Here is a 72,089-nt window from a genome sequence, read left to right as displayed (position 1 = left end):
GTTCGTTTGCTAAAGCTTTTCTAATGTCAAGTATCATTTCCTTAGACCATGAGATCGTGCAACTCCCGGATACCGTAGGAATGCTTTGGGTGTACCAAACGTCACAACGTAACTGGGTGGCTATAAAGGTGCACTTCAGGTATCTCCGAAAGTGTCTGTTGGGTTGGCACGGATCGAGACTGGGATTTGTCACTCCGTATGACGGAGAGGTATCTCTGGGCCCACTCGGTAATGCATCATCATAATGAGCTCAATGTGACTAAGTAGTTAGTCACGGGATCATGCATTACGGAACGAGTAAAGTGACTTGCCGGTAACGAGATTGAACGAGGTATTGGGATACCGACGATCGAATCTTGGGCAAGTAACGTACCGATTGACAAAGGGAATTGTATACGGGATTGCTTGAAGCCTCGACATCGTGGTTCATCCGATGAGATCATCGTGGAACATGTGGGAGCCAACATGGGTATCCAGATCCCGCTGTTGGTTATTGGCTAGAGAGGTGTCTCGGTCATGTCTGCATGATTCCGGAACCCGTAGGGTCTACACACTTAAGGTTCGATGACGCTAGGGTTATAAGGAAGGTTTGTATGTGATTACCGAATGTTGTTCGGAGTCCCGGATGAGATCCCGGACGTCACGAGGAGTTCCGGAATGGTCCGCAGATGAAGATTTATATATGGGAAGTCCTTATTCGGTCGCCGGAAGTGTTCGGGGGTATATCGGTATTGTACCGGGACCACCGAAAGGGTTCCGGGGGTCCACCGGGAGGGTCCACCTTCCCCGGAGGGCCCTATGGGATGAATATAGAGGGGAACCAGCCCCTAGGTGGGCTGTGCACCAAACCCCCCTAGGGCCCATGCGCCTAGGGTTGGGGGAAACCCTGGAGGGGGCACCCCCCTTGGCTTGGGGGGCAAGTCTTCCCCCCCCCTTGGCCGCCGCCCCCCCTCTAGATCCATCTGGAGGGGGCCAGCCCCCTCTCCCTTGCCCCTATAAATAGAAGGGGGTGGGAGGGCTGCAACCACCACATCCAAGGTGCAGCCCCTCCCCTCCCCAACACCTCTCCTCCTCCGCGTGAGCTTGGCGAAGCCCTGCCGGAGAACTGTCACTCCACCACCACCACGCCGTCGTGCTGCTGTTGGAGCCTTCTTCCTCAACCTCTCCCTCCTCCTTGCTGGATCAAGGCGCAGGAGACCTCACCGGGCTGCACGTGTGTTGAACGCGGAGGCACCGTTGTTCGGTGCTTGGATCGGATTCGGCCGCGATCTGAATCGCTACGTGTACGACTCCCTCATCCGCGTTCTTGCAACGCTTCCGCATCGCGATCTTCAAAGGTATGAAGATGCACTCCCCTCTCGTTGCTAGTAAACTCCATAGATTGATCTTGGTGATGCGTAGAATTTTTTTAATTTCTGCAACGATCCCCAACAGTACTCTATTAAAAGGAGGCCTTAATATCCCTTAGTTTCCGCAAGGACTCCACTGCCACGGGAGGGTAGGACAAAAGATGTCATGCAAGTTCTTTTCCAGAAGCACGTATGACTATATTCGGAATACATGCCTACATTACATTGATGAATTGGAGCTAGTTCTGTGTCACCCTATGTTATGACTGTTACATGATGAACCGCATCCGGCATAATTCTCCATCACTGATCCAATGCCTACGAGCTTTTCACATATTGTTCTTCGCTTATTTACTTTTCCGTTGCTATTGTTACAATCACTACAAAACCCAAAAATATTACTTTTGCTACCGTTACCGTTACTTCCATACTACTTTGCTACTAAATACTTTGCTGCAGATACTAAGTTATCCAGGTGTGGTTGAATTAACAACTCAACTGCTAATACTTGAGAATATTCTTTGGCTCCCCTTGTGTCGAATCAATAAATTTGGGTTGAATACTCCCTCGAAAACTGTTGCGATCCCCTATACTTGTGGGTTATCACTTGCCGGTAACGAGATTGAACTAGGTATGATGATACCGACAATTGAATCTTGGGAAAGTAACATACCGATGACGAAGGGAATGGCGTATGTTGTCATTGCGGTTTGACCGATAAAGACCTTCGTAGAATATGAAGGAACCAATATGAGCATCCAGGTTCCACTGTTGGTTATTGATCGGAGATGTGTCTCGGTCATGTCTACATAGTTCTCAAACCCGTAGGGTCCACACGCTTAACGTTCGATGACAATTTGTATTATGAGTTATGTGTTTTGGTGACCGAAGATTGTTTGGAGTTCTGGATGAGATCACGGACATGACGAGGAGTCTCAACATGGTCGAGAGGTAAAGATTGATATATTGGACGATGATATTCGGACACCAGAATGGTTCGGGTATATTTTGGAGTACCGAGGGGTTACCGAACCCCCCCCCCCCGGGGGGGGAATTATTGGGCCTACATGGGCCATAGGGGAGAGGGGAGGCAGCCCACAAGGGGTGGCCACGCCCCCCACCCATGGGGAGTCCGAATTGTACTAGGGGAGGGGGCTCACCCCCCTTTCCTTCTCCTCTTCCCTCTCCTTCCCCCTTTTCCCCCTCCGTGAGAAGGAATAAGAGGGGGGGCTCATCCTACTAGGACTGGAGTCCTAGTAGGACTCCTCTCTCCTTGGCGCGCCCCTGGTGGCCGGCCTCCTCCCTCTCCCTCCTTTATATATGTGGGCAGGGCACCCCTTGGAGCCACACCAATTGTTCCAAGTTCTATGCGGCGTCTCTCTTCACGGTTTACTCCTTCGGTCATATTCACGTAGTGCTTAGGCGAAGCCCTGCGCGGATCACATCACCATCACCGTCACCACGCCGTCGTGCTGACGAAACTCTCCCTCGACCCTATGCTGGATCAAGAGTTCGAGGGACGTCATCAAGCTGAACGTGTGCTGAACTCGAAGGTGTCGTTCGTTTGGTACTTGATCGGTTGGATCGTGAAGAGGTTCGACTACATCAACCGCGTTAACCTAACGCTTCCGCTTTCGGTCTATGAGGGTACATGGACACACTCTTCCCCTCTCGTTGCTATACATCTCCTAGATAGATCTTGCGTGACCGTAGGATTTTTTTTTGAAATTGCATGCTACGTTCCCCAACAGGGCACAACCCACCTGGGCGCGCCTGGGCCCCCAGTTGTGCTCCCCTCTGGTACTTCTTTGGCCTAACAGGTGTCTTCTGGTCCAAAAAAATCTCTAAAAAGTTTCGCTGCGTTTGGACTCCGTTTGGTATTGATTTTCTGCGAAGTAAAAAACAAGCAAAAAACAACAACTGGCACTAGGCACTATTTCAATAGGTTAGTCCCAAAAAATGGTATAAAGTTGTTATAAAATGATTGTAAAATATCCAAAAAGATAATATAACAACATGGAACAATAAAAAATTATAGATATGTTGGAGACGTATCACGCGCCTCCGGAGCCCCCAGGAGCTCCACCTCCTCTCGGGGCACCGTCGCGCGCCTGGTCTGCTCCGACGCCCTGGGTCCGGCCGCCGCTTCGCGGATGTGCCATCGAAGCGCGATTCACCTGCGTTCCAAGGTTAGCACAACATGTTCCGAAGATATTGGTTGTAGCGAGGGGTCATTGTTGCCAATGGTGTGGTTGGGGCGCTGCGTCGGCTCGCGAGGAACCCTTGGGCCTCGCGAGGCCTTGATGATCTTAATGGCCGAGCTAGCGGGGTATTATCTTCCATCAGCCCCCGGTTCCTCCGCCTCATCGATCGCCACTACCGCCGATGGGTCATGCTCACCATGAGGTGGCCCGCCGTGGTGCCTCCCGTGGATGGCCACCTACCCTGCCTCAAACCTAGGGGAGCACTTCCTGGGCTGGAGGGGAAATCTCGTTCGCCCCCTCTCGACCGCGAGGCCCTCCCGGCCTTCTCCAGAGGACGAATAGGCACAATAGGGGCATGCGCGGGCCCGGGGCGAGGGTCGTGACACCGGTGGAGGGCGAAAAGGCTCCATGCCCCCGCAAGCGGCGTCGAGGAGCTCGGCGACCCGGTCAAGCCAAGTGTCATAGTCGCTATTGGCTTTGCAGTAGCACAGCAACTCACACGTCATAAGGAGTGCGGCTTGCACGCCCATTAGACCACGATGAGTGCGGGGGGACGACGCCATGGTGGGGTTGAAGGAGGGTGTGGTGATGCGTCCGCCGCGCTGCACGAGGGGTGGCCGATGAGCGTTTGCCGAGGGAGGCGCGGGGTTGCGAGGAACACATCGGCTAGGGGGCACCGTCCGGTTGGTGCGCGCGTCCCACTGCTCAGCGCGAGCTCGGCGAGCTTTTGTCATGGACGCGGCAAAGTAGAGGCGGAGCATGGTCAGTGAAGAGGCTAAGCTTCGACACGCCCCTACGTGGCACGCCAAACGTCGGATTCAGGCTCCGCAGACCCAAGAAGGTTCAAACTCTGGGGCGTGTGCAAAGATCCCCTCCTGTTCTAGTCTCAAGTCACCACCCTACAGCCTAGCCTCGTCGAGTTCACGCGAGCAGGGAAGAAGATGAACACGACAGGTTACCCAGGTTCGGGCCACCTTGCGGTGTAAAACCCTACTCCTGCTTTGTGGTCGATTAGCCTCACGAGGAGGTTGAGGATGAACTACTACAGTTGGTGAACAGCCTCGCGAGGGCTCGGGTATTGGAGGTGGAATGGAACCGATCCCCCTCTATGGTGGAGGCTAGCCTATATTTATAGTGCCCTTGGTCCTCTTTCCTCATAACTTAGGCGGGAAGGGATCCCACAACGACCAATTTTGAAAGGGGACAAGTCATCTTATCTTGACGAAAGATGGTCTTCGCCTGCAAAGCTTCTGGCCATGACGCAGCGATGGGCTCGGTGATGACATCCGTCCTGCCGAGCTCGTGGTCCTGGCCTCGTTGCACCGGAATGGAAAGCTTTTGGGCCTTCTCTGGATCCTGCGCCTAGCCTTGCTCCCTTAGCACCGAAGAGGAAACTGTCCTCTCCGCGCCTGCTGGCGCCCGCCTGGCCTCGGTCGTCACGGCTTACGTCATCACAGCCTCACGTGGCGGGATGCTTTCATAGAGTTCTCCGCCCCTCGGGAGGTAGGCTCGGGGAGCCGCCCCTCTAGAGGTCTTGGCGTCGTTCTCCTCGCGAGGCTGAGGCCCTCGCGAGGGTCTTATCCCAAGGGTCTTGTAGCTTGGGCCATAGCAGGCCATCGATGGGCCCGCACGCTGGGCCGCAGGCAGGCAGATCTGGGTACCCCAATCCCAGAACGCCGACACCCCCATCGCCCGGCCACTAATTTCTCTTTACGCCGTTCCAACGCTCCCACCATACCATGTCATGATATGAAGCAAAGCTATAACACTGCAGCCGACCAACCAACGAGTAAATTGTTCTGTTTGTTTCTGATAAATGGTGGATTTTATTGACTCGAAATGAAGCATCAAGGTGATATAAACACAATGAGCACACATACAACCTCTGCAATTGTGATACCCAGAAATCACGCTAGCAAGAGGCACAGTCATACAAGACCAGAGCCATGCCTAGGCAGAGTAAACTAGTCTATTATGCATAATTTAACAAAATGATCCATTAATGAAAAGAATTGATACAACAATTTGATTACTTAATCAATTAGTAGTATCCCTAGAGTCCACTCCTTCCCCATACTACTAGTGAAAGAGAAAATGTAAAGACTACTTTATGTGTTCAATCCAGGGAGCCGCCCTCTTCCTCATATCTTGCTTTTGGAAGTCTCTTAATTTGGAATCAGTTTTTTTTTGGAAAAGGAGGATTACCCCCGGCCTCTGCATCAATAAGATGCATGCAGCCATATTATTAAGTAAACATCAAACATGGTTTGTAGTTTAGTACAAGCTCACATGAGGAGCAGAAAAGCAATAAAGATAAAGGACGCGTCTAGCGGCCGCCCGGCCGCCCTGGGATCGCTAGCCAGTGCCCACCCAAAAAGGAAACCACCTGGTCCCTCCCGAACCGGAAAAGGAACCCCACCCACCCGCCCGCACCAAACCGCCTAAGACTGTCGCTATCGAATAGGTAAGCGCCAAAAACTGCTCACGAGGACAGCTGGCCGCGGGATCACATGCACCCGCGACCGAACCCACCCTCCTCACGAAACCGCGCGAGACCAACTGCCCCCAGGCCATCTTCTTCTTCCCCACGAAAGAAGGATCTGCCTAGTGGGCAAAATGCTTCATCTCCAGGAGACAAGAACATGGTGGCTCCCAGGGACAAATAAAAGAGAAGAGAAGAGGGCTTATAAATCAGAAGGAAGACCCATAAAAAAGCAGATCAAGAGAGGAGGGACAAAGAGAACGTACCTGGAGGGAAAAAAGAGAGGAATCTAGAGGTGAGTAGACTTGCCCATCTTCTTCCTGATTCCTCTTGTAGACTTGCCCTTGTACTGATTTCCTTGCACGCATCTTTGATTCATGTATTTGATCGTCAAAAACCAAATGAATCATGCATAGTGTGTTTGCAGAGAAACCGTGCAACCAGTAGGTTCCTTCCGTGCAACTAAGCCAGATAAAGTAGCCAACTGAAGGAGTGTTGTGTGACAACTCAGTAGATTATGCAACTCTAAACCTATTTTATGCAACTAACCCAGTTGTAGCATCCAATTATATGCACAAACTGTGCAAACGGAAAATAAAGGCATGAATAAAAAACTTGGCAGGAACTTGAAAAATCTAGAAGAAAACAACCAATATACGATGACACCCGATATACGATATGTACAGTCTGCAAATATAGGTCTTAAGAATAGGTTCACACACTGCCATCACAATCTAAAACACGCTGCCATCAAACCGTTGTTCTAACTGTAATAGCTATAGACAAATATAGTTGAAATCTGATTTTGCTTCTATCTTTGAAGTTGCTGTAGCAGACCTTGCTTGATATGTTCACTTGCCTTGATCTACAGAAAATCATGCCGACCCCTTCTTGTCAGACCTGCACATTGTAGATACAAAAACAAAAGTGATGGTCAATAAATGTAGCTACTGTCTGAATGTTCTTATATTGTGCAACTACTATGATGCTTGTTCCAACTTTGATACTACTTGTGTGCAACTGGTATGCTACATTTTTATCCAGCTTGTATGATAAAAAATTGTCAAAATTGTGTTTGTGTGACTGGAATGCTCACAATTTGTCCAATTGGTATAAAAATTTACGCAATTCTATGACATTTTTGTGCAAATGTTGTGCTGCCTTTGTGCAACTACTATCAAAAAGCTATATCTGGAGAAAAAAACTGAATGAGCAGTCAACTTTACCTTCTAATTTTTATGAATATAACCACCTCCCTAACTATAGATACTAGTTATTGCTAGAATGTGTAAGTTTGAAAGTTGGAGAAACATAACAATGTGCAAATTGCTTGTTCCTCTATGTAAAAACTAACTACTTGCAGTTTTCAAAACAATAAAAATGAGTGTAACAGTGTTAAATTCATGCCTCATTTTGCTAGAAACTATGCCCCAATACAGCTTGTTGATGAATTTTTTCACATTCCTTTATTGAAACAAAATGCAGGTTGGAGCAGCTTTCAAGGATGATAGACCTCAATGTGTTGCCTCCCGATCTCGATGAGTTACCTAATGATGATGTTGAGTTTATACAACCACGGATTTTCACACAGCCAAATCAAGATCATGGTTTGATGGATGATGTTGATGTCAACATGCAATCAGAAAGCCATACACTAGAGGAAACAAACACCACAGTTGCAGGACCTACTGAAACAGAACTAAGGGCAGGGGCAGTTGGTGGTGATCGAAATGCCGTGGAGGAAGATGAGGCTGGTTCTCAGCCAATGGAGCCATTTGCTGGGATGAGATTTGATACTCTCCAGGGTGCTAAGGATCATTACAATGATTATTCTCTAAAGATGGGTTTCTCTGTTAAGATGAACAGTTCAAGGAGGAATGCTTATACCAACATATTGGAGAAACAACAATTTGAATGTAACAAGTTTAGGAAGCCAAAAGAGGATGATGTAGGAGCTGAGTTGCCACCTGTGCTAGATCCTATACCAGACCCCAAACCTTTGGGTGAAGAGGATGAAATGGAAGAAGTGCCAATATTCGATGGAGAGGAGAGTGGAAAAACGAAGAATAAGAAGAAGCGCAAGAGAGAAAGGATAAAGCAAACACAATGTAAGGCAAAAGTGCTAGTTAAATTGAAGGATGGGCTGTGGGAAGTAACCCACTTTGTCTATGATCATAATCATCCTGTGGTCGCTAAGCCTTCGCTGTCCAAATAGTTGCAATCTCACATGGGTATACCGCCTGAGGAAAAGAGGTTCCTAGAGATACTCTGCAACTGCAACTTGACTTCAGGTGTGTTCTCATTCACCTCCCAAAAACTTCAAACTTCATACTATATTGTTTAATTCTGCTCTGTCAAGTGTGCAACTAGTAGCAGGGGGTTGTGCAAGTACATACACTGTGTTGTGCAACCAGGCTTCAGTATTTGTGAAAAAATTACTACCACAAAACAAAACACAAAGTTGGAACTACTTGCTGATTGAATAAGATATAGATTTACAGAATGGTCATAGTTTTGATGGCAACTCTATAATATTCGTTCTACAAACTAGTGTTCCTTATCGATGCAATTAAACCTTCTTTTCTGCAACTATTGTTCGTATCTCTGTAACTGATGATAGACAAAAATAACTAAATTGTTTTGCATCATGGAGTAAAAAGGGGGGTAAACAATGAAAAATAAGTTATATGGCAACCACATGTCAATAGTTATGCAACTATTGTTCTTTAGTCTGCAACTGTTATTTGTCAAGTGTGCAACTATCTAACTTAACTTTGTTTCCTGCAGGCCGTATGATGAATACCACGTCAGAGTTTTATGGCTTGGAGCTAAATGTACCGTACGGACCTAAAGCAATAACAAGCCTATGTGCTGGCTTCTCCAAGGACTCAACAAAAGAGGGGGCATTATTGAGACAATTGAACATTTTAAAGACTTGCAAAAAGATGATCTAGATTTTTTTCTATAAGATAAAATATGATCGGGAGGGTAGAAAACATTTTTTGGGTGTATGGCTTGGCACGGAAAGCTTATACACAGGCATATCATGATTGTGTCTCCTTTGACACAACCTACATGACCAATATGTACAACATGCCTCTTGCTCCGTTCATTGGGATCAACCGTCATGGGCAATCTTTCATGTTGGGATGCGCGTTTGTGAGACAAGAAATGGAGACCAACTTTGATTGGGTTTTTGGAGCTTTCCTAGAGGCTATGAATGGAAGGGCACCGGATAACATCATTACTGATCAAGATGTGGCAATGAAAGAGTCCATAAAGAACATATTTCCCACAAGTGTGCACCGATGTTGTCGGTGGCACATCATGAAAAAAGCTCAAGAGAAAGTTGGATGGTTGCTAGGCCGGAACCCGGGATTGTCTGAAGATTTCAACCTTTGCGTTGATTTCAGTTTCACACCAGATGAGTTTGAACAGAATTGGGCTGCGTTGATGATGAAATATGAGGCAATTACACACACCCATTTTGAGAAACTTTACGAATATAGGAACACTTGGGTGCCATGTTACTTCAAGCATAGATTTTTCCTGTCTTGCAGTCAACACAATGAAGTGAGGGGTTCAATGTAGTCTTGAAGCGGTATGTCAACCCTCACAAGGTAATTATGAACTTTGTGAAGCAGTACGAGAAAATACAGACGCACATCCTCGTCAAGGAAGGGTGCAATGACTACAGGACAGAACATCTGGATCTTGACATGTGGTCACAATTCCCAATAGAGAAGCAGGCATACAAGACATACACTAGAGTTCTTTACTGCAAGTTCCGTGATGAGTTTTTGATGATTGGACGGTACAATGCATTCCAAATTGGCGTGGAAATGTTTGAGCTGAGACCAAATACAGATTGGGTTGTGAAGTATGGTTCCAGGAACTACTTAGTGGTGGCAAAAATACCCGAGGGACACTATTCATGTGAGTGTACCAAAATGGAGAGGGATGGCATCCTTTGTTGCCACATACTGAACGTGTTCACGCATATTGGGCTTGATGTCATCCCGGAGAAGTACATGTTGCAGCGTTGGACGCCAATTGCTATCCCAAGTGTCCAAGTGCCACTAGCCAGCAGCCTGATGTAATGGCTCCTGCCTCTCTAAAGAAAATTCGGCATGCAAACATGACTGCAGATTTCCAGAAACTATCTAAGTTTGCTTGTGGTTCTGATGCAGCAAAAGGCATTGTTGATAAGCACATGCGTGCGGCGCGGACAGAGATTGTGGAGCTGAACAAGTCTAGAAGGGAAAAAGGGGCTGCAAGAGAGGCAGGTCCATCCGCTGGTGATAACAACCAGGATCCTCCCGTGCCACCTACATCTACAGAGCCTACTCCAGCAACTACCCCTACTGGTCGTGCTCCACCACCTACTCCCATGGGTCGTGGTGGTTTTGGTGGAGCACCTCCTCCAATGGACCGTGGTGGTTGTGCTCCATCACCTAGTCCCACGGGCCATGGTAGTCATGGTCCACCATGTCCTCCCATGGGTCGTCCTGCACATGGTCCAGCGCCTCCTCCCATGGGTCATGCTGAACCGCCTCCTCCGATGGGTCATGCTGGGCCACGTGTGAGTAATGCTTCAGCACCTCTTCCTATGGGTAACACAACACAAGGCCATCCTAACTACACTGAGCAGATGTCGCATACGAGCAACGACAATGACGATGCAACTCATAGGGATCCACCAAAGTCAACTACAAAAGGGAGGACGAGGAGTAGACATTATCATTCAGCTCTTGAACTACACCCAAAAAGGAAAAACAGGTGCAGCTACTGCAACTCAGATAAATGGGGAAACTTGGTGACACAGAAGCAATAGATAAATGGGGAAACCATCAAAAATAGTTCTGGCTTGCACTGTTAGGACATGGATGGAGCTATGAAGATCCAGCAACAAAAAACTGCTTTGGAAACTTCTTCTTTGTGTTCTTTAAACTTACAGTTGGCACCCCATTGTATTCATGTTAAAAAGTGGCAGACTATCACTTGGCTATGTGTGAGACTACCTATTTACCTATTTATGCCTCTGTTGGCAAATTTACACATTTACGCGTGTTGCTTGGTAAAAGAATGTTACTATGGGTGTTATCCTTTAGTGATTGATTTTTTGATGGTTTACCAGAACCGAAAGGAACTGTGCAAGTTAATTAGAACCAATGTGCAAGTGTCTTCCCTGTATGTGCAACTGTAACATCTCCAAGTACTATGCCGTGTAAAAAGGAAAAGAAAAAGGACTAAAATTGTACCATTCTTAGGGTTAAAACAACCACAAATACTCAAGAAACAGAATGTGCAACCTGGGCAAAAAAAGCCCAGGTAAAATTGTGCAATTGAACTTGTATTGGGTGTGCAACTGATTGGTACCATTGTGCAACTATCATGTAGACCGATGGTAGCGGATAAAGAGGGAGCAAAAACAAAACTTACTCTTTGTACCGTAGAATGTCCCTCCATGGGGCTTTGTTGAGAGCAAAGTCAACCATCTTGTGGGTCATTATCCTTCTCATGCTTAGGCACTCTTTTGGGTCGTAGTTTGGCAATTGTCTCCCATTCCAAATGCTAGTATTGAACAACATGAACACACCACATTCATTGTTGTGCAAAAAAGAAGAAGGAAAAAACACATTGTTATTTCGACGTGAGTTGGGGCCATACTCGTGCAACTAAAAACATAGTAAAAGAAAAATATTTTTTTGCAACTAACAACCTTGCTTTTGCAAAACCATGTTCTTGACCATGCAACTTTCCCCCCTGAACTGTTGTTGTTTCAAAATCCAAGAAGAGAAAGGTGGACAAACATACATTATAGATGCTCTTTGCATCATGCAACTAGCTCAAAAAATGTGCAACTACCCATTGACCTGTGTGCAACTGTATGAAGACTTTGTGCAACTAGATGGTGTGGTTGGTGCCAAAAAAACAAAATCTAAGGTCCATGCACCGCCCACCCACCCCGCTCCCTTGTTGAATTTTCTCTTGATCAGAAGCCAACTATAAAAAAATGAAAGAGGGAAATGGCGTGCGTGCATGACTTACTTCCCGAGTTGCTTGGGTACATCGATGTCGACGACCTAAAAGTGACTGATATTGTGCTTTGGGTAATGCTGCTTCCATAAACACCTAACTGCCCCCGCTATAGTTGAAGCACAATGCATTAAGTCAGGGTTGTCGAGCTTCCTCCAAGAATCTAGCACCTCGAAACGTTGATCCCTTAAGTTGATGTTAATCACCCAGTAGTGTCTGCCTCCTTCTCGGTCATTCGGATCAGCGAACTCGAGCACAGGGAGCATCACCCGCACATATTGACAGCACAGAAAAAGAAGGAAAAAATAAAAAATAACTATGAGTTGTGAAGAACTGCCCAGTGAAAACCAAGAGCTATGCAACAAGAAACGTTGAAAAACGCAAAGTTTGTGTGGCCAGAAAAAATTGACCATAACTTGACGGTCTAGGCGATTAGTCTTCTCAAATTTAGAATGTATCTCGGCAGTGTTGTATATTCCTTGCTGCAAGCGTGTCTGCATTAGAAAAGATGAGTCTTAGGAAGCACACTATAAAAAGGAAGGGACAAGGAATGTTGTGTGAAACAGGAATGTTGCAGCAACCCTCAGTGGCATGATGACCACCTTCGAGTCCTTAGGTAAGGTTTCCCTGATTTGGATAAGTGCAGCTTCGACAACACCGTTTGATAGCTTGATGCTGATGGGCTCTTGGAATCACTTGATTATGAATCACTTGATGCTTGCGAACCATGCCTCATGGGCAAGATGACTAAGACTCCGTTCTCCGGAACAATGGAGCGAGCCACTAACTTATTGGAAATAATACATACCGATGTATGCGGTCCGATGAGTGTTGAGACTCGCGGCGGGTATCATTATTTTCTGACCTTCACAGATGATTAGAGCAGATATGGGTATATATCCTTGATGAAACATAAGTCTGAAACATTTGAAAAGTTCAAAGAATTTCAGAGTGAAGTGGAAATCATCGTAACAAGAAAATAAAGTTTCTACGATCTGATCACGGAGACAAATATTTGAGTTACGAGTTTGGTCTTCATTTGAAACAATGTGCAATAGTTTCGCAACTCACGCCACCTGGAACACCACAGCGTAATGGTGTGTCCGAACGTCGTAACCGTACTTTATTAGATATGGTGCGATCTATGATGTCTCTTACCAAATTACCACTATCTTTTTGGGGTTATGCATTAGAGACAGCTGCATTCACATTAAATAGGGCACCATCTAAGTCCGTTGAGACGACACCATATGAACTGTGGTTTGGCAAGAAACCTAAGCTGTCGTTTCTTAAAGTTTGGGGTTGCGATGCTTATGTGAAAAATTTTCAACCTGATAAGCTCGAACCCAAATCGGATACCCAAAAGAAACTGTTGGATACACCTTCTATCACAGATCCGAAGGCAAGATCTTTGTTGCTAAGAGTGGATCCTTTCTAGAGAAGTAGTTTCTCTCGAAAGAAGTGAGTGGGAGGAAAGTAGAAATTGATGAGGTAATTGTACCTTCTCTCGAATTCGAAAGTAGCTCATCACTGAAATCAGTTCCAGTGATGCCTACACCAATTAGTGAGGAAGTTAATGATGATGATCATGAAACTTCAGATCAAGTTACTACCAAACCTCGTAGGTCAACCAGAGTACGATCTGCACCAGAGTGGTACGATAATCCTGTTATGGAAGTCATGTTGCTAGACCATGATGAACCTACGAACTATGAGGAAGCGATGATGAGCCCAGATTCCCTGAAATGGCTTGCGGCCATGAAATCTGAGATGGGATCCATGTATGAGAACAAAGTATGGACTTTGATTGACTTGCCCGATGATCGGTGAGCCATTGAGAATAAATGGATCTTCAAGAGGAAGACGGACGCTGATAGTAGTGTTACTATCTACAAAGCTCGAATTGTCGCAAAGAAGTTTTCGACAAGTTCAAGGTGTTGACTACGATAAGATTTTCTCTCTCGTAGCGATGCTTAAGTCTGTCCGAATCATGTTAGCAATTGCCACATTTTATGAAATCTGACAAATGGATGTCAAGACTACATTCCTTAATGGATTTCTTAAAGAAGTTTTGTCAATCCTAAAGGTGCTAACAAAGTGTGCAAGCTCCAGCGATCCATCTATGGACTGGTGCAAGCATCTCGGAGTTAGAATATACTCTTTGATAAGGTGATCAAAGCATATGGTTTTATACAGACTTTTGGTGAAGCCTATATTTACAAGAAAGTGAGTGGGAGCACTACATCCTTTCTGATAAGTATATGTGAATGACATATTGTTGATCAGAAATGATGTAGAATTTTCTGGAAAGCAGAAAGGAGTATTTGAAAGGAGTTTTTCAAAGAAAGACCTCGTTAAAGCTGCTTACATATTGAGCATCAAGATCTATAGATATAGATCAAGACGCTTGATAAGTTTTTTCAATGAGTACATACCTTGACAAAGTTTTTGAAGTAGTTCAAAATGGAACAGTCAAAGAAGGAGTTTTTGCCTGTGTTGCAAGGTGTGAAGTTGAATAAAGACTCAAAACCCGACCACGGCAGAAAATAGAAAGAGAATGAAAAGTCATTCCCTATGCCTCAGTCATAGGTTCTATAAAGTATGGTATGCTGTGTACCAGACCTATTGTGTACCTCACCATGAGTTTGGCAATAGGGTACAATAGTGATCCAGGAGTGGATCACTGGACAACGGTCAAAATTATCCTTAGTGGAATAAGGACATGTTTCTTGGTTATGGAGATGACAAAAAGTTTGCCCTAAAGGGTTACGTTGATGCAAGTTTTGACACTAATCCGGATGACTCTAAGTCTCAATCTGGATACATATTGAAAGTGGGAGCAATTAGCTAGAGTAGCTCTGTGCAGAGCATTGTAGACATAGAAAATTTGCAAAATACATACGGCTCTGAATGTGGCAGACCCGTTGACTAAACTTCTCTCACAAGCAAAACATGATCACACCTTAGTACTCTTTGGGTGTTAACCACATAGCGATGTGAACTAGATTATTGACTCTAGTAAACCCTTTTGGGTGTTAGTCACATGGAGATGTGAACTAATCACATAAGATGTGAACTATTGGTGTTAAATCACATGACGATGTGAACTAGATTATTGACTCTAGTGCAAGTGGGAGACTGAAGGAAATATGCCCTAGATGCAATAATAAAGTTGTTATTTATATTTCCTTATATCATGATATATGTTTATTATTCATGCTAGAATTGTATTAACCGGAAACTTAGTACATGTGTGAATACATAGACAAAACAAAGTGTCCCTAGTATGCCTCTACTTGACTAGCTCGTTAATCAAAGATGGTTAAGTTTCCTAACCATAGACATGTGTTGTCATTTGATGAACGGGATCACTTCATTAGAGAATGATGTGATGGACAAGACCCATCCGTAGCTTAGCATAATGATCGTTTAGTTTTATTGCTATTTCTTTCTTCATGACTTATACATGTTCCTCTGACTATGAGATTATGCAACTCCCAAATACCGGAGGAACACCTTGTGTGCTATCAAACGTCACAATCTAACTGGGTGATTATAAATATGCTCTATAGGTGTCTCCGGCGGTGTTTGTTGAGTTGGCATAGATCGAGATTAGGATTTGTCACTCCGTGTATCGGAGAGGTATCTCTGGGCCCTCTCGGTAATGCACATCACTATAAGCCTTGCAAGCAATGTGACTAATGAGTTAGTTGCGGGGTGATGCATTATGGAACGAGTAAAGAGACTTGCCGGTAACGAGATTAAACTAGGTATGAGGATACCGACGATCGAATCTCGGGCAAGTAACATACCAATGACAAAGGGAATAACGTATGTTGTTATGCGGTTTGACCGATAAAGATCTTCGTAGAATATGTAGGAACCAATATGACAATCCAGGTTCCACTATTGGTTATTGACCGGAGATGTGTCTCGGTCATGTCTACATAGTTCTCGAACCCGTAGGGTCCGCACGCTTAACGTTCGATGACGATTTGTATTATATGAGTTATGTGATTTGGTGACCGAATGTTTTCCGGAGTCCCGGATGAGATCATGGACATGACGAGGAGTCTCGAAATGGTCGAGAGGTAAAGATTCATATATAGGACGATAGTATTCGGACACCATAAGTGTTCTGGGGTTACCGGGTACGTATCGGGTCACCGGAAGGGGTTCCGGGCACCCCGCCGGCAAAGATATGGGCCTTATTGGGCCTAGGGCAGGATAGACCAGCCCGTTGTGGGCTGGTGCACCCCCATATGGGCTGATCTAAGTGGAGAAAGGAAAAGGGGAGGAGGAAAGGAAATAGAGGGAATAGGATTCCCCCTTCCTTTCCCCTCTCCCCTCTTTCCTTCCCCCCTCCGGAGATAAGGAAAGGGGGGGCGAATTGGAGGAGGCCCCAAGTAGGATTCCTCCTACTTGGGGCGCCCCATGGCTGTCCCCCTCCCCCTCCCACCTATATATATCTGGGGAGGGGGCGCCTAGAACACACAACAAACATTGTTAGCCGTGTGCGGCGCCCCCCTCCATAGTTTACGCCTCCGGTCATATTCACGTAGTGCTTAGGCGAAGCCCTGCACGGATCACTTCACCATCACCGTCACCATGCCGTCATGCTGACGAAACTCTCCCTCGACCCTCTGCTGGATCAAGAGTTCGAGGGACGTCATCGACCTGAACATGTGCTGAACTCGGAGGTGCCGTACGTTCGGTGCTTGATCGGTTGGATCGCGAAGACGTTCGACTACATCAATCGCGTTAAGCTAACGCTTCCGCTTTCGGTCTACGAGGGTACGTGGACACACTCTCCCCCTCTCATTGCTATCCATCTCCTAGATAGATCTTGCGTGATCGTAGGAAAATTTTGAAATTGCATGCTACGTTCCCCAACAGTGGCATCCGAGCCAGGTCTATGCGTAGATGTTATATGCACGAGTAGAACACAAAGAGTTGTGGGCGACAATAGTCATACTGCTTACCAGCATGTCATACTTTGATTCGGCGGTATTGTTGGATGAAGCGGCCAAGACCGACATTACATGACCGCATTCATGAGACTTGTTCTACCGTCGTGCTTTGCACACACGTGGCTAGTGGGTGTCTGTTTCTCCAACTTTAGTTGAATCGAATGTGACTACGCCCGGTCCTTGTTGAAGGTTAAAACATCAAACTTGATGAAAAATCATTGTGGTTTTGATGCGTAGGTAAGAACGGTTCTTGCTAAAGCCCGTAGCAGCCACGTAAAACTTGCAACAACAAAGTAGAGGACGTCTAACTTGTTTTTGCAGGGCATGTTATGATGTGATATGGTCAAGACGTGATTATATAAATTGTTGTATGAGATGGTCATGTTTTGTAACACAGTTATCGGCAACTGGCAGGAGCCATATGGTTGTCGCTTTATTGTATGAAATGCAATCGCCATGTAATTGCTTTACTTTATCACTAAGCGGTAGCGATAGTCGTAGAAGCAATAGTTGGCGAGACGAGAATGATGCTTTGATGGAGATCAAGGTGTCAAGCTAGTGACGATGGTGATCATGACGGTGCTTTGGAGATGGAGATCAAAGGCACAAGATGATGATGGCCATATCATATCACTTATATTGATTGCATGTGATGTTTACCCTTTATGCATCTTATTTTGCTTAGTACGGCGGTAGCATTATAAGACGATCTCTCACTAAATTTCAAGGTATAAGTGTTCTCCCTAAGTATGCACCGTTGCTACAGTTTGTCATGCCGAGACACCACGTGATGATCGGGTGTGATAAGCTCTACGTTCACATACAACGGGTGTAAGCCAGTTTTGCACACGCAGAATACTCGGGTTAAACTTGACGAGCCTAGCATATGTAGATATGGCCTCGGAACACTGAGACCGAAAGGTCGAGCGTGAATCATATAGTAGATATGATTAGCATAGTGATGTTCACCATTGAAAACTACTCCATCTCACGTGATGGAAAACTACTCCATCTCACGTGATGATCGGACATGGTTTAGTTGATATGGATCACGTGATCACTTAGATGATTAGAGGGATGTCTATCTAAGTGGGAGTTCTTAAGTAATATGATTAATTGAACTTTAATTTATCATGAACTTAGTCCTGATAGTATTTGCATAACTATGTTGTAGATTAATAGCTCGCGATGTAGCTCCCCGCTTATTTTTATATGTTCCTAGAGAAAAACTATGTTGAAAGATGATAGTAGCAATGATGCGGACTAGGTCCGTGATCCGAGGATTATCCTCATTGCTGCATAGAAGAATTATGTCCTTGATGCACCGCTAGCTGATGGACCTATTGCAGGAGTAGATACAGACGTTATGAACGTTTGGCAAGCTCGGTATGATAACTACTTGATAGTTTAGTGCGCCATGCTTTACGGCTTAGAACCGGGACTTCAAAAACGTTTTGAACGCCACAGAGAATATAAGATGCTCCAAGAGCTGAAATTGGTATTTCAGACTCATGCCCGAGTCGAGAGGTATGAGACCTATGACAAGTACTTTGCCTACAAGATGGAGGAGAATGGCTCAACCAGTGAGCATGTGCTCAGATTTTCTGAGTACTACAATCGCTTGAATCAAGTGGGAGTTAATCTTCCAGATAAAATAGTGACTGACAGAGTTCTCTAGTCACTATCACCAAGTTACTGGAACTTCGTGATGAACTATAATATGCGAGGGATGACGAAAACGATTCCCGATCTCTTCGTGATGCTGAAATCGACGAAGGTAGAAATCAAGAAAAGCATCAAATGTTGATGGTTGACAAGACCACTAGTTTCAAGTAAAAGGGCAAGGGAAAGAAAGGGAACTTCAAGAAGAATGGCAAGCAAGTTGCCACTCCCATGAAGAAGCCCAAAGCTAGACCCAAGCCTGGAACTGAGTGCTTCTACTGCGAAGGAAATGGTCACTGGAAGCGGAACTGCCCCAAATACTTGGCGGATAAGAAGGATGGCAAAGTGAACAGAAGTATATATGATATACATGTTATTGATGTGTACTTTACTAGTGTTCATAGTAAGCCCCTGGATATTTGATACTGGTTCAGTTGCTATGATTAGTAACTCGAAACAGAAGTTACAAAATGAACAAAGACTAGAGTTGATAAGATCACCATCACACACTCCCTTTACCTTCGGGATTAGTGTTGAACCTAAAATAAATGTTATTTGTTGTTTGCGTTGAGCATAATATGATTGGATCATGTTTATTGCAATATGGTTATTCATTTAAGTCAAAGAATAACTGTTATTCTGTTTACATGAATAAAACCTTCTGTGGTCATACACCCAAGGTGAATGGTTTATTGAACCTCGATCGTAGTGATACTCATATTCATAATATTGATGCCAAACCCAAGTCAAATGGTGGAGTGTCGCAGAACCCATCGCCGCGATATGATCTTGCTGACGATGCTCTACGAAGGGGATGCACACTGTTGGTCTCTCATTGGACATCCTTGGGTGCATCACCCGCTGACTTGGTTTGTGCAATTATGCTTGGCGGCGGTCTTGGCGGTATACACTTGGAAACAAGGTTGTAAAATTGCTCTTATGTAAGGTTGTGTTGTTGATCAAGAGCGCGAAATGTAGGCGAATGTTGTTTCTGAGCCTGCACAACATTATTGATAGCTGGGGGTTCCATGTTGACTGAATGGGTTGCGGTTGGAGTTAGCACACTGACTGATGGGGTTGGCACAGTGACTGCTTGGATTGGCAATGCAGTTTCTGGGATTGGCACACTGACAGCTTGGGGTTCTGTGTTGACTAATGGGGGCAGGACAGTTACGACTGCAAATGCCTCACTTCCTCTTGCTGTTGGCACAGTGATGGTTTCACTTTCCTTAATTGCTGATGTACCGTGCGCAATTGATGTTGTAGTTGGCCTATTTGGACAAACAGTTGGCTCACTTGAAGCTGGAGTTGCCACAGAAGCTGTTGGGGTTGCTGACTTCCTACACGGCATACTGACAAAATCCTTTTTACTGTTTGATGCAATCTTAACAGCATGGCTTGGCACCTTTGTTCCCATTTTTGCAAACTTTGTGTCATTGGCAAAAGACACTGTTTTGTTGCTTTTTTTACCAGGGAGTTTGCATGTTGTAGAGGTGCGCTTGGCATCTACATGCGCAACGGTTGGCTCATGTAGAATAGTGCTTACCTTCTTGGGCTCTGGAGTTGGCACCTCCTTTCCCTTTGATTTACTTCCGTTCTTCGATTTTTTATCTCCCATACAAGGAATCTTATCTTTTGGTTGACCCAACACCATGTTCTTGCTAAGTGTCATGAGCTTCTTGCTCTTCGGGACAGTGGGTGGGCGCGGTGGGGATGCTGCCATCCTCTTGCTACCACCTGACGATGAAGCATCTTCAAATACAACACCTTCCTTCATTATCTTGTCAAGCATGGTTTTTGAGCCAATCTAGTCCAAACCCTTTCCTGGCTCTTCCATTTCTTCCTCGGTGCTTTGTAGTTCGTCGTTTATTATTTTTTGAAAGGTATTATCCTTCTCTTTCATGTCAATGATTGCATGAGTTTCCAGCAAGGGGATCTCAAATCTGATGGGGATTGCTGGCTCTGATCTACACAAGTCAAAAAGTGAGAAACTTTCCTCTGGCACAGCTGCTTTGGTTCCAACTGATTTTAGATCTTCACCCTTCCGATGCATGTCCTTTTGGATGAAAAACTATAGAGTTACACTATCATCAGTTGAGCTGCTGCTGCTGTTTCCTCCATCTCCAGAAGTGTTTGCCATCTTTGAACTGCTGTCACCGCCGCCCATGCCATCATCATCATCCTTCCCACTGTCACTACCTCCATCAAAGGCCCCCCTGTCATCGTCATGTGTCTCCTCGCTGTCATCATCACTGCCCCCATCCTTTCTTTGCTCATCTTCATCAACCTTGTCGACATCCTCACCTTCCCGCTTGTCTGTTGCATCTCCTTCCTCTCCCTCTTCCTCATCGTCATTACCGGACTCTTCTTTGTCTTCATCGTTGTCAACATCATCGTCACTGTCATCATCAGCATCGTCCTTGTCATTGTCATCATCATGTTCTTCAACATTCCTTCCCTCTTCATCCTCACCTTCTTCTTCGGACTCATCACTTTCTTCAGAATCATTGCCAACTCCCAGGTCAACATCTTCTTCCTCTGACTCACTTTCCTCCACAAATTCATCTTCTTCACTTCCCTCCACCTCTTTTGTTTGCTTGGCAGCAGATTGACGCTTCAGACGCCTAGTGTGTGAGCTTTGAGCCTTTCTGTGACCACTTGACAGCCCCTTGAGAGGAGACAAATCTGGTTCCTCTTCATCAAGCTTGGCAAAACCTTCGATGAAGTTGCCAAGATTATCAGATATTCCTTTACATAGATCATGAACCATACTTGCTAACTTGAACTTCTTCTGCATAACATTAGAAAAAAATTAATTAAAAAGAAAATGGATATAATGAAAGTATATCAAAGTATATTTGTTTGCAACTGTAAAACTAAGTTTGGTGCAAGTATATCAAAGTAGTGTGCAACTGAGATAATCAAAGTGTGCAACTTAAAAGGGGTAAGTTTGCAGGAAGTAAAAAAAACATAGTTTGTAACTGAGTTGTGAACTCTCTGTAAGTGAAAGCATAAGTTTGATTCAAGTAGAAAAAAAGGTGACTGCTGCAACTAAAGTGTAACTTCGGTACAGGTAAACAAAAGCTATGTTACAACTGACATAATAACTCTGTGCAACTCATGCATGCATTGGGCGTGGGAAAAGTAAACAACAAAGGATGAGTAGTAGAACTAACGCATAATAGAATAAAAAAACCATGATTTTTGTTCTAGTAAAAAAAAGTGGGTCAGCAAAAAGGATAACTCACATGGGGATTGTAACCCATTGGAACCTTTGACGCCACAAACGCTTCTGCCTGCAGTAATCCTCTGAAGAGTCTTGAATCATGTTTCCTTCTATACTGCTCCTTGAGCTGTTCACAAAAAGAAAGATCATTTAACAAACAAAAATAAAGTTATTGTGTGGATCTATAAAGAAAAAGGCATACATCTCAGCAACTACCACATGCCCTAGAAGCAAAAAAAAGTAACTAAAATTACTATGTGAAGTCCCAATGAAAAGTGGACTGTAACAGGAAATATGAAACAAGCATGTGTGTAGCTTTCATAAGTATGTGTGCCAACTATCAACATAGACTTGTGCAACTACCTACAGATATGTGAGCAACTACCACATGCCCTCAGTAGCAAAAAAACTGACTAAAATTACTATGTGAAGTCCAAATGAAAGTGGTATTGTCACATGAAATATGAAACAAGCATGTGTGCAACTGTCTTAAGTCTTTGTGCCAACTATCAATATAGACATGTGCAACTACTTACAGATATGTGGAAAAAATGTGCAATTACAGACTTTGAGCAGAATGTCCAATTCACTTGAAGTTTCCCAAAGACGCCAAGCGAAATCAAGTCCTTTTCTATTATCTTATTGATTAGATTCTTATCATAGGCATTGGCTCGAACCTCGCAGTGGCTTACTCGCACATCAACATCAAGTGCATCAATGTAAAGAATCTGTACACGCACCATCCCCAAGAGACAAACAAAAAGGGGAAGTAAACATATGAGAACATTGGTGATAAAGCACAAAACCTGTAGAAAAGTACGTCTAACAGATACAAATCTTAATTAGAGCTCACCATCAAATGATATAGGTAGCAACAGACTGTTTGCTTGTCCTCACCCATGTTGTGGAATGCTTCGTCTATGTGGTCAGCAACAAATAAGCTCACATTGCTCTTCAACAGAACATAAGGTTCTAGCACAGCACCGTAGCAACGTGGGCTCAGAGAAAGACTAGTAGTAGGAGCTAAAAAGGTGCTGAAAGAAATTGCAAGCCAGCCAGTGAGGAACTTGTTAACAGTTGTTCCCATCATCGTCTTGTTGAATTCGGTAACGAGGGGTGTTTGGGTGGCCCGGTGTGGTTGAACATCTGATTGAAAGTCTTCACAGCCTCCTTTTCAACAATGTATTTCAGACGCGGCCCTCTGCTTGGTAAACCAAAGTTCCTGTGCACACTAGGAACATCTACTGGAATAGTTCCCCTGTCTGGGAATACCAAAGCTGAACTACCTGGGTCGTATGACTGGACTAGGAACTTCGTCAAGTCGGAAGGCAGTGTGTCTGCTAAGTTTACCAAACCTCCTAACATCTTCTCATACAGGAACGACCTTTGAACAGGTGCCAGTTCCTTGTTCACCTTCACGAACCTCCGTGATGAGGCCCTAATCCTTCCAGCTTGTGAACATCGCTGAGGAACGTTTCCTTCCTTCCCTTCAACTCCAATTTCTCCCACCTGAGACAAAAAAAGGGAAATGAATACGGACAAATTGTGCAACTAGTGTACATATGTATACAACTGATCATGCATAATAAATTGAAAAAATTTCACATAGTTGATTGTTGTGCAACTATTATCCCTTATTGTGCAACTGACATGTACACACTCTGAAAATTAAAAACCTGTCCAAAATGTATACATGTTTGGGTGCAGCTGTGTGTTGAATGGGTGCAAACTTTCAAATTTGACAAGGAAGGTAAGTGTTGGAATTGTGTCGAATATTGTGTACAAGGTAGGTTACAGCTGGACTTGTAGTTGTATTGTGTTTAGATAGGATATGGAGTCGTGTCCAAGTAGGACACTTGTATCCTAGGCCTCTCATATATAGTGGGGGTAGACACACGATATAACCTATGCCAACATAATAGCACAGGAACGCAGGGGAAGCCGGCGGCATGTGCCGGCATCCAGGGCGCCCGGGTGCGGTATTGTAGCGGTGTCATGGGGAGGAGCGTCCATAGTCAAGCCCCGAGGATGTAGCCATATCGGTGAACCTCATTAACAAATGTCGGTGTCGTGCTGGTGTGATTGCTTGATCCTTGGATGATCAGTGGTATGCCTCGGATTTATTCTAACAATAAGGAGATTCGAAAATCTATCTTAAAACAGTTATGCACACATATGGCGCACAACTGCCAAGTGTATACTTTTCATGTGTAACCCTAAACAGCAAACCGGTACCAACATATTGTGCAACTGGAAAGAAAATGTACAAAAAATAGGTACTAGCAGAGGTGCCAACCGGTACCAACATACTGTGCAACTGGAAAGAAAATGTACAAAAAATAGGTACCTCTGTGCAACTGGAAAGAAAATGTACAAAAAAATAGGTACGTCAGCAGCTTCTGCAGAGGTTGGGCCACCCCCATCAGAGGACTTGCCTTTTCATTTTGTTCCGGCTCACTTTGCAGCACGTGATGCAGTAGCATCCTCCACCTACAGAAAAACAATAATGCCTCATGTTAAAAAATCATGAAAAAGGAGAAAACAAAAATAAATATTGAATTTCTTTTACATATACTTAAAATTGTACATTGCGTATTCAAAATTTACAGAAATAAAAAAAAAATGTTAAAGTCTCCGCTAAAAACTTACCCCTACTTCCTCACCATCATCAGGGGCAACACGAGTACGAACACCCCGCTCAGCAGCCTTTTTTCTGTTCCGCCGTGTATCCTTTGATACAATCCTCTGCATGGGTTGAAAGAACAGAAACCAAAAAACAAAAACAAAAAGGAAAAAAAAAGGAAGAAAACATCACATATATTCGATCATATTTGCTCCCTTTGAGCTTAAGAAAACAACCTCTTCCCCACTTCCACCGGCATCACCCTCTTCAACCATTGTCCTTGCAAAAAAAAGGTCCCAAAAAAATCATTCTAATTGCACGCACAAAAAATTATAGTTAAACACTAACAAAAACTTGATGAACAATGCATAAAAAACCAGGATGCCTCCACCAGGACATTTGAAAAAACCTGTGGCAACTGGACCCTGGTTTTGCCAACTGCACCCTGGTTCTGCCAACTGAGATATGGTAATGCCAAGTGAAAAATGCAAGAACAGATATCCCAGTTGTGTGCAACTATTGAACCTAGATCTGCCAGCTAGGAACTGGTCCAGTGGCAAGTATAAAACCCACAGAACATAGATATCCGAATGCGTGCAACTATTGTACCTATAACTGCTAAATTGGGGGTTGGGCTAACGACAATTACAAAATCCACAGCTGCACCCAAAAAAATGTGTGCAACTGATGCACCTGGAACTGCCAATTGGTATCTTGACAAATGTGAATTAAAAAATGCACAACTCGTTGTGCAACTACTATTTGTGCAACCGCCAACTACAAACAACTCGTTGTGCAACTGGGCAATGAAAACATTCCCTGTGCAACTGCTATTTGTGCAATTGCCAACTGAAACTGCAACTGGGCATGAAAATAATGCAATAAATAGGCAAAAATCAAAGGGATTCAATGACCATCGTGAAATATCTACCAACTAAAATGCAACAGTACCTAGGGTTTTGATTCACTTATGCAAAAGGAACACTGGATCTACTGTCGGCACGGCCTTCCCTGCTACAGGCACGACGAGCGCGTCTAGCGGGCGCAGCCTCCCCCGCTACAGGCGCGGCGAGAGTGCTGCGGTCGCGGCCTCTGCGGCTACGGGCGCGGCGACAGCACAACGGCGAGCGGCGCTGCGGGAGCACTACGAGCACGCCCTCCCCTGCTATGGGCGCGGCAAGAGCGCTACGGGCATGGCCTCTCCTGCTACGAGCGCGGCGGGAGCACTATGGGCGCGGCGAGAGCACTACGACCGCGGGCTCCCTCTGTACGGGTGCGGCGAGAGCGGTACAGACACGGGGAGAAAGAGCGAGCGGATGAGCGGCGAGCGTACCTGAGCCGGCGACGAGCAGCGGGTGCCTCACCCTGCTACGCCTCCGCCTCCTGCCACCTTTCAACGGCGTCAACGGTAGATCCGTTGACGAGCCCGGCAAATCGGGAGGGGAGGAGAGGGGAGAATGGAATGAGGAGAGCGATGACGGGTGGTGGAGGGGGGAGGAAGTGGCACGAAATTCGAAACTGCCCACCGCCCCCACTACTTGTCTACGCTCACTAACGGGCGTACCTACGCAGTCAATGGCAGGGCGGGCCCACAGGGGGGTGCGTGCCGCGCGCCTCGGCACAATCGGGCCAGGTGTGCAGGAGATGCAGCGCGTGCGGAAACCGACCAGATGACACCTGGTCACGCGCGACCGCACGATGCAACGCGATCGGATGGTGCGACGCCGGCCGCTCAAGGCGAGTTGCAAGCACACGCACACGATCATGTATTTACGAAAGATAAAAGGTGCCACAACCGGTAAAAATAGGCTAAGATGACTAAACACCTAGCCTATTATTGGATCGCCATCCAAACTTGAAATTTTCATGTGCAGATAACGGCCTCATTGTTCTCTTGCCCCAGCGCCCCCAACATACCAGGACAGACCCTGACTTTAACCACTAGTTGCACATTGCAATCGGTTGTAATGAATCATCGATCACAAAAATGTATACGTTGATATAATTTGGTACAAAATATCTATGATTGGATTGAATAATTATACATATGGTGACATGCATGGCCAATCTCCGGCCAAGCTAAGGCGTAGTAAAAAAACTGTACAAACCAGCTAGAATAGCTAGCCGGCAACCAGAAAACCGAGTATGACTTGAAAACAAAAATTCCCTGAAAATAAATACTACTAGGAAAACCGGCAAGGGTAAGGAGCTAGGGTTAAGGAAGAGGCAGGCAGGGGAGATCAATATTTAATACTACTATAATCTGAAGCTATTGCGCAAAAGCTCTAGTTATCAGCTGAAGCTGCAAATAAGCATTCTTCAGATGCACAGTTCCTCAAGAACTTCATCATGGTTGTGCCAGCAGTGGTGCTTGAACTGCTTCCTGATCGAGCTGGTCTTGATCTGCAACTGCAATGAGTTTGTGTTTGCTTTCTGGATCAAGCATCCAAGCAAATGCCAAGGATATTGCCTGTAGAAATGTTGTACTTCAGATATGTTGTTGCACATTTTTGTGAACATACAATACTATCCAAGTGGAAGAGGAATCGTTTTCTAGAAGAAAAGAGGAATAGGACTGACCAAGAAGAAACCCGCGACAAGGAAACTGAAACCTTTGCAGTTGAAGGGTGCTTCTTCGGAAATGAAGTAGGCTGGAACCGAGTTGCGGAAAAGGTGGAGATCAAACCATAATTCATGCATATAAGACATGGTAGAGAACTGCTGGCTTTTTCTGTACTCTACTTAATAATTAATAAAAATGGTTGTTTGCATCACAATGATGCAGAAGCCGGGGGTTCCAACCTCCTTTTCGAAAAAATACATGGTAGAGAAATGCTGGCTTACAGGTTAGAGGGCTCATGAACAATGGGGCCATCAGTATAGCTGTGGATTTCACTGTTGCGATGAATCCCTGTGCCTTTCCCTGCAAATGTCAAAGCCATCATAAGTAGAGGAAAACTAGGCGGTTAGGTATCAGGCTTGGATATTCAGATGGATGCAAGAAATGTTTCCTTGGTTTAAATATACCTGGTCAGCTGAGACTACTTCCCTAGAGATGATCGCATAAGTCTGTACATGTTAAAAGGAAGTTCTATATTAAGCTTATATATATATGTATTATTGAAGTGTAATATAAAAATGTCACACTATCACTGAATTAACTGCTGCAAAGTTTTATTTTGTATTTACATTTACAGTATAGGTGAAAACAGAGGGCAATAACTTACAGCCGGCTTGACCAGACAATAGATGATACCCAGTGAAGAAGCAAAATATGGAGCCTGTAAGGTTAATTTATAATGAAAGAGAGAAACATTTGTAGTCATCAGTCACCGCAAATCTGTTTTGACATCAGTGAACTGAGCTAAAAATATGTGGCAAGTACATACCCACCAACTCCAAGCCAAGCCGTACAGCATAGCCTGAATAAATAGTTTTCAGAATCCATCATCAAATTTTGTAACACCGCAACAGCTAATATTAATGGAAATAAACATGGGCATAATACTCACATAAGCAACCGATGCAAGTATTGAAATGCACAGGACTCCCTTCTCGCCAATTGCATGGATAGCAACTGGGAGTATCAGTATCTGCAGTTTGAAAAAATTACTACAAACTGCAATTGTTATCAATGGGAGACACTGCACCAGAAAGGGCACCTTGTGGTTCTAAAGTAGTACAGTACCTGAGAAAAGATTGAACCAATTCCAACCACCATTAGAATTTCGGAGAACTGATTCTTGTCAAATCCAAATACCAGCTTCAGGTAATACTGCAAAACATGAGATGAAGATGAAACGGCCTGAATTTTCGGAACACCTTAGTAGAGTAGAACAGAACTGAGACGTATGATTACCAGTAGAACATCGCTGATGCCAATCATGCCTAACTCGTAGAAGAAGGAAATGTATGTGATTCGCTTAAGTGTGTTGCTAGCAAAACATCAACATTAGGGAAGGTCAGAAATTGCATCACAAGTTGCAAATTGTTTCCTACTTGAAAACATTAGCGTTATGCATGTTTTTAGATTAAAAAGGACCAGCAAATTACTCAACCATACCTTTAAACAAATTACTGCACAATAGAAAATAGTATTGCGTATGTAGAAGTATATAAGAATAGTTGCTTACTTGATTTTGATCATGCTAATGTTGTCCTTGATAGACTCCCAACGCTGCTGCGGCAAACCGAGAACCAAAGACGACAAGGACAAACGCTGACACGAAGCAGAGGGAGCTTTCTGAAGTGTCTCGACCAGACAAATCTTCATGTAGACCACGGAACAGACCAGCAGAAGAACCGAGACCTGCCAGCGCATAAACAAACGGTTCTACAGTTTGTAAAACTGAAAACGAAGCCAGCAAACAGATGTCGATGAAGCGCAGCAAGTTTCAGCTAGTAGTTGACAACGTACCTGAAAAATCCAGTGCTCGGGCAGAAACCTGGAGAAGACGTTCCCCAGGGAGTGCGAAGCCGACAGGATCCCGGTCATGCAGCCAAACGCGAACGCCCTCTTGGACGGTTCTACCAAATCCGCCTAATTCAGCAGAAAAAGTGTCAGACTATCGACTCTTGGCGACCAGGATCGCCGTCGAGCACATACCGTGTACGCCAATGCGAGGCAGGTTATGGTCCCTTGGCCGATCATGAATGAGAGCGTGCGTGTGACAAGGTAGACGTAAACGGCGACCTTGGTGCTGCTCAGAGCAAGCACACCTGCAACAAGCATATGAACACAATAGTCATGAAAGGCTGATTGTTGATGCAAAAGGTAGAAATCTTCTAAAACAGGAAGAGAAATGATTCGTGTGGTTACTGTAAGGGATGATGGAGGTGCCAGCGGCGAGGATGAGGAGAGGCTTCCGGCCGTACTCGTCGGCGAGCTGCCCCATCAGAGTGAATCCCACAGCCCTGAAAATGCCTCCAACCTGCACGCAAACGCAGCCCAACGATTAAAACTCAAGGGAAAAACAACCATGGTTGACCGTGGCTTTAAGGAAGGAGAGAGGGGATGGAGCTGACCGTTTGGTGGAGGCCGGTGAGGTAGATGGCCTCCGGGCAGGAGGTGCTGCCGTCGCCGGGGCAGAGGGCGGCGGTGGTGACGTCGACCAGCACAGGCACCGTCATCTCCTCGGCCACCCAGTACAGCACCAGCCCGACCAGCAGGTGGGCCAATGGCTTGAGCACCCTCATGTCTCCCAGCGCCAGCTTCCCCTCCGCCGCTCCCACCATGCTCACTGCCGTCGCCGCTCTGCTGGCTGCCGTCTCTGACCTCGTTTGCTGCCGGCCTGGCCAGATTAAGGCGCCTAGTTAACCCATGGTGCGGAGTGGTTAAGCGGCCATCTTCATGAGGGATTCTGATGGAGGAGGGAAAAAGAACCGCGCGTCACTGTCTTGCACTCTCGGTCAAGTTGCAGCAAAAAGCAGAAGATTATTCCGATTACTTCGTCGGAAATATCTCTCTCTGTTCATTCATTGGCAACACCCTTTTTTTAGCATTTTGGCCACTGTTCTTCGCTTCGTCGTACTAAAGCGACAGCCGGCCGTAAACGCATTTATCTGCTTATTACTAAGGCTTAAACCATTGTTCTTTTGGGCGAAAGAAGAACTTTCTGGCTTTCTGCGCATGAAGCATGCCTTGGTTTGCCTGTCTTTGGTGGTGAACCGAAGGTGGTGGCTGCCATGAAGTCCTGACGGCTCTAAGCCATGGCGCCGTTGGCAGGCTTATGTGGCGTGGTCTAGTGGATTTCGCCGGCTAGATCTATTGGCACCCCTACGTGCCATGAATGTAATTTTGTCCGGGAATTAGTCTTTTTTTCTTCTAGAATAAGCACAAGCATGCGAATCATATATTCAGAAAAGAAAGGGCAACATGCCCAACCACAGTTTTAGTACACCAGGCACAAAGCACTAGCTCAGCGCGGAACCATAGTGGAAAAAAGAAACTCTGCAAATCCCGAAAGAAAGCGGAAGTACCATTTTGAATCTTGAAAGGGACCAATTTATGGGGGAACGGATCCTCTAACATTAAGAAGGGATGTCATGAAGCTACAGTACAAATCCAGTGCAAAATAGAGAAGGGATGACACGGCTACTGTAGCGATATGTACTGTAGAAAGTCACTGTTCATAGAAAATAAATCTGAAATTGATTTTATTGCACCATAATTTTGTTTGTATGTAATTTTTGTAAATGTATACAACAGATTTGTAATTTGCAAATTAATTCAAGTCATTTTAGCCTTAATCGTATGGATGTGAAGAAGGGATGTCACGGTATATATCCCTTCGTGATGTTAGAGGATCTCGTTCCATTATATGGAAGGGGATCCTCTAGCGATCCTCTCAAAAGAAAGCGGAAGTACCATCTTGAATTTTGAGCCCATGTTTATTCATTGCATATTTAAAAAAGTGCAATTTTAGTGCAAAGTTGCGTACAAGTTTTTTTATTTTGGGTTTCCTTCTTAAAAGGGTATTCCAATGCCATTAGTTTTTCTTTCTTTTTTTCGAAAATGATCTAAATCTGTAACACCCGGATAATCAAGCTACAGTAATCCCGAGCTAATGGTGCCACGTCACCACAGTTACTGTTGCTAATCTACCGTTAGGTCAAACCGTTTCAAAATTCAAATTCAAATTAATATCAACAATAAAAGTTTTTCAAAATTTACAAAAAAAAATGTTCGGGAGGTGCCATATTTTGCATAAGTAAATATGGTGTAGTAAACACATTTTTATAAAATGCCTAAATAATTTAAATTGAAATAAAACAGAAAAGTAAAGAAGTAAAAGAAAAAGAAATTACAAAACAGAAAACAAAAAAAAGGAGAAAACCCCTGGGCCGTGGCCCAACTGGGCCAGCCCATCAGGCCCAGCCGGCCACCCACTTCCCCCTTATCCACTCACCACCCCCCACCCACTCCACCGACACCCCCACTTCCCCCCACGAAAATATCTCCTCCCCCCTCTCCCCCGATTGGATCGGGATCGAGAGAAGGAGACCACCGCGCCCCGCGACCACCGCCGGCGCCTCATCCTCGTCCGCCGCCCGGAGTCGCCTGGACCTCGCCGGACCCCCTCGCCGGCCTGATTCCCTCTACGCGCGACGTCCCCGACCTCCACCTCGCGCCCCGCTGCCACTCCCCTACCGGCGATGTGAGCCCCGCCGCCGCGCTCGTCTTCGCGCGAGCCCTTCCCCCTCTCCTACCCTCTTCCTCGCCCCCGCGCTCACCGTGGCCCTCGCGCCCGTTGGCCGCGCCCGGGCTCGCCCCTGGTCGCGCCCGCGACCACGCTCACCGCGCCCCGCGACCACCGCCCCGCCCTTCGGCTCCCGACGTTTCCCCTGCTCCGGCCACCTCGGCCATGGCCTCGCCCTCCCCCGTCTCTCCCTCTGTCCCGTGGCCACGCCACCGCGCCCGCCCCACCGCGCCACTCTGACCGCACCGGCGCCACCCCTCGCCTCCGCCCGCCGTGGCCCCTGGCCGCGCTGGCGAGCCCCGCCATCGGTGCCCTGGCGCCCTCGTCCCGCCCTGCGGGCGAGCGCTCGCTCGGGTGCGCCCGCACCCGCTGGACCAAACCCACTGTGGCTAGGGCCACTGACCACTGGGCTAGTGCCCCCTGGCCCTATGACATGTGGGGCCCCACCCCCTAGAACGTTTGTTAAAAAAATAATTTAATTTTTTAATTAAATTAATAAAAATAACTAAATAAATAATAAAGATAATTAATTAAGATAATTAATTAACTTAATTAATCTGTTAATATTAACTAATTAAGATTAATTAACCTAATAACTAATTAACCTAATTAACTACTGTTAATTAGCTAACAACCCCTGACAGGTGGGACCCACCTATCAGGTTGACCAGGTCAACGGTCAACGTTGACTGCTCACGTCATGCTGATGCATTAATTAAATTTCGAATTAAATTAATTTATTAAATTCTAAAAATGATTTAAATCTTTCAAATTTAATATAAAATAAACCGTAGCTCGGATGGAAAAACTTTGTACATAAAAGTTGCTCAGAACGACGAGACGAATCCGAATACGTAGTCCGTTTGTCAGCCACACGTTCCTAGCATAGCGAACATGGAACTTTCCCCCTCCGGTCCGTCTGTCCGAAAACGCGAAACATCGGGAATACTTTCCCGGATGTTCCCCCCCTTCGCCGGTACCACCTACTGCCGCGTTAGGGCACACCTAGCACCGCTCATTGTCATGTCATGCATCGTCATGCTTATGTTTGCATTGTATTTACTGTTTCTTCCCCCTCTTCTGTCCGGTAGACTACGAGACTGACGCTACTGCTGCCCAGTTCGACAACGGAGTTGACGACCCCTCCTACTTGCCAAGGTAACCAGGCAAGCCCCCCACCCTTGATCACCAGATATCGCCTATTCTTCTCTATACTGCTTGCATTAGAGTAGTGTAGCATGTTACTGCTTTCCGTTTATCCTATCCTGATGCATAGCCTGTCGTTGCTTCTACTGTTGTTACCTTTACCTGCAATCCTACATGCTTAGTATAGGATGCTAGTTTTCCATCAGTGGCCCTACATTCTTGTCCGTCAGCTGTGCTATACTATCGGGCCGTGATCACTTGGGCGGTGATCACGGGTATATACTTATATACTATATACATGACACCTGTGGTGACTAAAGTCGGGTCGGCTCGTAGGAGTACCCGCAAGTGGATCTTGTGGCGGAGCGACAGGGCAGGTTGAGACCGCCTAGGTGAGAGGTGGGCCTGGCCCTGGACGGCGTCCGCGGTTACTTCAACATAACATGATTAATGAATTCTTGGTATTTGATCCGAGTCTGGCCATTTGGTCTATACGCACTAACCAGCTACGCGGGAACAGTTATGGGCACTCGACGTCGTGGTATCAGCCGAAGCCTTCGTGACGTCAGCGACCGCGCGGCGCACGCCGGATTGGACTGGAACGCCACTAGGCTAGGTCTTCTTAAGGCCGAGTATGCAACGTGCAGGTGTGCAATGGGCGATGGGCCCAGACCCCTGCGCGCATAGGATTTAGACCGGCGTGCTGACCTCTCTGTTGTGCCTAGGTGGGGCTGCGACGTGTTGATCTTACGAGGCCGGGCATGACCCAGAAAAGTGTGTTCAGCCAAATGGGATCGAGCGTGTTGGGTTATGTGGTGCACCCCTGCAGGGAAGTTTATCTATTCGAATAGCCGTGTCTCTCGGTAAAAGGACGACCCGGAGTTGTACCTTGACCTTATGACAACTAGAAACGGATACTTAATAAAATACACCCTTCCAAGTGCCAGATACAACCCGGTGATTGCTCTCTAACAGGGCGACGAGGAGGGGATCACCGGGTAGGATTATGCTATGCGATCCTACTTGGAGGACTTCAATCTACTCTCTTCTACATGCTGCAAGATGGAGATGGCCAGAAGCGTAGTCTTCGACAGGATTAGTTATCCCCCTCTTATTCTGGCATTCTGCAGTTCAGTCCACTGATATGGCCCTTTACACATGTACCCATGCATACGTAGTGTAGCTCCTTGCTTGCGAGTACTTTGGATGAGTACTCACGGTTGCTTCTTGTTGGTGAACGTAGCAGAAATTCAAAATTTTCTACGCATCACCAAGATCAATCTATGGAGTAATCTAGCAACGAGGGGAAGGGGAGTGCATCTACATACCCTTGTAGATCGCGATGCGGAAGCGTTGCAAGAACGCGGATGAAGGAGTCGTACTCGTAGCGATTCAGATCGCGGTTGATTCCGATCTAAGCGCCGAACCACGGCGCCTCCGCGTTCAACACACGTGCAGCCCGGTGACGTCTCCCACGCCTTGATCCAGCAAGGAGAGAGGGAGAAGTTGGGGAAGACTCCGTCCAGGAGCAGCACAATGGCATGGTGGTGAAGAAGGAGCGTGGCAATCCTGCAGAGCTTCGCCAAGCACCGCGGGAGAGGAGGAGGGAGAGGGGTAGGGCTGCGCCAAGAGAGAGGAAGTCTCATATGTATGGCAGCCCCAAAACCCCCACTATATATAGGGGAGGGGGAGGGGCTGCGCCCCCATCTAGGGTTTCCCCCCCAAGGGGTGCGGCCAGCCCTAGATGGGACTTGGGGGGCGGCCAAAGGGGAAGAGAGAGGGGGGCGCCCCACTAGATGGGCCTTAGGCCCATCTGAGCCTAGGGTTTCCCCCTTCCCCCCTTCCTGCGCCCTGGGCCCCTTGTGGGGGGGCGCACCAGCCCACCTGGGGTTGTTCCCCTCCCACACTTGGCCCACGCAGCCCTCTGGGGCCGGTGGCCCCACCTGGTGGACCCCGGGACCCTCCCGGTGGTCCCGGTACGTTACCGATATCACCCGAAACTTTTCTGGTGACCAAAACAGGACTTCCCATATATAAATCTTTACCTCCGGACCATTCCGGAACTCCTCGTGACATCCGGGATCTCATCCAGGACTCCGAACAACATTCGGTAATCACGTATATCTATTCCCTATAACCCTAGCGTCATCGAACCTTAAGTGTGTAGACCCTACGGGTTCGGGAACCATGCAGACATGACCGAGACGTTCTCCGGCCAATAACCAACAGCGGGATCTGGATAACCATGTTGGCTCCCACATGTTCCACGATGATCTCATCGGATGAACCACGATGTCGGGGATTCAATCAATCCCGTATACAATTCCCTTTGTCTATCGGTATGCTACTTGCCCGAGATTCGATCGTTGGTATCCTGATACCTTGTTCAATCTCGTTACCGGCAAGTCTCTTTACTCGTTCCGTAACACATCATCCCGTGATCAACTCCTTGGTCACATTGTGCACATTATGATGATGTCCTACCGAGTGGGCCCAGAGATACCTCTCCGTTTACACGGAGTGACAAATCCCAGTCTCGATTCGTGCCAACCCAACAGACACTTTCGGAGATACCTGTAGTGCACCTTTATAGCCACCCAGTTACGTTGTGACGTTTGGTACACCCAAAGCATTCCTACGGTATCCGGGAGTTGCACAATCTCATGGTCTAAGGAAATGATACTTGACATTAGAAAAGCTCTGAGCAAACGAACTACACGATCTTGTGCTAGGCTTAGGATTGGGTCTTGTCCATCACATCATTCTCCTAATGATGTGATCCCGTTATCAACGACATCCAATGTCCATGGTCAGGAAACCGTAACCATCTATTGATCAACGAGCTAGTCAACTAGAGGCTTACTAGGGACATGGTGTTGTCTATGTATCCACACATGTATCTAAGTTTCCTATCAATACAATTCTAGCATGGATAATAAACGATTATCATGAACAAGGAAATATAATAATAACCAATTTATTATTGCCTCTAGGGCATATTTCCAACAGTCTCCCACTTGCACTAGAGTCAATAATCTAGTTCACATCACCATGTGATTAACACTCACAGGTCACATCACCATGTGACCAACATCCAAAGAGTTTACTAGAGTCAACAATCTAGTTCACATCACTATGTGATTAACACTCAATGAGTTCTGGTTTGATCATGTTATGCTTGTGAGAGAGGTTATTAGTCAACGGGTCTGAACCTTTCAGATCCGTGTGTGCTTTACGAATATCTATGTCATCTTGTGGATGCTACCACGCGCTACTTTGAGCCATTTCAAATAACTGCTCTACTATGCGAATCCGGTCTACTACTCAGAGTCATCCGGATTAGTGTCAAAGTTCGCATCGACGTAACCCTTTACGACGAACTCCTTTTCACCTTCATAATCGAGAAAATTCCTTAGTCCACTAGATACTAAGGATAAGTTCGACCACTGTCATGTGATCCATTCCCGGATCACTATTGTACCCCTTGACCAACTCATGGCAAGGCACACTTCATGTGCGGTACACAGCATAGCATACTGTAGAGCCTACGTCTAAAGCATAGGGGACGACCTTCGTCCTTTCTCTCTCTTCTGCTGTGGTCAGGTCTTGAGTCTTACTCAATACTCACAACTTGTAACACAGCCAAGAACTCCTTCTTTGCTGATCTATTTTGAACTCTTTCAAAATCATGTCAAGGTGTGCGTTCTTTGAAAGTATCATCAGGCGTCTTGATCTATCTCTATAGATCTTGATGCCCAATATGTAAGCAGCTTTATCCAGGTATTCCTTTGAATAACTCCTTTCAAACAACCCTTTATGCTTTCCAGAAATTTTACATCATTTCGGATCACCAATATGTCATTCACATATACTTATCAGAAATGTTGTAGTGCTCCCACTCACTTTATTGTAAATACAAGTTTCTAACAAACTTTGTATAAACCCAAAATCTTTGATCATCTCATCAAAGCGTACATTCCAACTCCGAGATGCTTACTCCAGTCCTTAGAAGGATTGCTGGAGCATTGCATACTTGCTAGCATCTTTCAGGATTGACAAAACCTTCTGGTTGTATCACATACTACCTTTCCTCAAGAAAAATCGTCGAGGAAACAATGTTTTGACATCCTATCTGCAAGACTGCTAATACAATTCCAACAGACTCTTAGCATCGCTACGAGTGAGAAAGTCTCATCGTAGTCAACTCCTTGAACTTGTCGGAAAACATCTTAACGACAAGCCGAGCTTTCTTAATGGTGACACTTACCATCATTGTCTGTCTTCCTTTTAAAATACATCTGCACCCAACAGCCTTACGACCATCAAGTACATGGATCCTCTCTCGGATTTTATGGCCTCGAGCCATTCGTCGGAATCCGGGCCCACCATCGCTTCTCCATAGCTCGTAGGTTCATTGTTGTCTAGCAACATGACTTCCAAGACAGGATTACGTACCACTCTGAAGTAGTACGCATCCTTATCGACCTACGAGGTTTGGTAGTGACTTGATCCGAAGTTTCATGATCACTATCATAAGCTTCCACTTCAATTGGTGTAGGTGCCACAGGAACAACTTCCTGTGCCCTGCTACACACTAGTTGAAGTGACGGTTCAATAACCCTATCAAGTCTCCACCATCCTCCCACTCAATTCTTTTGAGAGAAACTTTTCCTCGAGAAAGGACTTGTTTCTAGAAGCAATTACTTTTGCTTCCAGATCTGAAATAGGAGGTATACCCAACTGTTTTGGGTATTCTATGAAGATGCATTTATCCGCTTTGGGTTCGAGCTTATCAGCCTGAAACTTTTTCACATAAGCAGCCCCAAACTTTTAAGAAACGACAACTTAGGTTTCTCTAAACGGTGTCATCTCAACGGAATTGCGTGGTGCCCCTTTTAAAGTGAATGCAGTTATCTCTAATGCCTAACCCATAAACGATAGTGGTAATTCGATAAGAGACATCATGGTATGCACCATATCCAATAGGGTGCAGTTATGATGTTCGGACACACCATCACACTATGGTGTTCCAGGCGGTATTAATTGTGAAACACTTTCCACAATGTCTTAATTGTGTGCCAAACTTGTAACTCAGATATTCATCTCTGTGATCATATCACAGACATTTTATCCTCTTGTCACGACGATCTTCAACTTCACTCTGAAATTACTTGAACCTTTCAATAATTCGGACTTGTGTTTTATCAAGTAAATACACTCAGCATCTACTCAAATCATCTGTGAAGTAAGAACATATCGATATCCACTGCGTGCCTCAGCACTCATTGGACTGCACACATCAAATGTATTACTTCCAACAAGTTGCTCTCTTGTTCCATCTTACTGAAAACGAGGCCTTTCAGTCATCTTGCCCATGTGGTATGATTTGCATGTCTCAAGTGATTCAAAATCAAGTGAGTCCAAACGATCCATCTGCATGGAGTTTCTTCATGCATATATACCAATAGACATGGTTCGCATGTCTCAATCTTTTCAAAAACGAGTGAGTCCAAAGATCCATCTACATGGAGCTTCTTCATGCATTTTATACCAATATGACTCAAGTGGCAGTGCCACAAGTATGTGGTACTGTTATATCTTTTGGCATGAACATGTGTATCACTACGATCGAGATTCATTTTAGGTGCAAGACCATTGAAGGTATTATTCAAATAAACAGAGTAACCATTATTCTCCTTAAATGAATAACCGTATTGCGATAAACATAATCCAATCATGTTTATGCTCAACACCAAATAACAATTATTTAGGTTTAACACCAATCTCGATGGTAGAGGGAGCATGCGATGCTTGATCACATTAACCTTGGAAACACTTCCAACACATATCGTCATCTCACCTTTAGCTAGTCTCCGTTTATTCCGCAGCTTTTATTTCGAGTTACTAACACTTAGCGACCGAACCGGTATCTAATACCCTGGTGCTGCTAGGAGTACTAGTAAAGTACACATTCATATAATGTATATCCAATATACTTCTGTCGACCTTGCATGCCTTCTCATCTACCAAGTATCTAGGGTAGTACTGCTTCAGTGACCGTTCCCCTCATTACAGAAGCACTTAGTCTCGGGTTTGGGTTCAACCTTTGGGATTCTTCACTAGAGCAGCAAATGACTTGCTGTTTCATGAAGTATCCCTTTTGCCCTTGCCCTTCTAGAAACTAGTGGTTTTACTAACCATCAACAATTGATGCTCCTTCTTGATTTCTACTTTCGCGGTGTCAAACATCGCGAATAGCTCAAGGATCATCATATCTATCCCTGATATGTTATAGTTCATCACGAAGCTCTAATAGCTTGGTGGCAGTGACTATGGAGAACCATCACTATCTCATCTGGAAGATTAACTCCCACTAGATTCAAGTGATTGTAGTACTCAGACAATCTGAGCACATGCTCAACGATTGAGCTTTTCTCCCGTAGTTTGCAGGCTTAAGAAACTTGTCAGAGGTCTCATACCTCTTGACGTGGGCACTAGTCTGAAATCCCAATTTCAGTCTTCGGAACATCTCATATGTTCTGCGACGTTTCAAAAACGTCTTTGGTGCCACAACTCTAAACCGTTAGCATTACGCACTGAACTATCACGTAGTCATCAAAACGTGTATGTCAGATGTTTCGCAACATCTACAGACGACGCTGAGGTTCAGCACACCGAGCGGTGCATTAAGGACATAAGCCTTCTGTGCAGCAATGAGGACAATCCTCAGTTTACGGACCCAGTCCGCATAATTGCTACTATCAACTTTCAACTAAATTTTCTCTAGGAACATATCTTTAAACAGTAGAGCTAAAGCGTAAGCTATGACATAATTTGCAAAGACTTTTTGACTATGTTCATGATAATTAAGTTCATCTGATTATTTAATGAACTCCCACTCAGATAGACATCCCTCTAGTCATCTAAGTGATACATGATCCGAGTCAAACTAGGCCGTGTCCGATCATCACGTGGGACGGACTAGTCATCATCGGTGAACATCTCCATGTTGATCGTATCTACTATACGACTCATGTTCGACCTTTCGGTCTCTTGTGCTCCGAGGCCATGTCTGTACATGCTAGGCTCGTCAAGTCAACCTAAGTGTTTCGCATGTGTTTCGAGGCCATGTCTGTACATGCTAGGCTCGTCAACACCCGTTGTATTCGAACGTTAGAATCTATCACACCCGATCATCACGTGGTGCTTCAAAACAACGAACCTTCGCAACGGTGCACAGTTAGGGGGAACACGTCTCTTGAAATTTTAGTGAGGGATCATCTGATTTATGCTACCGTCGTTCTAAGCAAATAAGATGTAAACATGACAAACATCACATGCAAATCATAAACTGACGTGATATGGCCAATATCATCTTGCGCCTTTGATCTCCATCTTTGAGGCGCGGCATGATCACCTTCGTCACCCGCATGACACCATGATCTCCATCATCGTGTCTTCATGAAGTTGTCTCGCCAACTATTACTTCTACTACTATGGCTAACGGTTAGCAATAAAGTAAAGTAATTACATGGCGTTTTCTTTGACACGCAGGTCATACAATAAATTAAGACAACTCCTATGGCTCCTGCCGGTTGTCATACTCATCGACATGCAAGTCATGATTCCCTTTACAAGAACATGATCAATCTCATACATCACATATATCATTCATCACATCCTTTTGGCCATATCACATCACATAGCATACCCTGCAAAAACAAGTTAGACGTCCTCTAATTGTTGTTGCATGTTTTACGTGGCTGCTATGGGATTCTAGCAAGAACGTTTCTTACCTATGCAAAAGCCACAACGTGATATGCCAATTTCTATTTACCCTTCATAAGGACCCTTTTCATCGAATCCGATCCGACTAAAGTGGGAGAGACAGACACCCGCTAGCCACCTTATGCAACTAGTGCATGTCAGTCGGTGGAACCTGTCTCACGTAAGAGTACGTGTAAGGTCGGTCCGGGCCGCTTCATCCCACGATGCCGCCGAATCAAGATAAGACTAGTAACGGCAAGTAAATTGACAAAATCGACGCCCACAACTACTTTGTGTTCTACTCATGCATAGAAACTACGCATAGACCTAGCTCATGATGCCACTGTTGGTGAACGTAGCAGAAAGTCAAAATTTTCTACGCATCACCAAGATCAATCTATGGAGTAATCTAGCAACGAGGGGAAGGGGAGTGCATCTACATACCCTTGTAGATCGCGATGCGGAAGCGTTGCAAGAACGCGGATGAAGGAGTCGTACTCGTAGCGATTCAGATCGCGGTTGATTCCGATCTAAGCGCCGAACCACGGCGCCTCCGCGTTCAACACACGTGCAGCCCGGTGACGTCTCCCACGCCTTGATCCAGCAAGGAGAGAGGGAGAGGTTGGGGAAGACTCCGTCCAGCAGCAGCACAACGGCATGGTGGTGATGGAGGAGCGTGGCAATCCTACAGAGCTTCGCCAAGCACCGCGGGAGAGGAGGAGGAGGAGGGAGAGGGGTAGGGCTGCGCCAAGAGAGAGGAAGTCTCATATGTATGGCAACCCCAAAACCCCCACTATATATAGGGGAGGGGGAGGGCTGCGCCCCCATCTAGGGTTTCCCCCCCAAGGGGTGTGGCCAGCCCTAGATGGGACTTGGGGGGCGGCCAAAGGGGAAGAGAGAGGGGGGCGCCCCACTAGATGGGCCTTAGGCCCATCTGAGCCTAGGGTTTCCCCCTTCCCCCCCTTCCTGCGCCCTGGGCCCCTTGTGGGGGGGCGCACCAGCCCACCTGGGGCTGGTCCCCTCCCACACTTGGCCCACGCAGCCCTCTGGGGCCGGTGGCCCCACCTGGTGGACCTCCGGGACCCTCCCGGTGGTCCCGGTACGTTACCGATATCACCCGAAACTTTTCCGGTGACCAAAACAGGACTTCCCATATATAAATCTTTACCTCCGGACCATTCCGGAACTCCTCGTGACGTCCGGGATCTCATCCGGGACTCGGAACAACATTCGGTAACCACGTATATCTATTCCCTATAACCCTAGCGTCATCGAACCTTTAGTGTGTAGACCCTACGGGTTCGGGAACCATGCAGACATGACCGAGACGTTCTCCGGCCAATAACCAACAGCGGGATCTGGATAACCATGTTGGCTCCCACATGTTCCACGATGATCTCATCGGATGAACCACGATGTCGGGGATTCAATCAATCCCGTATACAATTCCCTTTGTCTATCGGTATGTTACTTGCCCGAGATTCGATCGTTGGTATCCTGATACCTTGTTCAATCTCGTTACCGGCAAGTCTCTTTACTCGTTCCGTAACACATCATCCCGTGATCAACTCCTTGGTCACATTGTGCACATTATGATGATGTCCTACCGAGTGGGCCCAGAGATACCTCTCCGTTTACACGGAGTGACAAATCCCAGTCTTGATTCGTGCCAACCCAACAGACACTTTCGGAGATACCTGTAGTGCACCTTTATAGCCACCCAGTTATGTTGTGACGTTTGGTACACCCAAAGCATTCCTACGGTATCCGGGAGTTGCACAATCTCATGGTCTAAGGAAATGATACTTGACATTAGAAAAGCTCTGAGCAAACGAACTACACGACCTTGTGCTAGGCTTAGGATTGGGTCTTGTCCATCACATCATTCTCCTAATGATGTGATCCCGTTATCAACGACATCCAATGTTCAAGGTCAGGAAACCGTAACCATCTATTGATCAACGAGCTAGTCAACTAGAGGCTTACTAGGGACATGGTGTTGTCTATGTATCCACACATGTATCTGAGTTTCCTATCAATACAATTCTAGCATGGATAATAAACGATTATCATGAACAAGGAAATATAATAATAACCAATTTATTATTGCCTCTAGGGCATATTTCCAACACTTCTCTCCCTCTTTTCCCCCTTTCCTTTCTACCTGTAATCTATTATCAAAGTTCACAATCTCAAACATAATAAAAATTACGTCGAGATTCTGAGACCACTACCACTATCAGAACGAGCCGGCGACGCGCCGCAGTCGCCGCTCCCATACCGGAGCCGCCTTGATCTTGTCAATGACAACCGAAAAATCTTCATGCACGTGCCCCTGAGGACCAGTGCCTGGAAGCCTCATTTTTTTAATTTTCATTTCATTTTTCTTCTTCTTTAAGGGTAATACCACTACCATAAATTCATTCTTCCTTGTAAAAATCATTATTTTGATTTTTTTCTTTCCTCTTTAAGGCAATAACAATGCCACCAATTAATAGTCACTCTATAAACTAATATAAGACGTTTTAGATTACTACCTTCTAAGAAAACTTGTTTTTTTGCAAAACTTCACTGTTATATGCTTATTCTTGCTTTCTTTAAAAAAAATCGTAATTTCCATTTAAATTGTGTACAAATTTTGTTATTATTTCATTTAATATTTATATTTTGTATGTTTTTAAGCGTAATACCAACACAACTAATTCATTCCTTCTTAAAAACTACTAATTCATTGGTATTACCACTATTTCTTTTTTTGGTTAAAAACTTAATTATTTTGATTGAGTTTTTTTTTCTTAAAGGGTAATACCAATGCCACTAATTCACTCTTCCTTACAAAACTTCGTTATTTTGATTTTTTATTTCATATTATTTTATCTCAAAATCATACTACAAATGCCACTAATTCATTGTTCCTTATAATACTTCTTTATTTTTATTTTGGTTTAATTTTTATTCTATTTTCTCTCTTCTTGAAAGATAATAGCAAAGCCACTAATTAATTCCTTCTTAGAAAATTTTCTGTTAAATTTTCACTGTTATATCCTTATTCTTGCATATTATAAAAAATGTAATTATAGGCAAATTGTAAAAATTCATTATTTGATTTAATGTTTTATATTTTCTTTGTTTTTAAGTGTAGTACCAGCGCCACTAATTCATTCATTCTTAGAACCTACTACTTAGTATTGCCACTATTTCATTTTTCTTAGAAAACTTCATTATTTGTTTTTATTTCATTTTCTTTTATTTCAAGGGTAATACCAATGTCACTAATTCATTCTTCATTGCAAAACTTCATTCTTTTGATTTTTTTGTTTCATATTGTCTTATCTTAAAGGGTAATACCAATACCACTAATTTATTCTTCCTTACAAAACTTCATTATTTTGATTTTTTTTCATTTTTTTCATTTTATTTCTTCTCTAAGGGTAATACCAATGCCACTAATTCATTCTTACTTATAGTAGTTCAGTTTATTTGTTTACTTTTTATATTTTATTTCTTCTTTAAGGGTAATACCAATTCCATTAATACATTTTCGTTGTATAATTTCGCTATTTTGATTTTGTTTAAACTTTTATTTTATTTGCTTTCTTGTTTAAGGGTAATAAAATGCCACTAATTCATGTCTTTTTAGAAAATTTATTTTTATTGAAACTTTCACTGTTATATGCTTATTTTAAATAAGCACAATTTCTGTGTAACTATTTGTAAATTATGTCATTATTTGATGTATTTTTTATTTTTTTAAGGATAATACCAATGTCGCTATTATATTAGAGAAAATTGCACTATAATTGGCTTATTATGTGCAAGTTTTTAAAGGTTTTTCCATTTCCTTTCTTCTTTAATGGCAATATTGTTGACTCTAATTTGTTCGTACTTAGAAAACTTCAATTTTTAATTCCAAGTTAGTTTTTGTATAGGGGAATAAGAAAGGTGGTGGAAGAAGTTGGTTGGGCCATTGGATCAAGATGGGATGATGGGGCAAATTTGGTTTTTAGTTGACTGATTTTTAGGCTGTCCCTTTCTATTTTTGTTTATTTATTTTTGTTTTGTCTTGTGTCTTATTAGGTACTTGATCAGTTTTTGTTATGTTTCTGGCCAAGCGCAAGTATTGGTGGGTCTTCTATTTTGTGGTTGTATAGGACCAAGTGCCCCTCTAAAAAATGACTCCAACTAAATGTTTTTTCCGGTGTATGTATTTATTTATCATAATACATATTGACCGGTATGAATAAAATCATTTTTTATCTCCCATGTGCTGATGTTACTAGCTTCTAGTATAATGTTATTCCTTCGTTGTTTTATGTTACATAAAAAAAATGGAGATTTGTATTAGCCTTCCATGTTTGAAAATTCATTGCCAGTCAAACTAACAGGGTGCATTCATATATCCCAAGACATGTAGCATCATCCAACATATGCAAAGCTTGGATGCATCTACGTGATTCTTGGAGTGTTAGCTCTGCTTCGTCCAGGTTACGATGATTTTGTTTAGCACCTTTGAAAGTGGTAGAATGAGACATAGGGAGTTTATTTCTCAAAAAGTTGAATAGGGAGCAAAACAGAGTTGCCGATCGTTTGGCAAATTATGGTCGTATAGAGTGTACCACGGCTGTGTGGATGCATGTAGGACCACCATGTATTGAGGATCTTTTACCTCTCGACTGTAACTCTCTCAATATGGAATAAAACTCTTTTTCCCTCGCAAAAAAAAAGAACAAAAGTGGTAGAATGAGGATTTTAATCAAGTACACCAGGAGACAACATGCAACGGCTACTTGCTGCAGGGCGGGGCCTTATGTTAACTGAAATAATGTGACTAACCCAAAATATTTTTTCAGTCACCTTACCATTAGTCGGTCCGATATCTGAACATGTGAGTACGTATTAAGCATAAAATATGAAGGTCTACGACAACAAGTATGCCTAACACGTGGTCAATATATAAGGATGAACCAATCATACCCTACAGTTGGCTGGGATGAAGCAGCGATGGACAATGTTCTTATCGGCCTTCTTTTAAGCATCGCCAACGATGGTAATGTTAGGGAGGTTGAGGACATAGTCAAAGTAGTGTATCAAATAAATAGAAGACTATCTCCAAATAAATTAAATTTAAATTTAAATTTGTATTGTGTTATTTTTAAAAAATGTTTGAATTATGATATTTATCTTTGAATGATTGTTTGCATTGTGATATGCATCTTTGAACCATTCAAATGGAAAATCAAAGAATATGTAAAAATATATTTCGTAAACAAATTGAGGCAGACAATCATAGGAGATAGGCCGTCGTTAAGTATCATGATTTTTGCGGGCTACTAGGGAATGTATGTAGACTGTCCGCGGATTATTTTTTGTCCCAAAAAATTTGATGCCTAGGTACCGGAGATGCCCTAATAAACAAGTATGGCGGACGAGCTTGCAGCCGCTACTTCGAGCAATCAATTCAAATATTGAAAAAGCCAAAACTCATGGAATGTTAGTATGTTGCGTGTTTTTTGATATGATGTTGATACAGAGGGAGTAATGTTTATGCTCTTTTGCATGTTTTTGGTCTACTCGGCGTAGGAGCATCTAATCTGGTTGAGTAACTTGCAAGATTAGATTGATGGTTTTCCATTCTTCTCTCTACTGTTGTACAGCTGTAAAACCATGTATGTATATGAAATCCTACTGTCTTGCCTCAAATATATATGCGCACTCGAGCTGATTCATCATGAAAGCAACGTCTACATTGTTTTTATTAGCACTCGCATTTCCTTTTGTCACTTTGGTCAACGACGATATGATCACTTGGCCGAAAGATGTTTATTACCAAATGTCTTTTTTTTAATATATAGACAGTGTTATTTAGGACTAAAAAACCATGATATTTAGGACTGCCGATGTCAATGCTTGAGATTTCCAGCTCAACAAGACGTGTCCTGTTAACGTCACAATAAAGTACCACATATTGTATTGTCGCATGTACCTTTCACATGAAAAATAAGATATTAAGATTGCGTGCCTCAACGAACGACTGTATTTTGTGCTCCAGTGCGGCTACTCCGAGTTCGAGCCAAACTCGGGTCCAGCGGGATCAGATAGTCGAGGCTCGTTGCCGGAGCGCACGGTTCAGGGCAGAGCACAGTGCGCGCGTCACCGAGAACGAGGACACCGGGATCTTCGACGTTGTCAATTTACCCCATCCTCGAACTGCTGGTCCAGTAGTGAGCTCGCTCCTGCCAATTCCTTTGCCCAACCTCGACTCCGGTCTTCTGTGCCCGTCTTACCTTCCCACCATTACCTCGTTCTCTCGTCGTGAGCTCGCCGCCCGGCGTCGTTCTCTGCTCCTGCCATTAGCCACTATCGAATCGGCTCGAGAGCCCAGGTCCCTCCATTCCAAGCGGCTCTATGTATCAACTTGTACAAGGGGTTGTCTCGTCGGCTTCTCGCCAAACCGTCACCCGCCGTTGTCGTCGGCCTGCGCTGCGTAGCAGGCCGTGGGGTCTCCTGGAGTGTGCGGCCGTGGTGGCTGGCCAGAGAAGCAACAACCCCCTGTCGGTGAGGAGGCAGAGGACGCGCCATGGCCTTTGAGCTCCTCTGTCGTGGCCTCTGGCCATTCACTCCTGGAGTGCGCGGCCGTGGTGGCTCCATTCGCCGCCTCGTGCTTCGGATCCGGCCAGCAGCCTCGCCGCCGACCCGACTCGGACGCCCACAGGCTCCGCGACCTGCACTATGCCCCAAAGGTCTGGCCACGCCGCTCATCATCGCCGTTTCCTCTGCTGGCGGCTCGCGTTGACCGCGAGGAGGCCAGTGCCTCGTCCAGCCGCGACCCACCTGCTGCGTCAGGCCAGCCGCCTCGCCCTGGCCTGCTTCGTCAAAACCACCTCCAGCCAACCATCCATCCTAACGCGCAAGCACGGCGGCGGCCGCTGACGATGACATGTACATAAGGTAGGTAATAGACCTGCCTTTTCAAAGACACTGCCCTACAGTCAAAGACATTCAAAGCACAACAAGATCTATCGACTGAAATCACCTCAAGGTGCAACCCACTCGACCAACAGTTCCACTCGACAGAGATGTAATCACTCGACCATATCAGAAACCACTCGGAGTACAGAAGGTCTAAAGTCACTCTGGATGGCAACGGTCGGACGTTCACTCTGTAGTCTTAATGATCATTTATATGAATTTAATGCTGACTTTACCAGTAATGTCCCCTCTTTATATGCATTGAACCATATGTAACGGGGGATGGCTGGGGTCCTGGCGTACTCTATATAAGCCACCCCTCCTCTGGGACAAGAGTTCGCACCCCCTGTAACTTCACGCATGATCCAATCGACCGGCCTCCAGGCACCGACACGTAGGGCTGTTACTTCCCCTGTGAAGGGCATGAACTCGTAAATCTTGCGTGCACAACTTCATCGTAGCTAAGATCTTGCCTCCTCATACCTACCCCCATTCTACTGTCAGACTTAGAACCACGACAGTTGGCGCCCACCGTGGGCAAGTGTCTTAGCGACTTTCCGGTGAGGTTGTGATTTTTCTTATTTCCATCATCATGGTTTCCGGCGGTGGATTGGCTGAGGGTCGCGAGATCCGTCTCGGCGCGCTCGTTTTCGTCGCCGACGACTCCGTCTGGCTCCAGGAGGCCCCCCTCGACGTCGAGACGCTCCCCGTCCGCGGGGCAAAACACCTCCGCGCGTGCGTCCGCGGCGTCCTTCTGCGGCAGCCGTCGACCCAGTATCGGTCGGCTCTCGTGGCATCTTCACCCCCCGCTGCTCGCCGCCGCAAGCGGTCCGGCAGATCGCGATCCAGCGGTGGCCCGTCAGTCGGCCACCCCTCAGGTCGCGGCAATCGAGCCCGACGAATCTCTTTACGGGCTGTTCGACCTGTCGAATGGCTCCGTTGAGACCCTGTCCGAGTGTGACAGCAGTGACCCTGCAGCAGAAGTCCTGATGGTCAACACGCCGCACAACCCGCCTAGTTACCGTCGCGACGGCGGCGGCGATGATCCATCGCGTGTCCACGAGGACTACCATCCCGAAGCCGAAGCCCTCTCTTCTCAACAGAGGGAGGAACTTCACCGCCACAACATGGAGGCGCTCCACACGCCCATTGTCGAAGAGACCTCTGAGGCTCGGGCCTTAGAGGCGGCGCGCCTGGCCACTTTGGCTGAGCGCACTCGACTGGAGAACCTTCAGTATGCACTCGACGAACGTGCTCGGCGGCAGATCCCTGAGTCCAGTCGACGACAGCGACAACTGTTCCCGCCTGAACCACGGGTATACCGCACTCCGATTCAGAATCTTGCAGCTGCAGCCCGTATAGCCGAGTCTATTCAGCCGTCCCAGTCGGAGGCTGGAAGAGATTTGATGCAGATCAGAGCGTTGCTCCGGGCAGAAGGAGAGCAGAACACAGCAGTATCTCAGTCGCGTAACAGAATCCATAGCAGATCTGTGGTGGCTGACACAGTCTAGTCGGCTCACAGCCCTAGATCGCCTCCGTGGCGTGAGGGGTGTGGGCATCGCCAAGAGCAGAACTTGGGTCGGAACCACGACCAGTACGATCATCGACTCGGCCGTGATGACCGCCGTCGAGTGCCTACGCCCCCTCCGAGGGGCGGATCATATGTGCCCCGGCATTATGATGACATGTGCCCGTACAGCGAGGAGCGGAGGTTGCCAGTCGACCCCAGAGAGCCGGGATTTGATGCAAGGTCAATTCTGGTGCAAGTTTTAGTCGACAGAAATCGAGCACACAGAGAAAGGCAAGACAGAGATCACCCGACTGGAAGCAGAGTGCATGTTTCTGGTCCCGAATGTTTTAGCAGGGCCATCAGAGCCACAGAGATCCCTACCAACTTCAGGTTGGCGACTGGAGTTAGTAAGTTCACTGGTGAATCGAAGTCTAACACTTGGCTTGAGGATTACCGAGTGGCTGTACAGATCGGTGGTGGAAACGATGAGGTGGCCATGAAGCACCTTCCCCTGATGCTTGAAGGGTCAGCTAGAGCTTGGTTGAATCAGTTGGCTCCGGGCAGTATATTCAGTTGGGAGGAGTTAGCCCGAGTGTTTGTCAGAACGTTCGAGGGCACATGAAAATGACTTGCAGGGTTGGCAGAATTGTAGCATTGTGTGCAAAAACCAAATGAAACTTTGAGGGATTACATCCGGAGGTGGACCACTTTGCATCACACAGTGGAGAATGTGTCTCAGCATCAAGCAGTTTGCGCCTTCAAGGAAGGCGTTCGGTATCGGGAGCTTAACCTGAAATTCGGTCGGACAGGAGACATGACCCTAACCCGAATGATGGAAATAGCCACTCGGTACGCAAACGGCGAAGAAGAAGACCGACTCCGTAGCGGCAAGAGCCAACCAGTCGGCCAGGACACTGGAGGTAATTCCAATCGAAAGCAGAAGCGCAAAGCGGAACCTGCCGGTCCTGGAGAGGTTGCAGTCGCGACCCAAGGAAAATTGAAGGGAGAACCTAAGGGGCCCTGGACCCCCAAGAAGGTAAAAGATCAGGCAGGAAATGATGTGTTAGATTTACCGTGTCATATACACACCAAGAAGGATGAAGAGGGAAACCTGATTTACCCCAAGCATACCACTCGACAGTGTCGACTCCTTATCCAGCAGTTCCAAGAGAAACAACCCAGTGAGAAAGAGAAGAAATCCGATAAGGATGAGGACAAAGAGGAGGAGGATGGTTTCCCCAATGTCAATTCCACCTTGGTAATTTTTGCTGATGTCGAGAGCAAGAGTCGACTGAAAGTCATCAACAGAGAAGTGAACATGGTTGCTCCGGCAACGACGACATATTTGAAGTGGTCACAAACGGCAATCACATTCGACCAGTCTGATCACCCAGCTCATGTTGCCACTCCAGGACGGTGCTACCTCTTGAGCATGCGTTGCTTTTTCCTTGAAGAGGAAAGGATGATGCAGCAAAGTAGCGTAAGTATTTCCCTCAGTTTTTGAGAACTAAGGTATCAATCCAGTAGGAGGTTACACGCAAGTCGCCTTGTACCTGCACAAACAAACAAGAACCTTGCAACCAACGCGATAAAGGGGTTGTCAATCCCTTCACGGCCACTTGCAAAAGTGAGATCTGATATAAATAATAAGATAAATATTTTTGGTATTTTTATGATAAAGATTGGAAAGTAAAGATTGCAAAATAAAATAGATCGGAAACTTATATGATGGAGAATAGACCCGAGGGCCATAGGTTTCACTAGTGGCTTCTCTCAAGATAGCATAATCTACGGTGGGTGAACAAATTACTGTCGAGCAATTGATAGAAAAGCGCATAGTTATGAGAATATCTAGGCATGATCATTGAAAGGATCGATATAGTTGACTAGAGGGGGGGTGAATAGGCAACTAGCAATTTTTAGTTTTTCTTTACCAATTTAAACTTTGCATCAAAGTAGGTTGTCTAGATATGCAACTAGGTGAGCAACCTATATGATGCAACAACAATAAGAACACAAGCAAGCAAGAGATATAACACAAATAAGCTTGCACAAGTAAAGGCACGAGATAACCAAGAGTGGAGCCGGTGAAGACGAGGATGTGTTACCGAAGTTCCTTCCCTTTAAGGGGAAGTACGTCTCCGTTGGAGCGGTGTGGAGGCACAATGTTCCCCAAGAAGCCACTAGGGCCACCATATTCTCCTCACGCCCTCACACAATGCGAGATGCCGTGATTCCACTATTGGTGCCCTTGGAGGCGGCGACCGAACCTTTACAAACAAGGTTGGGGCAATCTCCACAACTTAATTGGAGGCTCCCAACAACACCACGAAGCTTCACCACAATGGACTATGGCTCCGCGGTGACCTCAACCGTCTAGGGTGCTCAAACACCCAAGAGTAACAAGATCCACAAGGGATTAGTGGGGGGGTTCAAATTTCTCTTGGTGGAAGTGTAGATCGGGGCCTTCTCAACCAATCCCTAGAGAATCAACAAGTTTGATTGGCTAGGGAGAGAGATCGGGCGAAAATGGAGCTGGGAGCAACAATGGAGCTTGGAGCAACAATGGAGCTTAGAGGTGGAAGAGGTAGTCAACTAGAGGAAGAAGACACCCCTTATATAGTGGAAGAATAAATCCAACCGTTATCCACCAACTCAGCCTGCACACCGCGGTACTACCGTACCTGAGGCGCGGTACTACCGCAGGGGCACGCGGTACTACCGCAGGGCCCTGCGGTACTACCACCCACGCAGCAGAGACCAGAACAGCCCAAAATGCACTAAAGCAGAGGGCGGTAGTACTGCTGGCGCGGTACTACCGCGCCCCCTTGCGGTACTACCGCAAGGCAGGGGCTGTCCAGGGATGGGAAGGCACGGATATAAAAAATTACATCCGTGGCTACTTCCGCAGAGTTGGAGTCGATGCAAAAACCCGACGTGGTAGTACCGTAAGCCAGCAGCGGTACTACGCGCGAGGCACAGATGTAAAAAATTACATCTGCCCCTTGCTGCCGTGTACTTGCGGAACTAAACCAGATACCACGGTACTACCGCGCCCTGTGCGCGGTACTACCGTGATGGGTGCCGCCCACTAGCGAGAGGATGGCAATATCTGGACTACGGCCACAGTACTACCACTTACTAGAAGCGGTACTACCGTGGGCCCTTGCAGTACTACCGCGCCAGCGGGCGGTACTACCGCTCTAAGGAGCAGTACTACCACACACCCTAGTTCAGCAAGCGAGAGCAATATTTGCATAGACAAGGAAAACATAGGATGCTCCAAAGGCTAGAGGAAAGGAGGTGCAAAGGAATATGTGTACGTGATGAATCCACCCAACCTTTCCGACGCGGACCCCCTCTTAATAGTACGGCTTTCCTACGACTCAATACCACCGAAAAGAAATGAAGAGAAACACCGTCTTCCATAGCCTTCGAGGGGAACCAAATCATCTTGTGCCTAGTCAATATATCTGAAATATTCGATGCACATGATTAGTCCGCAAAAGCATTGTCATCAATCACCAAAACCAACTAAGGGATAAAAATGCCCTTACAATCTCCCCCTTTTTGGTGGATTGATGACAACACGGGATTTGCACGAGGGTATAACGCAAAGAGCAAGGGCAAACCCCATGTCTCTAAAATATAGACGGGCTCCCCCTAGATGTGTGCTATCTCGATGAGTGCTTTGGACTGCACGGCACACATACTAGGATCAACACTCCCCCTATATTTTATAGACATAGCATATCTTGCAATAAGGCTAAAGTTGGCATATCTTGCAATAAGGCTAAAGCTAAGCAAGATAGACAAGAGCATAATGTAATAAGCACAAGATAGAATAAGCTCACTACGGTACGATAGAGTGCATATGTCTTACACCATATGATAGAAGGTCTCACGAGCACAAACCAAAGCAAACGAAATAAACGAAGTTCAACTGACCCAAACACGACACAACTCGCAAATCCTACACTCTCTCCCCCTTTGGCATCGAGACGCCAAAAAGGCAGAGAGGACACCTACAACAATAGTGGTGGCTCAAGCGGAGTAGTCACTTGCACGCTCCCCGTCAGACTCTGCAGCTGGGACGGACTCCTCCTCAGACTCGGTCCAGTGATAACCCTGCTTGCGCATCCATTCTGCCTCTGGGGTGATGTGCACCTCTGATCCGCTGGATATGTTCTCGCCAAAGGTCCTGAAAATCCGCTTGTCGCGGCGGCGAGTCTCCTTGGAAGCCACATGGGTCTGGTACTACCCCTTTGCCTGCATACAGAACAAAACCTTCATCTTGTTCTTCAGTCGCTTAGCCCAAGAAGGCTCAGAGGTGGGAGGGATGTAACCCTTAAAGCTGTCCTCGTCTGTTGCCTCCTCCTCATCCTCATCTGCATCCACGTCCATGGCAGCCGCAGTATCAGCACGAGAGGTAGTGTTGGCCCACTGAGGCTTGATACGGAGGTTGATGGGCTCATGCCGGATCCAACCAGGGGCCTCAAACTCATCATGAGGGTAGATTCTCTCCCAAGTAGCCGAGATCAATTGAAACAGATAAGGTCCATAGATGGGGACCTTGCGGTTGAAGACCGCAAACCGAAGCTCATGCCACATGATATGTGAGACATCAAGTGGTAGTGTCTAAGAGTTGCGAGCGTCTTCACAGAGGAGCATCATATCCACAAGATAGGCATGCACCTTGTCCTTGTCCCCAATGTGTGGGAAGAGAGTGTTGCGGAAGATCCGGTGCATGATGTCAAGAAAGGAGTTGAGTACCCAAGTTGACTTGCCATTGGAGAGCTTCTTCTCCACATAGAAGGGCATAAGCTTGTTCTTGTTGGCAGACTCGGAATTGGCATGAGGGCGAACAACTTGGGGTGTGCCGAGCCCCTCATCCGAAACCCCAAGCAAAGTCATGAATTCCTTCCAAGTAGCAGTCAGCTGCCGACCATTGGTCATCCAAGTCATGGTCCTTTCCTCATTGGGATGAAAATGCACTGAGGCAAAGAACTGAGCAAGGATCTCAGGATCATAGTCTTTGTGGAATGAGATGATATGCTCAATGCCAAATTGCTCCACTAGGTCTAAAGCCTCACCAAAGTAGTCCCGGTGCTTCTCTTGTCTCATGTGATGCATGTTGATCCACTTCACCTCCACATAGGTGTTTTGCTTGGCCTTGATGACATCCAGATAAATAGATTCTGCTGCTTGGTCCAGAATAGCTCATTCCCTCGAAAGTTGGCACGAGGGTTTCCATATGGATTGATCTTCCTCCGAGAGATGAACTCAGCAAGCGGTATCTCATCCAAACCCATGGTGGTTTCCTTCTCTTTGGTGGCGGTAGTCTTGGTTCTGTGTTGGGGGAATTGGAGCCCTCTGCTGCCTCTGTGTTGCGCATACGCTTGGATCCCATGTCACGGCTTGGATTGGAGCGGCGAGCCGGAGCACCTGAGCCACCACCTAAAACACACACCACAAAACAAACATGCACGAAGCACGAGAAGGATCAATGCAAAGACCACAACAAAGCAGGTGAAACAAGTAGACATGGCACGTGAGAAGTGCCACAAGAGGGATTTGAGACAACGGTAGTATCGTGTGTTGCGCCGCGTGCGGTAGTACAGCTCCAAGGAGCGGTAGTACCAGAGACGCGGTAGTACCGCACCAGTAGGGCGGTAGTACCGGACGTGCGGTAGTACCGCACCAGAAGAGCGGTAGTACCGCACGGTTGCAGATCCGAAACGGCCATTGATCTGAGCACAACCGTGTCAACACGCGGTACTATGGTCGATCAAATCCATCACGGGACAACTATAGCAAGTACCATCACTACACAAACTACTCTCCTACATCCTACTCTTGCAAAGATTTGGCCTAAAATCTCAAGAACAACTTGCATCTCCCCAAAACCTAAAAACGACAAGATGAACTAGAAAAAGGGAGGGATTGGGGAGAAACCTTGTTCGATGGCAAGAGGGAGTGGTGGGGAATGATCCCGCCGGTCGGAATCCGAGGAGAGCGGCCGGAGACGGAGATCCGGCGAGGACCTCCGGCGACGTTCTTGAGCGAGAGAGAGACGGAGTGGGGGGAGAGATGAATGGGTATGGGGGAGTTAGAACTCCCCCTACCGGTGTTTAACCCCCCACGAGCCCTCGACCGCACGGTAGTACCGCACGTCATCGCGGTACTACTGCCCCGGGCGGAAGTACCGCACCGTGGCTTTAGTACCGCTCCCCCAGGCGGCAGTAAAAAATTACTGCCGCGCTGGGTGTGGAAGTACCGTGCGCTCCTCACGTGGTAGTACCGCACGTCATTGCGGTAGTACCGCCCGGGCGGAAGTACCGCACCGAGGCCGTAGTACCGCTCCCCCAGACGGCAGTAAAAAATTACTGCCGCGCTGGGTGCGGAAGTACCGCGCGCTCCCCTTGCGGTAGTACCGTGGCAGGCCGCGGTAGTACCGTGAGCTCAAGAAAAAATAGTTTCAACCAAATAAGAGAACACCGAAGCACGGAACCTTCAAGCAAGGGACCACACCAAAGAGCTAACACACTGGACACCACAAGCACACGTTCGGCACGAAGGAAGAGAGGCAAGAGACAACAAGGACCAAAAACGAGACACAAACTCTCCAAGGAGAGGGCGGTGGCCAGAGCCACCTATGTTTGAGTCAATTGCTATGGCACCACGAAGAATTATCCTTGGGCCCATGACCAAAACTCGTCTTTGAAGCACACGTACCAACAAAAGTGGCTCATGTGAAAGAGTTGACCACTTTATGCATAATGGGGGGAGGAAGAGTTCATTGAGAGAACAACACTCCCCCTATGTCCATGCCTACACCTAGATTAGACAACAAGTTGAGTGAGGTGGGGTGTGCAAGGGTTCAAGCAACATTGCTCGAATCAATGATATTTAGCTCATGCCTTAACTCGCGAAATCTTGCTTCATCCAAAGGCTTCGTGAAAATATCTGCAAGGTTATCATGGGTGTTGACGTAGTTGAGCTCGATCTCCCCTCGCCTAATGTGATCCCGGATGAAGTGATACCGAATCTCAATATGCTTCGTCTTGAAGTGTTGCACCGGGTTGAGAGAAATCTTGATGGCACTTTCATTGTCACACCAAAGAGGCACTTTGTCACAAATGACACCATAATCCTTTAAAGTTTGCCTCATCCATAAGACTTGTGCACAACAACTACCGGCCGCCACATACTCCGCTTCGGTGGACGAGAGAGACACACAACTTTGCTTCTTGGAGGACCAACTGACCAAAGAGCAACCAAGAAATTGGCACCCTCCGAAAGTGGACTTCCTACCCACTTTGTCTCCCGCCCAATCGGAGTCCGAATATCCTACAAGCTTGAAGTTTGCTCCCCTTGGGTACCATAAGCCAAAGTTTGGGGTATGAGCCAAATATCGAAAGATTCACTTGACCGCCACAAAGTGGCTTTCCTTAGGTGCGGCTTGAAACCGTGCACAAATTCCCACACTCAATATGATATCCGGTCTAGATGCACAAAGGTAAAGCAAGGATCCAATCATGGAACGATATACCTTTTGATCCACCGCTTTACCATTGGGATCGATGTCAAGTTGGCACTTGGTGGGCATTGGAGTGGAAGCTGGCTTGACATCACTTAGCTTGAATCTCTTGAGCATGTCTTGAGTGTATTTGGCTTGGTTGATGAAGGTTCCTTCTCTTCTTTGCTTCACTTCGAGCCCGATAAAGAACTTCAACTCTCACATGGAAGACATCTTGAACTTTGAGGTCATGAGAGCGGCAAATTCCTCATTGAAAGCTTTGTTAGGGGAACCAAAGATAATATCATCAACATAAAGTTGGCACACAAACAACTCCCCTTTGACCTTCTTAGTAAAAAGAGTGGGGTCGATTAGCCCAACTTCAAATCCACGGTCTTGTAACAACTCGGTAAGGTGGTCATACCACGCACGTGGGGCTTGTTTAAGGCCATAGAGTGCCTTATCGAGTTGATACACATGATCGGGAAAGTAGGGATCCTCGAACCCGGGGGGTTGCTTGACATATACCAACTCATTAATAGGACCATTAAGAAAAGCACCCTTCACATCCATTTGTTGCAACTTAAAGTTGTGATGAGAAGCATAAGCAATCAACAAACGAATGGGTTCAAGGCGAGCAGCGGGAGCAAAAGTTTCACCGTAGTCGATACCCTCGACTTGGGAGTAGCCTTGTGCCACCAATCTTGCCTTGTTGCGAATGATGGTCCCATGAGCATCTTGCTTGTTCTTGAATATCCACTTGGTTCCAATGACATTGTGGTTCCCCATTGGCCTTGGCACCAATCTCCACACCTTGTTGTACTCGAAGTTGTTGAGTTCTTCATGCATGGCATTAAGCCAATCCGAATCTTCGAGTGCTTCATATACCTTTTGGGGTTCAACACAAGAGACAAACGCGTGATGTTCACAATAGTTTGCCAATTGTCTACGAGTGCTTACCCCCTTTTGAATGCTTCCAAGCACATTTTTCATGAGATGACCCTTGGTGGAGAGCTTGGATGCAATCTTGGCGACACGACGCTCCAATTCCTCCTCGGTGGTGAGTTGAGGAGCGGTCACTTGATCATCTTGAGTGCCGTCTTGAGCTTGTTCTTGATCTTGAACTTGCTCGGAGGAGAGAACTTGACCTTGGGCATCACTTGGTGTGTCAACACCGTCTTGAGGATGATCTTGCCCTTAGTCTTGTTCATGAGGTTGAGGGCCTTCACTTTGTTCTTCGGAAGCGTGTGGGCCTTGGGTTGGTGATGGCTCCACTTGAGTGGAGCATTGTCCTTCTCCTTCGGCCACAAGGGGTTCCTCAATGGGTAGGATAAAACCAACACCCATTCTTCTTATGGCTTGAGGAGGAATTTCATCACCTACATCACAAGTGCCACTTTGCTCCACTTGGGAGCCGTTATTCTCATCAAACTCCACGTTACACGTCTCCTCAATAAGTCCCGTGGATTTATTGAGGACACGGTAAGCATGAGAGTTTGTAGCATAACCAACAAATATGCCCTCATAAGCTCTAGCCTCAAATTTAGACAAACGAACACCTTTCTTGAGGATGAAACACTTACACCCGAACACCCGAAAGTACTTGAGGTTGGGCTTGTTACCGGTGAGAATCTCATATGGAGCCTTGTTCAAGCCCTTGCGGAGGTAGAGCCGATTGGATGCATGACACGCGGTGTTGATGGCTTCGGCCCAAAAGTTGTATGGAGACTTGATCCCCGCCATCATGGTCCTTGCCGCATCCATCAACGTCCGGTTCTTCCTCTCCGCAACACCGTTTTGTTGAGGGGTGTAAGGTGCGGAATATTGATGCTTGATCCCCTCATCACTACGAAACTCATCCAAGGTGTAGTTCTTGAACTCGGTGCCGTTGTCACTTCTTATTGTCAAGATCTTTGCATTGTGTTGACGTTGTGCTTCATTTGCAAAGTCAATGACGGTTTGTTGGGTCTCGCTCTTCCTCTTGAAGAAATACACCCAAGTCTATCTTGAATAGTCATCCACAATCACCAAGCAATACTTCCTACCCCCAAGACTATCAAAGGATGGAGGCCCAAAGAGATCCAAATGAAGGAGCTCCAAAGGCCTCTTCGAGTAAATGATAGTCGTGGGAGGGTGAGCCTTCTCATGTAGCTTTCCTTCGATACAAGCATTGCAAGCACGATCTTTAGCAAAACTAACATTCGTTAGTCCACGGACATGGTCCCCCTTGAGAAGACTTTGCAAAGATCTCATATTGACATGGGCTAAACTGCGATGCCAAAGCCATCCCACGTCAACTTTAGCCATTAGGCATGTCGCGGTCTTAGTGGGTCGCTCCGAAAAGTTAATCACATATAGACCGTTCTCGACATGCCCAACAAAGGCTACTTTAAGAGTCTTGCTCCACAAGAGGGCCATGGTATCAATATCAAAGAAAGTGGCAAAGCCCATGATTGCAAGTTGATGAACGGAAAGTAAATTGTATGCAAGGGACTCAACAAGCATGACCTTCTCGATCGTGAGATCATGAGAAATGACAACCTTGCCGAGTCCCAATACCTTAGAAGACGAGGCATCACCCCACTCGACATTGGTGGGCATATATGGAATCTTGTGCACGTCCACCACCAAGTCCTTGCTTCCGGTGATATGATTTGTAGATCCACTATCGAGCAACCATGATCCCCCACCGGAAGCAAACACCTACAAGAGATCAATGCTTGGTTTTAGGTACCCATTTTGTAATGGGTCCTTTGATGTTAGTAACAAGGGTCTTAGGAACCCAAATAGACCATTCAATGTACTCATAAGGAGAACCAACAAATTTGGCAAAAACATGTCCATCACTAGCACGGCACAACACATAAGAAGGGTTAAAGTCGCCGGCTTTGTTGAGAAGGGAAGTGTTCCCCATCTTGGCATCACCACCCTTCACGGTGTTCTTCTTCTTCTTCTCCTTAGTAGCACCCTCTCCCTCCTTCACAAAGGTTTGCTTAAGAGGGGGAGGTCGTTTGGCCTTGTCATTCTTCTTCTTGATCTTGGACTTGGGTGCGTACCCAACCCCTTCCTTGTCCACAACTTCCTTTTGATTGCTCAAAAGGTCGTAGAGGTTCTTCTCGCCTTGTATGCAAGACACAAGACCCTTCTCAAGCTGCTCCTTTAACTTAGCATTCTCCTCAACAAGATGCACATGCTCACAACATGGGTTAGTAGCATTTGCATTATCAATTAACACCATATGAGGAAATGTGGTTTTCTCCTTGGTTAGATTCACTTGGAGTTGATCATGAGACTCCTTGAGGCTAGCATGACCACCCTTCAAGACTTTGTGAGCCTTGTCGAGAATGTCAAACTCCTCTTTGAGTCTAGCAAGATCAACCCCAAGCTTTGCCTTCTCGGAATTTAGCACACGAGAAACAACAAGAGCATGATCAAGATATTTCTTTAACTTAGCATGATCATCGTTGTGTGACTCCTCAAGAGCCAAATGAAGACCACACTCTTCCTCAAGAGCATTGGAAAGATCTGAAATCTCATCGGCATAGTCACGGCTATGCCCCTCCATCTTAGAGATGGTATCTTCGTGAGCCTCGATCATGTCATTGGCTTCACCAAGTTGTTCCAAAAGAGCAACGAAGTGCTTCTTGGATTTACCCTTGAGTTTACCCATAAAGATCTCAAACTCATTCTCCTCCACATTTGTTCCCTCATGTTCATCAATGCTATCCGTCAAAGAAGGATGATTAATGATGGTAGTTTTGATGTTGGGGGTTACCTTGTTGGTGGCTTTAGCCATGAGGCACTTGGCGGTGATGCTCTCATTGGGTGAGTCGAAGAGAGACACCCGTGGAGTCGTCGCAATGGCAACGGAGGCCATGGCAACCGACTCACCATCTTCATCGTCGTCATCATCCTCATTGTACTCTTCTTGTACCACCAATGCCTTGGGAGGCGTCTTCTTGGTGAAGTTGCTCTTGTTGGGGAACGACTTGGCCTTGTCCTTTCGGATGAGCTTGCCACCACTGTCTTCCCTCTTCTCATAGGGGCACTCCGCAACAAAGTGGCTCACATTGCCACAATTAAAGCAAGTCCTCACTCGTTGCTTGCCCTTTGCGCCACTTGAATTGTTCTTGTTGAAGTTGGGCCTTGAGTTTTTCTTGCTCCAAAATTGCCTTGAAGCGAGGGCCATGTGTTCATGATAGGCATACTTCGTATCTTCGAGGTTGCTCTCCTCTTCTTCCTCTTCATCCTCTTCCTCCATACTAACCTTGGCCTTTAGAGCAAGGTTGGGCTTCTTTACTCTTTGAGAGCGTAGTACCGCATTGTCGGCGGTCTTGTCCAAGATGCTCATAGCAACGAACTCATCCAACACTTCACTTGAGGACAAGGTGTGGAAGTCCGGCCTTTGACGAATGACGGAGGACATGGCTTTGTGGTAGGGCATCATTGCCTTGAGGAATTTGCGCTTGATCCAATTGTCATCCGTGTCCTTACTTCCATGATCTCGGAGAGAGACCACGAGTTTGGTTACCCTCCGATAAAGCTCATGAGGTTCTTCATCTTCTTTCATTGCAAACTCATCGGCTTCATCTTGCACCACTAAATAGTTGGAGCGTTGAATGCTTGCACTTCCTCGATAGAGGGAAACCACTTGGTGTCGGTGTCAAAACCGGTAGATCTCGGGTAGGGGGTCCCGAACTGTGTGTCTAAGGCAGATGGTAACAGGAGGCGGGGGACACGATGTTTACCCAGGTTCGGGCCCTCACGATGGAGGTAATACCCTACTTCCTGCTTGATTGATCTTGATGATATGAGTATTACAAGAGTTGATCTACCACGAGATCGTAGAGGCTAAACCCTAGAAGCTAGCCTATGGTATGATTGTTGTTGTTCTACGGACTAAACCCTCCGGTTTATATAGACACCGGAGGAGGCTAGGGTTACACAGAGTCGGTTACAAGGGAGGAGATCTACATATCTGTATCGCCAAGCTTGCCTTCCACGCCAAGGAGAGTCCCATCCGGACACGGGACAAAGTCTTCAATCTTGTATCTTCATAGTCCAACAGTCCGGCTAAAGTATATAGTCCGGCTGTCCGAGGACCCCCTAATCCAGGACTCCCTCAGTAGCCCCTGAACCAGGCTTCGATGACGATGAGTCCGGCGCACAGATTTGTCTTCGGCATTGCAAGGCGGGTTCCTTCTCCGAATTCTAAGTACCTGTTGAGTAGTGTCCGGCTTCCCATAAATGTTGCACTCCTTGGCTTCCGTGCCTAATAATGGTTATCTTCCACGTGTCGAGCGAATGCGAGAAGCCAGGGCATTTTTACATTTGCCACCCTAGCCATGTGAGTAAACCGTCTATTGAAGAGACGAGGATTCTTAGATCCAGATCACACCATCCTCCCACAGCGAGTATCCATCGGAGCGCGCCTGGCAAAATCCATTCCAACATGGCCGGCCATCGCAGCTCCTCCTCTTGCTCCCGTAGCCCTAATCCCGGCGATTGGAAGAGGTGTTCCGTCCCTCACAGCCAGTTAGTAGAGTTACAGACCCAGGGGTTTCTCCCTCCAGTGTATATGGTTCCCGTTCAAGCCGGGCTCGCCACCTATAATGGCGGGGAGCAAGCGGAGAGCTCCCCCAATCCATCCAAGGGGGAGCGGGTATGCCTTGTCCCTTTTTTTACTAAGGGGACTCGGATTCCCAATTCACCCGTTCCTCCGTGGGCTCCTGGAGTTCTACGGCCTCCAGTTTCATAACTTTACCCCTGCTTCCATCCTACACATCTCTGGCTACGTCGCCCTTTGCGAGCTGTTTCTGGGCTGCGAAGCTCATTTTGAGCTATGGCGGAGGCTATTCTGCCTCGTGCCCCGTACACAAAAGGGGTCACTATATCAAGTGGGCGGAGCCGAAATATGGCGCATCGCCGGTACCGGATACCTGTCCGGTACACCGAAGAAGACGTCCGAAGACTGGCCTTCGGAATGGTTTTATATGGAGGACGTCCCCCTGCCAGATCCTATTCGGATGGGCCTTCCTGAGTTCGACAACGCCCCTTTGAAGAAACGCCGCAACTGGTGCCCTCGGAGCCCCCAGGAGGAAGATAACGGGGAAGTCCTTTATCTGATGGACCGGATAGATATATTGGCCAAATCAGGATTGACAATAACCGAGGTTATGTCCATATGTATAATGCGGGGGGTGCAGCCACTTCAATATCGGGGACAACCCATGTGGCACTTCAATGGAGAAGACGACGCCACCCGCTGCGGTCGTAAAGGTCCGGACTCTGTCGTCGCACTAGCGAAGATACTGTCCGATTTGTATAAAGGAGAAGAAGAGGAGTTCGCCCGTATCAAGCCACGGGATGGATTCTCCATGTACAACCCCCCAAGCTGGGTGAGCTGCTACTTTCTACTCCAGTCCTTTGCGCATTATTTGTCACAAGTATTTACCTTGTTGTTTCATAACAGGAACTGTGAAAAGCTGTGAGGGAGGTCCACAGTCCGTCTCCACAACCAGAGGACCCTGACCGGGCCCTCGACCCCGGACTCGAAGAAGATCCGGACATATTTGTGGAGCTCATCGACAGAACGATCTATCAGTTGAGCTGCGACGGTACCTTGGTGGCCATCATAGCCGATTATCCTGGACTGCTCCCCGCGTCGCATGTAATTAAAACCGGAGCCCTAACTTCCAAGAAGGATCCCTTTTTCTGTACTTCACCTACCGCACACATATGGCGTTTTACAGGGAAGGCCCTCAGGACGCCATGCCGAACCCGCAGTGACCCGTCAACAAGGGGCACCGAAGCCAGGTAGGCTTAAAAGGAAGGCGGTCAGGACTGAGACGCCGTCGCAAAGGTACGAAAGAGAACCCCGCTCCGTGGTGGTCGTCTTTTTTTTAAATATAATAACGCCCATATTACCTGGCAGGAAAAACGCTCGCCGGACTATATCCGGAGAGGCTACCGATCACGCCTCCACCAGTCGAGCTCCAGAGCCAGACATAGAGGCGGATGCTAACATGGGGCCAACGCCGGATGTTCCTCCTACAGAGGATGCGGACAAGCTATCTGCTACAAATTCCGAAGTGGAGAGCGCCATGAATCACATGTGCTACCGTGCCGTACTCTGTGACGCTTGTTTCTCCCAAGAGGCGTTCGATGCCTTCAACTCAGGAGACGTGTACATCCGAGCTGCTCAAAATGGTCTTGCCAGAGCCACAGACCAGTATGTGAAAGATATACGGGTAATGAAATCTGATAATTATATATATATCAGTAGCCCCTGAGACTTGAAACAGTTGACACAACTGATTTAAGGATCATTATTTGTGCAGGTTCTTACAGAGAAGAATACCCAATTGTCTAAAGAGCTGCAAGAGTGCAAAGCCCAGCTACGGGCCGCAGTTGCCGCGCTGAAGGAGTCCGAGAAGGCCCCCTCTGGTAACACTTGTCTCCATTGCAAAGAATGACAGGTACCAGATAGTATGCGGCATGCATGCAAATCTAACAATAGATGCTGCAGATGACTCCGGAGTAAATCCGGAGGCCGTGCCAGGGGATGCGCAACGTGCTAATTGACAGCTAAATGCTGGCGAGCGCGTGCTTACGCGGGTTAGGCAGGAGAAAAACGATCTCCAAGACGCCAATATCCAGCTTGGCGTGGAACTGAAAGATGTTCGAGCCCAGCTTGCGGACTCCGTAAAGGAGAATAAGCGGCTTCGACGCGGCATTTTCAGTAAGTGCTTGAACGAACTTTTAAAGAGTTCGGCGAAGAAGCTGACTAATCAGAGTTATATCTGTAGGTATGCTGACGGGTCGTCCCGCAGAGGAAATGCCCGGGTCTGCAGGTGATCTTCTGCCAGAGCTCTCACAACTGCACGAACAAGTTCGGCAGGTGATGTAGGGCATTACCCAAGCCTTGTGGCCATCCGCCTCCCTGCCAGGAGGCATGGGAGAGTTCGTAGAGAAGCTCAAGGGAGCGCGGCGGCACTTCCGATTATGGAAGATGTCAGCCTGCCGACAAGGTGCGAGGGAAGCCTGGGCCATGGTGAAGACGCGATATACCAAGGCTGACCCAGACCACATGGCCGAGGTCAGACCTGTGGGGCCCGATGGGAAAGAGATCCCCGTTAGTTTGGTGTATGATCAAGTAGAATTAGCTGCAAAGTATACCCAATAGGATTGTAGGCTAGACAGCCTGTTGGATGGTATAGAAGAAGAATTTAGTCAGTCTAAGTGACCATATACTTCAAGTGACATGTATTGTCCCTAGCCGGATTGTAAATCATTTGTCATGGCGGACCTTTTCACTTCAACCTCTGGACCCGACAGTCCGGAGTGTATCCGAATACCCGCTCAGTTATGTAAAAACCGGGGTATGCGTGGAAACCAGGCATAGGGGTCATAAGTGCTTGAACAGACAAGTACCCAACTAGCTATGTTATATTACATGGATAGTAAGAAACATCTTCCAGGGAGAATAGTTCCATTAAGGGTTCCTTTCCCTGGGTACGCATGCCCTAATGTGCATGTACGAACTGTGAAAAGAGACGCAGGCTATAAACATCTGGGGGCATGTATTAAAATAAATAAAAGTCATCTTTTGTTCACCGACCGAGTATTCCCTTAAGAATGCTAGCTTTCGGCTTCACCCAGTCTGAGGTACACATCCGGCTGACCCGGCAGTAACAATCGCAGAGGTGCTCCCCTTATGCCCTAGTCGAATTAATGGGAACGTAGGGCATAAACACAAGAGCCAGGCAACCCAGCTTGGCCAAAACTTAAGTCATATCGATGCATATAATGGCGAAAAAAGGTACATGTGGAAGAATAACACATGTCTGGGGCATAGAGCCCGGAGAATAGTTATATTAAGCTTCTGTATAAGAAGCCCCCAGGTATAATGAGCGCGGTTAGCGCGTCAAGATTGTGTAGTCAAGACACAATTGAGCCTTTTAAGGCCTCGAAGAAAAAGGAAGAAAGAAAGAGATAAAAGACAGATAACGGATATGTAAAAATTGATGGAGGTAAGGAGACGAACATAGAGTCCGGCACTAGGCGTAGAACCTTCGGAGTCTGGCTGCGTTCCATGGGTTTGGCTCGAGTCGATTGTCCGATGCATCCTGCAGACGGTACGCTCCACCGGTCAGAACTTGGTCAATAATGAAAGGACCTTCCCATTTGGGCTTGAGCTTGTTCTTTTTCTTCTCCGGTAGGCGTAGAAAGAGTTCGCCAACGTTATAGGTTTTGGCCCGTACTTCTCTGCTTTGATATCGTCGAGCCTGTTGCTGATAGAATGTGGAACGGGCTTTTGCCACGTCACGCTCCTCCTCCAGGGCGTCCAAACTGTCCTGCCGATCAAGCTCGGCCTCTTTTTCTTCATACATGCGCACTCGAGGTGAGTCATGAATTAGGTCATAGGGCAGTACCGCCTCTGCGCCGTACACCATAAAAAACGGTGTGTATCCGGTAGTGCGATTCGGTGTGGTCCGCAGCCCCATAGTACGGAGTCAAGCTCCTCTACCTAGTGCGTGTTTGATTCCTTTAAGGACCGCACTAATCTAGGTTTAATGCCGCTCATGATGAGACCATTTGCTCGCTCGACTTGACCGTTAGTTTGCGGGTGATAGACAGAAGCATAATCGAGCTTGATGTCCATGTTGCTGCACCAAAGTTTTACCTCGTCGGCTATGAAGTTCGAGCCATTATCGGTGATGATGCTGCGGAGGACGCCGTAACGGTGTACAACCCTGGATATGAAGTCTATCACTGGTCCAGATTCGGTCGTTTTAACAGGTTTGGCTTCTATCCATTTGGTGAATTTATCCACCATGACCAATAGGTATTTTTTCTTGTGGGTTCCCCCTTTGAGGGGTCCGACCATATCAAGCCCCCAGACCGTGAAGGGCCAAGTAATGGGGATTGTTTGCAGAGCGGTAGGTGGCATATGGCTTTGGTTTGCAAAAAGCCGGCAACCGACGCAACGTTGAACAAGGTCCTGTGCGTCTGCTCGGGCCGTCGACCAATAGAAACCTGTACGGAAGGCCTTGCTTACAAGGGCCCGGGCTGCGGTGTGGTGGCCGCCAAGTCCAGCATGGATTTCCGCCAAAAGTTTCCGCCCTTCCTCTTTGGAGATGCACCTTTGAAGGACTCCGGTAGTGCTTTTATTATAAAGCTCTCCCTCGTGGACCTTGTAGGCTTTAGACCGCCGCAATATGCAGCGTGCCTCATTTTGGTCCTCGGGTAGTTCCTGCCTAGTTAAGTAGGCCAGGAATGGTTCTGTCCACGGGGCGATGATAGCCATTATCACGTGGGCTGAAGGTTTTATTTCGGTGGCAGAGCCTCCGATTGTGTCAGAGTGTTCGGTATCTGGTGTTGTGGCCGGGTCCGGACTATTGTTACCGGTGTCCCCTTCCCATACCACGGATGGTTTAAACAGCCTTTCCAAGAAGATGTTAGGTGGGACAGGGTCGCGCTTAGCGCCGATACGGGTGAGGATATCCGCCGCCTGATTGTTTTCCCGGGCCACATGGTGGAATTCAAGCCCCTCGAACCGAGCTGACATTTTGAGGACGGCGTTGCGATAAGCCGCCATTTTCGGATCCTTGGCGTCGAAGTCTCCGTTTATTTGGGATATTGCAAGGTTCGAGTCCCCACGCACCTCCAGGCGTTGAATGCCCATGGAGACTGCCATCCGGAGACCATGCACTAGGGCCTCGTATTCGGCTGCGTTGTTGGAGTCTGTGTATAGTATTTGGAGTACGTATTGGACTGTATCTCCGGTGGGGGACGTCAGGACGATGCCAGCCCCCAGACCAGCCAGCATTTTAGAGCCGTCGAAGTGCATAATCCAATTGGAGTACGCGCCGTACTCTTTAGGGAGTTCGACTTTTGTCCATTCGGCGATGAAATCAGCCAGTAATTGAGATTTAATGGCTCGTCGTGGTTTGTATATTATGTCGAACGGGAGGAGCTCAATAGCCCATTTAGCAATCCGGCCTGTGGCCTCGCGGTTGTTTATTATGTCGTTGAGTGGCACTTCAGAGGCCACCGTAATTGAACACTCTTGAAAGTAGTGTCGTAGTTTCCGGGATGCCATGAAGACCGCATATGCTATCTTTTGATAATGTGGGTACCGTGATTTGCACGGAGTGAGGACGGTGGATACATAGTATACCGGCTTTTGAAGCGGGAATTGTTGGAAATATGCCCTAGAGGCAATAATAAATGATTATCATTATATTTCCTTGTTCATGATAATTGTCTATTATTCATGCTATAATTGTGTTCCCAGAAATCGTAATACATGTGTGAATACATAGACCACAACGTGTCCCTAGTAAGCCTCTAGTTGACTAGCTCGTTGATCAACAAATAGTCATGGTTTCCTGACTATGGACATTGGATGTCATTGATAACAGGATCACATCATTAGGAGAATGATGTGATGGACAAGACCCAATCCTAAGCATAGCACAAAAGATCGTGTAGTTCGTTTGCTAGAGCTTTTCCAATGTCAAGTATCATTTCCTTAGACCATGAGATCGTGCAACTCCCGGGTACCGTAGGAGTGCTTTGGGTGTACCAAACGTCACAACGTAACTGGGTGACTATAAAGGTACACTACGGGTATCTCCGAAAGTGTCTGTTGAGTTGGCACGGATCGAGACTGGGATTTGTCACTCCGCATGACGGAGAGGTATCTCTGGGCCCACTCGGTAATGCATCTAATGAGCTCAATGTGACTAAGGAGTTAGCCGCGGGATCATGCATTACGGTACGAGTAAAGTGACTTGCCGGTAATGAGATTGAACAAGGTATTGGGATACCGACGATCGAATCTCGGGCAAGTAACGTACCGATTGACAAAGGGAATTGTATACGGGATTGATTGAATCCTCGACATCGTGGTTCATCCGATGAGATCATCGTGGAACATGTGGGAGCCAACATGGGTATCCAGATCCCGCTGTTGGTTATTGACCGGAGAGGCGTCTCGGTCATGTCTGCATGTCTCCCGAACCCGTAGGGTCTACACACTTAAGGTTCGGTGACGCTAGGGTTGTAGAGATATTAGTATGCGGAAACCCGAAAGTTGTTCAGAGTCCCGGATGAGATCCCGGACGTCACGAGGAGTTTCGAAATGGTCCGGAGGTGAAGAATTATATATAGGAAGTCCAGTTTCGGCCACCGGGAAAGTTTCGGGGGTTATCGGTATTGTACCGGGACCACCGGAAGGGTCCCGGGGGTCCACCGGGTGGGGCCACCTATCCCGGAGGGCCCCATGGGCTGAAGTGGGAGGGGAACCAGCCCCTAGTGGGCTGGTGCGCCCCCCATGGGCCTCCCCCAGCGCCTAGGGTTGGAAACCCTGGGGGTGGGGGGCGCCCCACCTGACTTGGGGGGGGGGGAGTTTCCCCCCTTGGCCGCCGCCCCCCCCCCCCCATAGATGGGATCCCAGGGCCGGCGCCCCCCCAAGGGGGCCTATATAAAGGGGGGGAGGGAGGGCTGCTGTACCCTAGCCCCTGGCGCCTCCCTCTCCCTCCCGTGACACCTCTCTCTCCCGCTTGCGCTTGGCGAAGCCCTGCCGGGATCCCCGCTACTTCCACCACCACGCCGTCGTGCTGCTGGATCTCCATCAACCTCTCCTTCCCCCTTGCTGGATCAAGAAGGAGGAGACGTCGCTGCTCCGTACGTGTGTTGAACGCGGAGGTGCCGTCCGTTCGGCGCTCGGTCATCGGTGATTTGGATCACGACGAGTACGACTCCATCAACCCCGTTCATTAGAACGCTTCCGCTTGCGATCTACAAGGGTATGTAGATACACTCCTTCCCTCTCGTTGCTAGTAGACTCCATACATGGATCTTGGTGATGCGTAGAAAATTTTAAAATTCTGCTACGATCCCCAACAGGAATTTATGTCCGTCCATCTCTCGTTCGACGACGAGCACTGCGCTTACAACTTGGTGTGTTGCCGCTATATATAGCAGCATTGGTTCGCCGACGTTAGGTGCGGCCAGGATTGGGTTTGTGGCCAAAATGACTTTTATTTCTTCTAACCCGGCCGTGGCCGCGTTCGTCCACTCGAAGTGTTCGGTGCGTCGCAGGAGGCGATAAAGATGTAGTGCCTTTTCTCCTAATCGGGAGATGAAGCGGCTTAAAGTGGCCACGCATCCAGTTAGTTTCTGGATTTGCTTGAGGTCCGTTGGGATGGCCAACTGTGACAGAGCTCAGATTTTAGCCGGATTTGCTTTGATTCCTCTGTTGGAGACGATGAAGCCTAAGAGCTTTCCGGCGGGCACGCCGAAGACGCATTTTTCCAGATTGAGCTTAATGTTGTATGTTCGTAGATTGTAGAACGTGAGCCTCAAGTCGTCTATTAAGGATTCGACGTGTCTAGTTTTAATGACCACATCGTCTACGTAGGCCTCCAGTATTTTGCCGATCTGTGTCTCCAAGCATGTCTGAATCATGCGTTGATAGGTTGCACCGCCGTTTTTGAGCCCGAAAGGCATGGTGTTAAAGCAAAAGGGGTTGTATGGAGTGATAAATGCCGTTGCGGCTTGATCGGACTCCGCCATCTTAATTTGATGGTATCCGGAGTATGCGTCGAGGAAGCATAATGAGTCGTGTCCTGCGGTAGCGTCGATAATTTGATCGATGCGAGGGAGGGGGAAGGGATCCTTTGGGCAAGCCTTATTAAGGTCCTTGAAGTCGACGCATAGGCGCCAGGATTTGTCCTTCTTTGGTACCATCACCAGGTTTGCTAGCCAGTCCGGATGTTTTATTTCTCGAATGAATCCGGCCTCCAATAACTTGGCTAGCTCCTCTCCCATGGCTTGTCCCTTAGGCTCAGAGAAGCACCGGAGAGTTTGCTTGACCGGCTTGAATCCCTTTAGGATGTTAAGGCTATGCTCGGCCAGCCTGCATGGGATTACTGGCATGTCTGAAGGATGCCAGGCGAAGATGTCCAATTCTCGCGCAAGAACTCCCGTAGTGCGGCGTCTACTGTGGGGGTTTAACTGTGCCCCGATGGATGCTGTTTTTGTAGGGTCCGTTGGATGGACTTGGAATTTGACTATTTCATCCGCTGGTTTAAAAGAGGTGGACTTGGATCTTTTATCGAGTATCACGTCGTCCCTGTCCACTGTGGAGCGCAGCGTAGTTAATTCCTCGGCCGCGAGGGCTTCGGACAACGCCTCGAGGGCCAGTGCGGCTGTTTTATTTTCGGCGCGGAGTGCTATGTCCGGATCACTAGCTAGAGTGATGATTCCATTGGGTCCGGGCATTTTGACCTTCATGTACCCGTAATGGGGTATAGCTTGGAAGATCGTGAATGCCTCCCGCCCTAGAAGGGCGTGGCATCCGCTATTGAACGGGGCCACTTGGAATGTGATTTCTTCGGATCTGTAATTCTCCGGCGTGCTGAATACCACATCCATTGTGATTTTTCCGGCACATCGTGCCTCTCGACTAGGGATGATTCCTCTGAAGGTCGTGTTGCTTTGCTCAATGCGGCTTCTGTCTATTTCCATTTTTTGAAGAGTCTCCTCGTAAATGAGGTTTAATCCGCTTCCATCGTCCATAAGCACTTTAGTAAGCCGGAAGCCGTCCACAATTGGACTAAGGACCTAGGCGGCTAGTGCTCGGGCTGTTCGGAATTTAGGTTCGTCACTGGCATTGAAGGTGATAGCCGTATCGCTCCATGGATTTATTGCTGCCACGTGGCAGACTTCGGCAAGGCTGCGGAGTGCTCGCTTACGCCTATTATTTGAGGCGAAGGTCTCGAAGACTGTTAATACTGTATTGTTGTTCTCCACGGGATGGTGTTCTGCGGTATTGTTAATGAGGAGATCCTCACCGCTCTTGGCCACCTGCCGGAGTACCCAACATGCTCTAAGGCTGTGTGTTGGTATGGTATCCGCTGTACTGTGGATTTTGCATGGCCCATTAAGCCATCCCTCCAATACGGTTCCACGCCCTGTAGTGGGCTTTTGCTTCTTTGTAATTGGGTCGGGCGACTTACGAGAGTGCACCCTTTTAGTTCGGACTGGGGGTTTTGTCAGGGCCGGAGGATCCCAAAATTTTGTTTGGGTTTTCCAGGCGCTTTCCATCGCACAGTACTTCCGTACTATGGCTGCCAGGTCAGTGAAGTGTGCTATGTCACGGCGACTTATGGCGTTGAGGATTCCCTTGTCCGTGCAATTAGTGCAAAAGAATGAAATTGCGTCCTCCTCGCGACAGTCCTTGACCTTGTTCATTACAAGGAGGAATCTGGCCCAATAGTGGTGTACTGTTTCCTGGGGCTCTTGTCTAATGTGGGAAAGATCGCTTATATCTGGGTGGGTGGGTGGATTTAAGTCCAAACCCTGACCCGGTCTGAGACCCAGAGGCGGAGGAGTTTCCGATCTTGGAAGTTCG

At 46.8% G+C, this 72,089-nt stretch overlaps 1 protein-coding gene across 1 annotated transcript; it reads right to left on the bottom strand.

Moving 5' to 3' along the window:
* Nucleotides 1-20,777: 20,777 nt before the first annotated feature.
* Nucleotides 20,778-29,974, bottom strand: LOC123124560 (uncharacterized). Its single transcript, XM_044545150.1, has 22 exons — nt 29,581-29,974; nt 29,375-29,486; nt 29,162-29,340; nt 28,973-29,095; nt 28,689-28,864; nt 28,415-28,490; nt 28,244-28,330; nt 28,068-28,148; nt 27,945-27,977; nt 27,783-27,836; nt 27,583-27,624; nt 27,400-27,478; nt 27,136-27,206; nt 26,473-26,496; nt 24,582-24,677; nt 24,391-24,422; nt 24,280-24,289; nt 23,219-23,441; nt 22,786-22,904; nt 22,469-22,660; nt 21,955-22,059; nt 20,778-21,497 (listed from the first exon to the last, which is right to left on the bottom strand). The coding sequence occupies exons 1-22, from the start codon at nt 29,788-29,790 to the stop codon at nt 20,778-20,780; spliced, it is 2,844 nt and encodes a 947-aa protein (XP_044401085.1). The 5' UTR covers nt 29,791-29,974.
* Between the last annotated feature and the right edge of the window lie 42,115 nt (nt 29,975-72,089).

The sequence above is a fragment of the Triticum aestivum genome, chromosome 5D, assembly GCF_018294505.1.
Source record: "Triticum aestivum cultivar Chinese Spring chromosome 5D, IWGSC CS RefSeq v2.1, whole genome shotgun sequence".
NCBI lineage: Eukaryota > Viridiplantae > Streptophyta > Magnoliopsida > Poales > Poaceae > Triticum > Triticum aestivum.
Note: the sequence above shows the minus strand (reverse complement) of the source record. Positions and strands in the feature narration are given on the sequence as shown.

Bases quoted from the DNA above. Each gene is read 5' to 3' on its own strand.
- LOC123124560 (XM_044545150.1), bottom strand. From the start codon at position 29,790: ATGGTGGGAGCGGCGGAGGGGAAGCTGGCGCTGGGAGACATGAGGGTG. The intron at 28,149-28,243 runs GTACTGTACTAC...TTCAAACTGCAG, and splicing joins TTGGTTCAATCTTTTCTCAG to ATACTGATACTCCCAGTTGC. The intron at 26,497-27,135 runs GTCAGTCCTATT...ATGTGCAACTAG, and splicing joins TTGTCGCGGGTTTCTTCTTG to TGGTTAAAGTCAGGGTCTGT.